The sequence below is a fragment of the Clinocottus analis genome, unplaced genomic scaffold, assembly GCF_023055335.1.
Source record: "Clinocottus analis isolate CAN_PGR_092001 unplaced genomic scaffold, fCliAna1.0.p SCAF_1, whole genome shotgun sequence".
In the NCBI taxonomy this organism is placed as follows: domain Eukaryota; kingdom Metazoa; phylum Chordata; class Actinopteri; order Perciformes; family Cottidae; genus Clinocottus; species Clinocottus analis.
The window spans coordinates 18746818-18804966 of record NW_027175820.1 but is presented as its reverse complement, the minus strand read 5'-3'; the positions used below and the strand labels follow the sequence as shown (position 1 = coordinate 18804966).

Here is a 58149-nt window from a genome sequence, read left to right as displayed (position 1 = left end):
TTTTAGCAGACTTGAATTAAATTTTCTCCAAAACTGTACAGTAATATATCGTATACACATGGGTATAGCAGAGCTCCTCCTAAACAAAACTACATTGAAATGTATATTTACAACTTTAAGGATCTGCTTTTATAGCTGTTTGGATATTGGGAAATGACCGATATCATTATTTAATTTCAGCAAACTTTGCATTAAATTTTCTCCAAAACTGTAGAGTAATATCTCACGGCCACACACATGGGCATAGCAGGGGTGCCCCTGAACGAAAATCCATTGGCATTTTAATTTGCAGTTTTAAGGATCTGCTATTATAGCCATTTGAATATTGGGAAACTATGAATATCATTATGTCTTTTTAGCAGACTTTGAATTCAATTTCCTCCAAAACTGTACAGCGATATCTCAAGGCCATACACCTCTGCTTTGCCCATGGGCATAACAGAGGTTCTACTATGTCCTATGAAAACTTTTCCAGCATTAAACTGAGATATAATAGAAGAGGTATCAGGTGTCAACGAGAAATCAAACATAGTAAATCTCAGCAGCCCATTCTGATCGCCATAGTCGTGCATGTATCTAAGTCAGCATTCAAGCCATTTCCTTCGTCATAATGGGACCATTACACCACTAGAACACTAAAATGTCCTGGAGAGTAACTGGGTCAATTTCAACATAAATTAATTGACAGTTTAATATAAACTTTTAAAACATCATGATAATACACATGGGCATAGCAGAAGTCTCCATGAACAATAATCCATTAGAATTTGTATTTACAACTTTAAGGATCTGCTTTTATAGCTGTTTGAATATTGGGAAATTATGAAATCATGAGTATCATTATTTAATGTAAGCAGACTTTGCACTCACTTTTCTCCAAAACGGTACAGAATCCTTCGGAATTTTGATTTACAGTTTTAAGGATCTGCTATTATTGACGTTTAATGATCTGCTGTTATTGTCGTTTGAATGCTTTTGGTGCTATCTGAGCCACCGTACACCACAATACCGTAACACCAGGAATAGACAGTCATTTATTTTTATGCGGGCGGCTCACTCCGCGGATGCGGGCTCAGCAACGACAAACTGCGCGTGCCCTATGCGCTTATGACCGTGGATAAATGCACACACACACACACACACACACACACACACACACACACACACACACACACACACACACGCACGCACGCACACGCGCGCGCGCGCACAAAAAATACGTGCACGTTACGTGCATGTATTGATATTGTTTGTGAAGTCAGGTAGACAGTTTTTTATGTGCATCCTCAGCCTTCATTTCTTCGTCTGCTGACATATTTCAATTTGTATTTCATTTTCATCACCTCCCATTGAGACGATTGTGTTCCTGCTCAAACAGTATTTACTGAACTGCAGGCGACTACAGTAATAACCTGTTCTATGTTATTCCCTCTTTTCAACATCTCTTGCAATATTCATATAACTCTAAATGGTTATCACAGGAAGTCAATACAGGGTTGTCACAAACTACGCAGAGCAAATTGCATATGTTTCTCTTCAGTCTAGATATAAATAGCTAAATGCATTTTTTTTTTTAAATGCCAATGGTTATGCAGACGAACAAAAAGCAATCCAGCCACAGTTTCACCAGTCAGATGTGTCCAAACCGGCTTCACAATGGCTAAATACTTGCTCCTGTCATGACTTAATGTGAGGAGATTACAGTGATGCTCTTGAGCTCACTGAGGTCATGTATAAATTATGTCATCACATCAGTGGCCTGGGTGTTCTCAAGCTGTATGTACCACTTCCCCTTGAAAGTTCAATATGGCCTCCTGTAATCCTCTCTATCCTTAATCTGTGCTGCTGCATGGGCGCCCTCATGCGGCCAGTTGAGGGAAACTAAACACAGTCAGCAGTTCCATTTTATCATTGCCGACAATAAATTGGAAACAAATAAACCAAAAAGCACCTGAGCATTCGACACATACATAACTCGCTTTGTAGTTTTACGCGACGGATTCACTGGACTTTCTTTTGTAAAATACGTTTTGGCATGTAACATTTCTTTCTTTTGTTTAGTTTCAGTCGACATGGGGGCCTGTAATTTGATTCCTTAAATATCCCGTCCGTCAGAGCTGTAGAAGTCACTGATTCGGACAAATGCCTACTCCTCCATGCATGTTTTTGTTTGTTTTTGCCGGACTGCTGGAAAGGGCCAGTCTGTGCAGAACAAACTTCCCTCCACTTTACAGCACTCCCTCCAGTTTGCCCATCGGAGAGCACATTTAAAATGTAACCCCACCTGAAACCTCGCGCAGACCAATCGGCTGGAGAAATGTCAGAGCGGTCGGCACACCCTCCTTTGTTCCACACCAATCAGAGTGGAAGTGTGGCTTTTTGCCCGAGGGGAAAACTTACCCCTGGATGCGTTAATTACGCATCACTTAGCTGTGGCCAATGTGTTCACAGCGGTGGACCCTCTTCTGGGCTTTTTGCAGCGGTTGTCTTCATTTTTCGGTCAATCTAGTATGGAAAGTAGACAACAATGGCTTACCAGGCTGAAAAATGAACTTAGCAACAGTCCTTTGGTGTCAAATGTGGCTTTTGGCTTCATCCTCATGGGACTAGAGAAGCTGGTGGAGCTGGAGTTTGAGTGTCCTTGCAACCCTACATGGAACGGAGTGTTTTCTTCAGCATTCTTCATCATTCCTGCCGTCATGGCCTTCACCTTGATGCTGATCATTCAAGGATGCAGATGTGATACGTGGTACAGGAAACCTGTCTCCCTCTCCAGTTTCGTTCCTGCGATCGTGTGGCTGATTTTGTTGTTCCTCGATGGCCAATACTTTGCTTGTGCTATGACAGACTGGGAGGGTAGATTTGTACTAGTTGACAAAGCAGCTCCGCAGAAGTGGTGTGAGCCAATTAGTGATGGAGATGTCACCCAACAAGAGCTCATGCTCCGCTCACAGCATCTGTTTGTTTTTTCTCAGGTGAGTCGAATATTTTCTAGTTCAGAGAATATCATGTAGAATGAGTGGGGAATGAGGAAAAACGCCTCCCCCTCTGAGTATGCATTTTAAATAATATATATATAATGCTATGAGCTTTTGGAAACTGTTAATATAGCTCTGTTAAGACACTTTGTGAGACATGAATACACCTCTTCTGTGGATGTTTTCTAAACAAAGTGTTGCTCTACTCTTTTGTGCTCCAGGTTATAGGCATCGTCCTCCTCATTTTCATCTGTGTGGGTCTCATAGTGTATGTAATCCGAGAAAGCTGCGAACAAGAGGTGGAGATGCAGGATGCAGATGTAGCCGAGCTCACTGTGCTGAGGATGAGCTCCCTACGGACCAGGACATCATGAGGGGACATACAGCGCCCACCCCACCTGCTCTGCTGGCAAGGACACTTTGTAAATACTCAACAGACTTTACTATGACTTTTCATAACTGTTGTCAAGAAGTGTCGCTTGAAAAGTATTTGCCCCTATACAGCTTTGACATAGGTATTGAATAGTCAATGATGCTGCCGTATGAAGTTGCCTTAAATATGGATATTATTGAAAACAGTGTTTCTATTTCTTTCTGTGTTACCAGTGAATATGTAATCGGTCTTGTGCCTGTATGCAACCCATATTTCAGTGTAGTGACTTATAATCTTTTGAGGGAATCTTTAAAAGATTAGATATGTTTTTTGTTTTTTGTAGTCAGATGAGAAGATACCATGTCTGTACATAAATATGAAGCCTTACAGCCAGCAGCTGGAGAGCTTAGTTGAGCGTAAAGTCTGTAAAGAGGTTAAAACAGTCATCCTGGCTCAGTCTGAAGGTAACACAATGCTCACCAACATCTCTAAAAGTTACCAATTATCTAATTAGTCTGATCCGTACAAGTGTAAAAATAATAACTTGCTGTTTTATGGGTGGTTATGGGTACAGTTGCCATGCAACCAGGAGAGACTTCAGGAAATCACTGCAAGAAATAGTCTGGCACATATCCCCCCTGAGAAACAGTGAATGATCTATTTCCCCTTTTTGTCCAGTCTTCATGTTAAGTTCACTCGCCGCGGACTCCAACCTCATTCTCAACGTACAGACACGGTGGTATCGATCTTCTCATACATCTCACAGCGAGAAGGCAAAGAAGGATATTTTCCGAAATGTCAAACTGTTTCTTTCGAAGTGATGTTTCATTTGACTCATTGAGTGTGTTAGTGGACCAATAGTCAGCCAGAAACACAGTCAGTTCTGCTCTTTTACGTTTTATACCTTGAAACAATTGCATTTTAAAAAAACATTTTTTACATGGACTATTTCTTTATGCCTTCTGTAGCTATATCGACACAAGTGGAATCCACCAGGCAGCTAATATTGATCTGACTAATATTAGTTGACTTGTTTAAGGGTACGTGCCCAAAATGAAAATGTTTCATTATGCTGACGTTTAACTTGAAATGCTTTTGTTTTCCCTCCTGGGTAGCACATGTCTCCAGACGTATGTAGAGCCGGACCCCCGTCAGACTGAACTGATATTCCTAATGATTTACCTGTTTGACAGCTAGAGATGGAAACACATGTACATGATGATTCCGATCATGACTGCAACTAGACAATAGTAGGATGTACACAAATTATGTAACAGAATTCTTCGTATGTTTTTTAAAAATTGTTTTGTAATAAAATAATTTATTTATTTAAAAAAAAAAGAAAAAAAACTCAGGGAATTTTTAGAGTCATGTCATAAGAGTATTTAGTAAGTTTGTCTTAAAGTGTGATCAACTCAGTTGTGAAACTAGCTTTGATTGTAACATCACTTGAGCAAGTGAATTTTACAAATAGCACGGTGGGACAGAACAGTACGGTAACATTAGGAATATCCTTTCAACTTTGGGTTTATATCAAATGCTAGACATTCAATATATTAACACATCTGAAACAGGGGCCCTTTGCAAAGACAACAGCACAGTAATCAACATAACACATGTTGCAAATAGCATGCTCCACACAGAGGAACTCAAAGACTGACGGTAGATTCTCAGGTTGGCGGCACCTTTGTGCCTCTGCTCTTCCTTTATCCGGCAGAGGCCGTGCTTTGATGGCTTTATTTGGCTGACTTCTGCAGCCTGAAGACTCTGAGCGAGTCTGCTGAAACCTACACATAAAGCAGTAGTGCAGCTCTGACTTGTATTTCTGGTTATTTACAACATATCCCGAGCGCCAGTTAAGCCCATTAAGTGTAGAAATTGGGGCAGACCCTGCATGTCCTTCCTGTGAGAGGGCTTATTCAGGACTTCCTGTACGGCCCTCAGGAGGTTGTTGTCTTCATCCACTCCGCTGTGCTCACTGTCAGACACAGCAGGGCATCAAATTCATCGGTGAAGCAATAACAACGCACAACTGTGACTCATGGAGTCTTGAACTAATTTTCTTTCATGAGCAATAAACTGCTTGGACGACCTTGACGCCCAGAGCCGGCCTATCCCTTTTATGACTTTCAGAGGTAATTTGGTAAATGCTGAAGCTATCTGTCTTTTTTTGTTACAAGACTTTCACCCACAAAAGTCTCCAGGGACATATCCACATTCAAGAATTAAGGCACAGCTTTAGGGGCAGTTTGATAAGGAGATTTAAACACATTGGCAATTCTCCAGAGCCACAGATACTATATTACAAGGCTCCAGGTTCAAAGTAGTCTTCACAGATAACACACAACCGTTGTTTGACAAAGAACTTACCCTTAGCCTTAAGAGCGTTTTTTTTTTAAACCAGACCTGAGCAGGTTGTTCCTTTGTAACGCCAAGGCAAAGATGACTGCATTTGTCAAATACTGAAAGTATATAAGCTAAGATTTAATATTACACAATCAGCATCTTTATTGTCACACATTTTCTTTTTTGTTGGTGGCAATGTTCACCGTTCCCTCATAAGGTGACAGTATAAGGTGACAGTCACAGATGCAAGATAATTATCAATGTGTTTCAATATATCAATGTGTGTTTCATATCATGAAAGCCCCTCCAGACCATAGCTAATAGAAATTAAAATCTGTTGGAGATTTATTCTCTTAAAATGGTTACATCTTTGTGGAAAAAGCCATTTTAAAAGTCATTAGTTCAACATATTGACTTCTCAAATGAAATCTGAGGTCAGATGATTCAGATTAAAATGAGAGAGGCTCTCCATCAACATTGGCATTATTAATTTGCCATATTACAAAACCTTACAGGTAAAAATCACATTATGGCTTGTGTAAATACAGTATTTTAGTATTTAAGGGACCAGTTTAGCCCTTGTATGTCAGTCTAATCTTTATGTGTGAAATTGGATGTTTGTATCAATACAAGCCTACACTCGGCTTGGAAGAGATAAGAACATGAATATCCAATACTGTGCAACATAGAGGAACAAAATGTAGTGTTTAAATATGTAAACTCGAAGTATATCGTGTTCCAGTGTAAGAGTGAAAATGAAACCTCTTGGAAATCAGTGGAGGAAAAACACGCAAAGGTTGTTAAAATTACTTTTAATGTCTTCCCTCGAAAGCAGCAGTGTTGCAGCACATTTTGTTGAACCTTTCGTCTTAAGTTTAAAGTTGTATCTTGTTGTGGAAAATCTTTTATGTTATCAAGAGAGGGAGCTGAAAATGGCCGTAAGTAATGAAAATGAATAAAACCCCTTTGCAATCAGAGTTGTCTTTGCCTTCATTTATGTCTTGCAAGTGAATAGATACAACAGCTGCATGTGTATGCAGTCACTTGTAGGTGCTTCAAATTATTGTATCGCACAAGCTTCTTTGCATACGCAGCAATGAGATAAAAGTGCATCACACCTACGAGAGCTCATCTATTCACATCTAAGATTTCAATAGTTTCGATAGCACCCTGAGACGAGCCAATTTAACCACAAGTTCCTGTTTACTGCAGGTCTGCACTTATTCACTCGGTACAAGGTAACAGAAGGAAGCGAAGGCGATAACTGCAAATAAGTTGTATTGCTAGATGTGTGGATTGCGAATCTCTTGCGTTCACCACTTGGATTCACAACTTGTGTTCACAGCGGTGGACCCTCTTCTGGGCTTTTTGCAGCGGTTGTCTTCATTTTTCGGTCAATCGAGTATGGAAAGTAGACAACAATGGCTTACCAGGCTGAAAAATGAACTTAGCAACAGTCCTTTGGTGTCAAATGTGGCTTTTGGCTTCATCCTCATGGGACTAGAGAAGCTGGTGGAGCTGGAGTTTGAGTGTCCTTGCAACCCTACATGGAACGGAGTGTTTTCTTCAGCATTCTTCATCATTCCTGCCGTCATGGCCTTCACCTTGATGCTGATCATTCAAGGATGCAGATGTCATACCTGGATATCTGTCTGCCTCTCCAGTTTCGTTCCTGCGATCGTGTGGCTGATTTTGTTGTTCCTCGATGGCCAATACTTTGCTTGTGCTATGACAGACTGGGAGGGTAGATTTGTACTAGTTGACAAAGCAGCTCCGCAGAAGTGGTGTGAGCCAATTAGTGATGGAGATGTCACCCAACAAGAGCTCATGCTCCGCTCACAGCATCTGTTTGTTTTTTCTCAGGTGAGTTGAATATTTTCTAGTCTAGAATGAGTGGGGAATGAGGGACCCCCCCCCCCCCCTCTGAGTATGCATTTTAAATAACATATATATATATATATATATTTATATATATATATATATATATATATATATATATATATATATATATATCAAGAGGTGTTTTTGTGTTTAACGAAGTGTATTAACAGAGCTATATTAACAGTTTCCAAAAGTTAATAGCATTAGAAAATATATATATATATATATATATATATATATATATATATATATATATATATATATATATATATATATATATATATATATATATATATGCTTTGTTTTCTAAACAAAGTGTTGCTCTACTCTTTTGTGCTCCAGGGTATAGGCATCGGCCTCCTCATTTTCATCTGTGTGGGTCTCATAGTGTATGTAATCAGAGAAAGCTGCGAACGAGAGGTGTCGATGAAGGATGCAGATGTTGCCGAGGACACTCAGATGAGGATGATCTGAGGATGATACAGCGCCCACCCCACCTGCTCTGCTGGCAAGGACACTTTGTAAACACTCAACAGACTTTACTATGACTTTTCATAACTGTTGTCAAGAAGTGTTGCTTGAAAAGTATTTGCCCCTATACAGCTTTGACATAGGTATTGAATAGTCAATGATGCTGCCGTATGAAGTTGCCTTAAATATGGATATTATTGAAAACAGTGTTTCTATTTCTTTCTGTGTTACCAGTGAATATGTAATCGGTCTTGTGCCTGTGTGCATCCCATATTTTAGTGTAGTGACTTATTCAACAGACTTTACTATGACTTTTTATAACTGTTGTCAAGTGTTGCTGGAAAAGTATTTGCCCTCGTCAATGATGCTGCCGTATGAAGTTGCCTTACATATGAATATAATTGAAAACAGTGTTTTCTTTCTGTGTTATATTATCGGTCTTGTGCCGGTGTTCATCACATATTTCAGTGCAGTGATTTATTACCTTTAAAAGATTAGTTTGATATTTTTGGTAAATATATTAGCTTTTTTTAGTCAGATGAGACAATGGATAATATCATGTCTGTACAATACTCAAGCTACAGCCAGCAGTTGGATAAAAAATAAATTGCTTGCTAAAATTATGCAGTGTTGCTTTTTCAGGGTTTGTGAAATATGTTGAAATAAAATATAATTAGCCTTAAACATGTATGTTCTTCTATAAATAAAGCAATATAAATCAGACTTTTCTTCTTCAGATTTAATCACAGTACAAATAGCTCAGCCAACATTTTCATGTGTATATATTGAACTATTCTTTATTTTATTTTTTGCAGTTGTTATTTTTACAGTTGCTTTTTCCTCTCACACACATGGAGCATGAACACCTTATCAATGCAGCAAAAATGCCTAGAATTAACAGCGCAGCTCCACCTAAGAAGAGCATCACATCAACCGAGTGGTATGAGTACCAGGGCATTCTGTAGGACTCCGTCCTCAGGTGAGCTGCACCTTTGTGTCTCATGACGAACTCTATCCAGAAGATGGCGGTCTCCAGCGGCTTCATTGGCTGATCTCTGTGCAGCCCGGAGAGCCTCTGCATGTTCATCCTGTAGGACGGCTCAGTCAGGACTTCCTGAATAGCCTGAAAAAAGACGTCCTCACTCATCCTAAAAAGGTCAATTATCTTCCCCGCTCCTCTTACTTCAATTCTAAACAGATTATCTCGCTGGTCAAAAATCAATGGAAGTCCTACGATAGGAACACCGTGGTAGATCGCCTCTTGAACTCCGTTTGTTCCCCCATGAGCCACAAATAGTTTTACCTTCGGATGCCCTAAAAGGTCATTCTGTGGCATCCAGTCTACTATCAGAGTGTTGTTGCCCAGAGTGGCTGGTCTGTCACCTTTATACCTCCAGATGACTTTCTGCGGCAATTTTGCAAAAGCTGCAGCGATCTGATCCGCTAGGTCATGTGGAAGCTCTCCAATCAAAGTCCCCAGAGACATGATGATGACTCCGTGCTCTCCAGAGCCCTGCACAAACTCCTCCAAGTGTTCAGGAAGAGGTTTGGCAGGTTTGCACTGGAACCCTCCCATATAGATAACATTAGGCATGGTGGGACGAGGGAACTCAAACACAAAGTCCACTCTCATGAGCCAAAGGTCTGCTGCTTGAAACAGGGATATGAAGTCTCTCTCTGGACCTAAGTATTTGTCAATTAAGCTGACATAATTTGGTAAAACATACTGTGCAATTTGATATTCTGTGAAGCCAAACACAATAACGTTCAGAAGTCGCTCAAGAAAGCTCATTTTATCTGAAAGCTCGGTCCCTGTCATTGGAACATAAGACAGAGGAGAAGGGGCAATTGAAAAATGGCCTTCACCTTGAGTAGTCCATCTGACATTTAAAACAAGAGGCAATCTGAGGTAGTGGGCAAGGATAACACCCCCTGGTAGAGCAGGGTCTGTAAGGACGAGGTCGTAATTGGCATCCCTCAGCGACTGTATAAGTTCTTTGGTTTCAAAAAGCAACTCGAGCATTTTGCATGTCTTCTTGTGCAGTTCGGAGGCTTTTTGGGATTGTTCCATTTCCAGTTGAAAACGTGTCCAGGCAGACTTCCCTTGCATCTGGATTTCCAGCAACTGGGCCACAAAAGACGTTGCAAAGTCTTCATCAAATCCAGACTCTGCGTCGACCGTGATTGGAGTATAGAATGGGGAGGCTTCCTTGATGTACCAACTGTCTGTCGATCGCACAACAGAAACCTGGTGGCCCCTTGAATGTAGTTCCTCAATGATGACTTTCATGTTCACCCAGTGGCTTCCGTCCAATGGAAAAACAAGAACCTTGCCACCATCGATCACAGGTGGACAGAGCAAGCAGAGGGTGATGCAGACCCAGAGAGGATGCATTTTGCCTGAAGTCGGGAAGGAAGCATATTGCTTCTTAGCAAATGCATCATTTTTATATTTTGATCAAACCACTTGAATTAATTAAAATACACCGAATGAGGTTTACTTCAGTGTTAATACAATTGCCTTGATCTTTCAAAGAATGTTATATTTGCAAGCATTGTTTTTGCTTTTGATAATTTTGCACTACGAGTAGCCTTTTGCGTTTAGCTTCATCACGGAAAACTGTGAACTATTGCATGTCAGTTAAAATTTAACTTTTGGAAAAACACAGTCGTTGAAATGAATAGCTATTAGTCATTCAAGTTGGCAAAAGATTAAACAAGCATTACCTTTTTTGGCTTCCAATGTGTTGTGTACAATATTCTCCTTTGCAAGAGAGCAGAACATGTGCTGGTGTTCGTAGGCTCCGGCCCGGGCAGGACTTTGGTACAGCAGCAATGTCATGTTCTTAAATGCACAGGTTACCAGGAAGTACAAAGGGGAGGAAAAGCCTTCCAAGGTTTTCAACTCTTTAGCAGAAAGCAGTAGCAAGACAAATGATTGAAACAGTAAATAACATTGAAAACCAGATTATGTTCCTGTGTGTCAGCTACTTAGTCATTTCAATGGTTCAGATTATGAATACAAATTCAGTTTCTATTGTTTAATTGCAATTCCATAACTCAACATGCTTTGATGATGTAACCAGCTTTGTGTCATGTGGCCTTCAACACTCTCGTCTTTTAACTTCTGGAAAATATCATTTTAAAGGAGCTGGTACTTTACTTGAGCAGGCTGGGGAAACACTGTAAATGGATGAAGAATACTACCTGCTGGCAGTCAAAGGCATCAACAATTTATTCATGTTATTACACCTATTCAACCAACCTAGAGCTTTGCCTTTCTTTGGGGAAATCATATGCTGGTTCAGGAAACAATGAAATATAAGTGCATTTAATTTTACAGTCAACGTTTTAATCACAATGTCAAATGTTATTTTCAGAATGGGATATTAGCATAATGTAGTACACAGCAAAACAGAGAACAGAAGAAGTCACTGCAGTAGTCTAATTGTACTTTGCATTTGCTGTTGGTTCTCAGAAAAGTAAATGTTACGCTGTTGTTTGCATATAGACTTGATCTTGCACGTTTCTTGTCAAACTGGTTGTGGCATTTGATATCACTTTACACATTTTTTTCTAGACAACATTGAGTAACATTTCAGGTAAAACCTCTATTCCTTTCCACATTCAACTGATCACAGCGAGGCTGCTGCCACATAGTAGAATATTACATGTGAAAATGATCATTCCTTCTTTACAGTTTTTTTAGATTGTACTTTCCTTCTACAACACAATCTAAAGCATGACCATACTAACCCAGCAACAAGTAACACAACAACCAATGCAATTGCTAGTAAGAGAAGCATCACATCAACCGAGTGGTATGAGTACCAGGGCATTCTGTAGGACTCCGTCCTCAGGTGAGCTGCACCTTTGTGTCTCATGACGAACTCCATCCAGAAGATGGCGGTCTCCAGCGGCTTCATTGGCTGATCTCTGTGCAGCCTGGAGAGCCTCTGCATGTTCATCCTGTAGGACGGCTCAGTCAGGACTTCCTGTATGGCCTTCCGAAATGTTTTCCTGTCCAATTCAGAAACATCCATAACCTCTGCAACGCCCTTTGCTCTCATTCTGGAGAGGTTGTCGGCTTGATCGAACACAATGGGAATACCTACAATTGGAACACCATGATATATAGCCTCATATATTCCATTTGTTCCTCCATGACTTACGAACAGTTTCATTTGTGCATGTCCCAGGAGGTCATTCTGCGGCATCCAGTCTACTATCAGAGTGTTGTTGCCCAGAGTGGCTGGTCTGTCACCTTTATACCTCCAGATGACTTTCTGCGGCAATTTTGCAAAAGCTGCAGCGATCTCATCAGCGAGGTCATGTGGAAGCTCTCCAATCAAAGTCCCCAGAGACATGATGATGACTCCGTGCTCTCCAGAGCTCTGCACAAACTCCTCCAAATGTTTAGGAAGAGGTTTGGCAGGTTTACACTGGAACCCTCCCATATAGACAACATTAGGCATGGTGGGACGAGGGAACTCAAACACAAAGTCCACTCTCATGAGCCACAGGTCTGCTGCTTGAAACAGGGAGAAGTAGTCTACATCTGGACCGAAGTAGGTCCTGGACAATGCAGAATAATGTGGTCCAACTATCTGCTTGTACAGATGCATCCTCATGATGTAAAAAACGACGTTTTTCACCCTCTCAAAGAAAGTCATTTGATCTGTTAATTCTGAAGGTGGCAGAGGGACGTAGGAGAGCGGAGAGGGTGCTATAGCAAAATGGGCTTCACCATGAACAGTCCATCGAGCGTTAAACATTAACGGCAGTCCGAAATAGTGAGCCAGCATTACTCCCCCTCCGTTAGCAGGATCTGTCAAAACTGCGTCAAACTTGGCATCTCGAATGGACTTTATCAATTCTTTATTTTCAAATATGTACGTAATCACTTCACAGACTTTTGTGTGCAATTCAAAGAACTTGTCCTTTAACTCCATGTCTAAAGCGAAACGGGCCCACGCTGACGCCTTGCTACGTTTAATCTTAATAACTTCAGAGACAAAGAGACGGAAAAAATTCTCATCTGCACCACCGGCAATATCCACCGTGACAGTGTTGTAATGTGGAGACGTTTCACTGATGTACCAGCTGTCTGCAGCTCGGATAACAGTCACGGCGTGCCCCCTAGAATGCAGCTCTTCAACAAGTACCCTCATGTTCACCCAGTGGCTGCCGTCATGTGGAAATACCAGAACTTTCCCACCGTGTGCAGCTGGAATAATGACAGCCAAAAGAGAGAGGATGGCAGCCAGAGACAAAAACATCTTGAAGTCTTCTCAAACTGTGCCGTCTGAAAAACACAACAGGGAAAAAAAGCAAAAGATGCTACTTTAGTATTGCAGGAAATGTGTGCACAAAAAGGCAGAAGAAATACAAGAATGCCCACAAAAGAGCTACAGTGACGTTCCTTTCAACGGTCTCTCTATTTAAGTGGATGCTGCCATTTGTGACAGCCCTCACGTGGATGGAGCGCATGCCGCCTCTCTCAGGAAATTAGAGTGCTGTTTAGTGCGCAGAAATCCCTGAGCAGAAATGCTTTTACAACCGGAACTATTCATTTTGAAAAAAACATTACGAGAGCTTCCATAATCCCCGTGTGACAAATCCCATGCAGCTATTGATCAAATGGCGAACAACTGACTGGTTTCAATAACATTAGCTGGCAAAAAGCTAGAAACAAATGTTTTCCTCTCAGTACTGAAAAGCTGACTGCAACCGTCACGACAAAGAATACTTACTCTTTTTGTCTATGTCAAGGTGGCAGAGAAAACATCACCAGCATTCTTGTAAACAAAGTCTCTCGCCAGAGAGTTAAGACCCAAACAAAACAAAGCAGACCAGTGAAGAGCTGCAAGTCGCACTAGTGTGGCTATAAAACACTTCCTGGTTTTTTTGTCCCACCCACACAACAGTTGCAAAATATTCTTGTCCCTTGCTGGGGAAGCTTAGTCATCATGAAGCAATAAGCCTGTGCAGCAGTGCTGCAAGAAAGTACTGTATATGCAGTCGGGGCACCACATTCTTTTTAAATGCAGTGGCCCTGTGTGTGACAGCTTGTGATGTCTTAAAATACAAGATCAAGAAAGTAAAAAAAAACATGTTAGTTTATTTTTGCTGCAAGATTTGCACCCCTTAGAAAAAGATGCAAGTAATGCGGGCAGCGTTTCACCTCTATTACTGAATCTATAGAATCCAAATGTCATCGGTTATACACATAGAATCAGAATAACTACTACCAGCAGGGCAAGAATATGCACAATTAGACCATACTGCTTAAACTCTGACAGCCTGTGAGAAATAACACCGCTATCTTGTGATTTTCACATGTGGCGTCGACTCAGAGGTCTGGGGGAGAGCTCGGTCCGGCCTGTGAAACGACGGTATCGGAACATTTTCTGATCCAGAACTGAGGATCCATCTGCAGGACCTGTTCGTCAATTTCTCCTCACGTTTTAAACTTAAATTCTATTTGGCCATATTTGACACACTGCACTTTTAAATTCAGAGTGTATTTTATATGAGCAGTTTAACAACAATTTATAGGAGACATAAAGTGTGATACTTGCATTATATGCTACATTAAACTGCCTTAGCCGTTTTACAGGAAGTAAAACACATTTCTACCATTCATTTTATGATGCACATCATTTAATAATCAAAAGTGTGGACCTTATTTTTAATCTAAGCTATGAAACAGGTCTAAGATATTTACATTGTTTCAGTATAGCAGTTTTACTCCACACAACAAAATATAGACAAATCTTATGGCAAGAAGCAAATCTATAAATGGTCAACTTACATGAAAACCTTCTTGGCTTTGCTAAACTTCTGCTTTGTACCGTTGAGGCAGGACTGAAGGGCTGTCTACAAACTCATGAGACTGATAAACCACTTCCTGCTTTATTTGTTTGGTCTTGCCCTTGAAAACAGGTCTGTTGAGCTAAATAACCTAAATAACCCTAAATAACCCTTTAAGATACATTCACTCATAGTGTAACGAGGCAAAACAAATGTCTAACTGACATCGACACACTAGAAGGGGAATAACCTGAAACTACAAGACAAGATTGACAAGCTGTACAACTAATAAAGATGAATAGAAGTCACTCAGCTAAATCTTCAGCTCAAGGTTAAGACTCCACCTCTTGGGAAACATGTTTATTATAGAAAGACAAACATTCCATTCCATTATCCAAACCTCGTATCCTATTGAGGGTCGCGTGGAGGCTGGAGCCGGCTGACATTGGTTCAGAGGCGGGGTTCACGCTGGAGGAAGCCAGTTTGTCGCAGGGCACATATGCCCTCACGCTTATGGGCAATTTGGAGCCTCCAATTAACCGGAGCTGCACGTCTTTGCACTGTGGGAGGAAGCCAGAGAACCCGGAGGGAACCCACGCTGCCAGGGGGAATTGAACCCGTGCCCCTCTTGCTGTGAGGTGGTCCACCGTGCAGCCCTGAAGCCCTTGACAAAATGTTTTAACCTTAAAAAGCCACTTAGAGGCTGCTGCTATGAGACTTTAGAAGGACACGCACTTCCAATAAATACCCAGTTGGCAAAGAAACAAAAATATGCGTTGTATTGTTCTGTAGTTTCCCATTTGTTGATCCGGTATTTTCAAATGCTTTCCTTTAAAATGTTCCACAAATAGTACAAACCACGAACGTGGGCATAAACAAAGGCTGTGGCTCTGTGTGGCAGGAGCATTAACTACGGCATGCTTATCACACAACACAAAGCCTGAAGCTGATTGCAATGACCTTACACCGACATCAGTTATGTCAAAAGAAAGATGCACCACCTGGTGGTTGGAGGTGTGAAACTCCAACTGGCTCACGACACAGAATAAGAATCAAATAAAGAATGAGTCAGAAAACATACTCCAGGATTAATCAGACTTTAGCAATCAAAGCCTGTCAAAGTATGGACAAAATAGATAAGGGCTTTAGTCTTTCTTTGGCTGCGGTTGAATCGTTCTTTTTAGCTAGGAAGGTTCCTAACTGAGTGAAATGAGTATTTAAGTGGCCGTCATGATAAGTGCTGGTTGAATTCTCTAAAAGCAAAGAAACGGAGCTTCAATGCTTCCTTACTTAGCTCCTTTAGCATAGGAAACACTGTCTTTATAAGAGGAAAGTAGATAATGACGCACCATTCATGAGAACAAACAATCTTGAATGGTGACCAACGCAGATCATGTAACTAACAGTTGCTATAACTTGTAAATACTTTCAATAATCTGTTAAACCTGCTGTCAAACTACAAACATTACATTGCTCTTGCTGAAAAATGTTGGAAAGCGATCAAACTGCTGTATTTGATATTTTCTCTCTGGTGTTGTAATGCAGCTCAGCCCCTATTATTTTTATTTGACTTCAGCTACAGAAGCTTTTATGGACGTGTTAAACTGGACGAGCTCTTCAGTCAGTCATGTTTATGATTATCATCTTTTGAATCAACTGTTTTGTCACAGTACAATAAAACACTATCAAGTCAATGCTTCTAGGCCACACTGAGTTGTGTTGCGTTTCATAAAGTGTTGCCCGCATATTCTTATTAGATAACGATGACCACAAAAAGGGAAATGAGACATTGTGGGAGAACATGTTTAATTCAGCATGTTTGAAACTGAACAGTAAGGCCGTTTAGTAGCTTTGTACTTCTCTCATTTCTTTTCCAACCTTATGAATAAAGTAATACTTTGATCTGATTGTTCATGTAGTCTGCTTGACGCAACATTGTCAGAATACACGAAGTGCTTTTTTGTAGTCCATCTTCAAAACATTGTAGTTTCCCCGCTGCGGACCGACGACACTAACATGCACCTGCCATCCGATTACAACTACGTGGCTTAGTAAAAATGGAGTCAACACAAAATCAAAATGAATGTACATTATTTCCTATTATTTTTCTTGTCATGTTCATTATGAAAAAGGTTACAATATTTATTTAGTTTGTGCACATACTTCACTAAAATATGTTCAAGCAAGTTTAAATGAAAAAAAATAATGCAATTACTGTTAAAAGGTTGCATGGATGGGCAATCAAAAACATAATCTCTTATGTAAGTCCCAAAATCTATTAAGAGATATCCCATGAACGATTAGTCACGTTTCACTTTAGATTTACACATTGCAGTGTATAAACACCTGAGTAAAATGAATATAGTTAGAAGCACGAACAGCCCAGCTCCAGCCAGGAACAAAAACACATCAACCGAGTGGTACGAGTACCAGGGCATCCTGTAGGCCTCTGCTTTCAGGTGAGCTGCACCTTTGTGTCTCATGACAAACTCTATCCAGAAGATGGCGGTCTCCATCGGCTCCATTGGCTGATCTCTGTGCAGCCTGGAGAGCCTCTGCATGTTCATCCTGTAGGACGGCTCAGTCAGGACTTCCTGTATGGCCTTCAGGAAGTTGTTGTCTTTGTCCACCGTTTTAATTGTCAAAAGCTGGGCCCCTCCTCTCTCTTGCAGACGCAGCAGGTTGTCGTATTGGTCGAAAAACAAGGGCAGACCCACAACTGGGACTCCGTGATAAATAGCTTCTTGAACTCCGTTTGTTCCTCCATGAGCCACAAACAGTTTAATCTTGGGATGTCCTAAAAGGTCATTCTGTGGCATCCAGTCTACTATCAGAGTGTTGTTGCCCAGAGTGGCTGGTCTCTCCCCTTTATGCCTCCAGATGACTTTCTGCGGTAATTTAGCAAAAGCTGCAGCGATCTCATTTGTTATTTCGGCAGGAAGCTCATTCACAAAAGTCCCCAGAGACATGATGATGACTCCGTGCTCTCCAGAGCTCTGCACAAAGTCCTCCAAGTGTTGAGGAAGAGGTTTGGCAGGTTTGCACTGGAACCCTCCCATATAGACAACATTAGGCATGGTGGGACGAGGGAACTCAAACACAAAGTCCACTCTCATCAGCCAAATGTCTGCATCAAGCACTAACTGGTTATAGTCATATCCTGGCCCAAGATATTTGTCACATACTTTCTGGTATACTAGCTTAATCAACAGCTGTTGTTGTGTTTGACCTATTATATGAAGAATGTTGTTCTTAACTCTCTGAAAAAAAGTCATATTATCAGTGTTTCCAGATCCTGTTATAGGAATGTATGACAAAGGTGAAGGAGCGACAGCAAGATGACCCTCTCCAGCTATCATCCACCGGACATTATAAACCAAAGGAAGGTTCAAATATTTGGCCACGATGACTCCATGACCCCAACATGGGTCAGTGAGCACCATGTCAAACTTGCCATCTCGTATGGTTCTCATCAATTCTCGGTCATCGAGCATTGCCGATGCAAATTCAGCCACAATTTTGTGAGCCTCAACAAACATGCCAAACATTCCTACAGTCAGGTGGAGAAAATTCATGAAAGGAAGGGCCCCCCTTTCATGTTGAATGACGCTGGATATCATTTCTGTGATGAACTTCTGATCCATGCTCCTCTCCACCTGAACTGTATAGGTATTGTAGTAAGAGGAGTTATCCTTGACATACCAGCTTTTGCTAGAACGGACGACAGTTAAATTGTGTCCTCTCGAGTGCAAAGCTTGAAGTTGAATATCCATGTTTATCCAGTGGCTGCCTTCGATGGGAAACACCAAGATGTTGCCACCTTGACAGGGTCTGGGAAAGAGGACGAGCAGCAGTAAAACACTGCAACAACAGAGCAGCTTCATCTGAAAATGAAAAAAAATGGACAATCAAATGACCATGGTGGGGAAAAAAAAATGTCATTCATTTATTCACTTCAAAATGACTTAAAAACAAATAGACAAACACTTGTGATGCTATCCCTGCTACAGGAAACAGGATTATCTTAAAGGGAAAGTACCTCACATTCAGAGTGATCTAGCAGTAGGAAAACAATAATAATTAGAATGTTTTCTTTAGCTTATAATCACCTAAAAATAGGTATTGTTGTGTGTTTTTCAACGTACAATGATTGTCTTCTATCTACATATCGATGGCTGAAGAGCCAAACCTCCTATCTGAAAAATTAACTTTTTTGAAGATACAAAAAAATGCTACTTGTTAAGGATACCCGATACGTCATACATAATACAAAAAAGGGAAAAAACAGAGAATTCAGATAGGAGATTTTTCCTAGCCTCCTTTTGCAGATCGGAGGTTTTGCACTTTGGCCATCAATATGGAGCAGGTGCCCTTTACAAAGGCCCCAACATGCTACAGTAGCCCAGAAAGGACAAACCAAACATTAGGTCTAGATAGGGCCAGTCTCTGTTGCACTTTTTCATTTCGCTCACCTTACTTCTCTTCTCCACGCTTGACACACGGGATATGTTGCACATGGCAAGCTGCAGCCTCACTAGATGCTGCCAAATCCTACACACTGCTCCTTAAACACTTGTGATGCTGCCCATGCTGCAGGAAATTATTATCTTAATAGGACTACTATGTCTTACTTTAATATTTGTATTGATACTGTACACCTTCATCACTTTTCCTTTCAAATACAAGCCCCAGACTGTTCTTTCTTAATCTCACCGGCACAATTTGCTTCTTTCTTTTTGTTGTTGTGTTTCTGCCGCTTAGAGTGAATGTGCAGACAGAAATTAGATCAAGATTTAAAGCTTATTTGTATGAAATCTATAATTTTCGCGGAAAAAAAAGAAGAAGATTAAAGCAAGATATCAAACTGCAGCTGGATTCACTTTTCCACTTACTAAGCAGCAAAGTTATATCAAACATCCATAAAACACAGCAAACTCTCATACACGGTCAGACATTGTTCACCGGGCCGCCTGCAGGCCTACTTACTGTGCTCGGTACTGTTCCTCCACACAGGAAACGTCACAGTAGGGAAGTTGCTTTGTCCAGTGTGTGCACGTTAAACTGGAAGGAGTGAGTGAGTGAAAGGTAAGAACTAACAACACCGTGATAAGGACGTTACTGATTAATGAGATCGTCACATCAAGAACTATGGCACAGATTGAAATACCAAAGATCACATTTAATCTTTTTATTTTCAGATAGCTTATTAAATTAGAAATCTGAGAGTTCTCTCTCTCTCTCTCTCTCTCTCTCTCTCTCTCTCTCTCTCTCTCTCTCTCTCTCTCTCTCTCTCTCTCTCTCTCTCTCTCTCTCTCTCTCTCTCTCTCTCTCTCTCTCTCTCTCTCGTGACTTAGTCCAATAAAAGCCTCGCTGGTATCACTCCCTTTCTCCTCTCTTCCACTGGATCTCGAGACACAGACAATAATGAGGTCACACTTACCCATCTTCAGACAGTTCTGAAACTTTCTCCCACGTCACTGCTTTGCAAAAACAGCTGAGAGATCGGAAACATGACCGTACACCGATTTTCTTCTGCGGTTGACTACAAGCAGAACTGATGGGCGGGTCCTTAGTGATTTCCTGAGTGTCCATTGGTTAGGGTTTTTTTTTTGTTGCTTCTTTTCTTTTTTTTTATTTAGAAAGGGACACACACACACACACAACCACCAATCACGCGCGGTAAGCGGCAGCGACTGTTTACAGAAACTTCTGAAACTTAAAGTCTGATTGTATCTTCTTTTGAGAAGACGTTTGGATTTTTCTGTTATTGCAGAAAACGTTTTCGAAACTGCATTTAACGGAAAACCACTCTGAGATAGGATGGGACACCGCCAGGACTTAAGCTATCATATATTTATATATGATTGTGCTATATCTTTGACAATAAGGTAACACAGGACAGGCAGTTAGGGTATTTTTTTTGTGTATATGCCCCTGTCTCCAGATGGCTGTGAGTCACGTGCAATCTTGCGAGGGAAAAAACCTCGGGAAGCCAAGAGGCTACAGATTCCTCCTGAACCCATGTCTGAACCCCGATCAGAGCCAATCTGAACCATTTCTGGGCTGTATTACCTCAAAGATATTAATAGAACAATCAAGTAAACCTCATTAGACCAGCCAGACACAAGACTTGTTTGCTTATTATCTTTGCTATTTGACAAATTAGTAAAGGATTAAACAACAGGCTGTGCATGAAATGCCATTGAAGTAGTGCTCATATGATAATATATGAGTCTGCTCTGGCTTTGTCCCAATGCAGTCTTTTACTGATTATAATTTCAGAGCAACCTACATTGTTAGTGTTGGCAGCATTATAGTGTCTGGATGCCATTCCTTCTTTTCTTTAGTATGTACTGTACACTGTATACTGGTTTTGTCTTTCACTTAATGATGTAAATATGACCATAACTGACAAACACAACATATATTTTAAAAAATGTAAATGGATTCACCGTCAGGTAATTTGCTTCTTTAAACGCTATGTTCATTTGCAGTGTGTTCACTCATTACGTTCCATAAAACTTACAGTAGGCAAGATTTCTCTTTGTTTCATGCATGCTTTATTGAAATGGCAGCATGTTATTATATTGCTGCAGCAAGATTGGTTTTACACACAGCCTCTGCAACTTTTTCACGCACCAGATCGAAAAGTTACTTTCGGAACAAATTGTCTTCCAGGTTTTTAAGCTAATTATTCTACTTACGCAATTCAATTTTAGCCTTGCTGTCCATTGTCAAATGTTAGTTTAAAACAGATTATCACTTAAGTCATTAACAATGTCTTTACTGTTTTCCTGTGCAGAAATCATAACCTTGTTACTCAAGATAACACAGACCATGTTGTGACAGCCCTTTGAGCACCACCAGCCGTGTGCCATACAGTCCCATTATATTAAAGAGAAGCCAAACATATCGAAGACCGATATCTCCAAAACTAAGCAACTTACATCTCAACAATTTAGATTAATAAATATCACTATACAGATGAGAGGAAAAATATGTATTTCTTTTATAATGTTGGGTTTAAATGTCCCTTAAAGATTAAATAAAATAGATAGTAAATCAAACAAATGCAATGGTCAGTATCCAAACATATTTTTTACAAGCTAAAACATAATCCCAATATAAATTAAATATGATGGTGCAAATTGATTTTACACACATCCCATACAGCATCTCTGGGTCCCACAATATGCTGTTGCCATGGAAGCACATAGAGACTGAGAGGAACTGGAAGAGGTACAAAATGTAGCAACACATCACAAGCAGAATCATGCTATCACATGCTATTCCCTGACGCTGCTGAGCAGCAGCAGTAAGGCGGCTGCGTGGCGGGGGCGACCATCACCGTCTGTGATTAGTGACCACGCGAATGCTAGGAGAAGGGCACGGAAGAGGGCGGGCTCTCTGTCTGTAGAGGAGGAGGACGAGGAGGAGGAGGAGGAGGAGGAGGAAGAGGAGGAGGAGGATGTGTTGCCTGTCCACAATTGGAAGCAGCAGGGAGTGAAGCAGCATCTGTATGAGGCGAGAGGAAGAACCTGCATGGAATGGAGGAGCGCTAGAGCAGCACTGTCGTCAAGACTCCCATCGCCTCCACCACTGCTGCCGATCTGGATTGTGTGTTAATGGAAGACACTCAAAGCAGGTATGTCTCCAGCATTTACTTACTGTGTAAAATGTAGCAATGACCTCGGAGAAGCTCAAGGTAGAGGCGTGATGAATAATGTTTATCCTTTTGTATGAACGACATCAGGATGTTTCGCTTACACAGCTGATTCACTAACACCAGTAACTGTGATTGCATATTCACCAGAGGGGACCAGTGCAGGCTGCCTTGAGATTTGAACCCTTAACCCAAGGCATGATTAATTAAAGCCATTTTCTTAATAGCTCACGTGTTCCTGTTGTACACAAAAGCGAACATTTTTCATTTATAACCCCTGTTTTTAAACGTTTATTTTCCAGCTCTGTGCTGCCCGAGGGACCGGCTGCGTGGATCCAGTGCCACCTCTGATATGATGCTGAGAGCAGGAGGGGCAGCCACCTCTCTTGCACTGCTGCTGCTGCTGCCATTGCTGTGCTGCTGCCACCTGTGCCACTCGCTGCGTGAGTTTCCCAAGGACTGGGAATGCCTCATCAAATGACCGTGGTAGAATGTAATAGCCTCAGTGTGACAGATGGCCTAGTCACAGATAAGTTGGACTCTCGTGGATATGTAGAGTCGGAGAGAGAAGATTGACAGATGGTTAGAGAGGAGTGAAGAGAGCCTGCAGTAAAACAGAAAAAGTCAGAGCATCCACTTATCTAATAACATCAATATTTAATGTTGTTCTGGTAGTTTCATTTTCCTTTTTTTTTTTTGGTGATGAATCATTTTTGCTGCATGAACGCTGTCATAATTGAGCTCAGCTATTGAACAAGCGGACCGTTTCTCACAACTAAAAGACAGAACAGTAATACATCAGAATGGGAATCAATTAGTTTTCTCATTATACATTTTAGATAACATCCTCTAGATATGGTTAATAAATAACGCAGGAAACCAGGAACTTTCAACAGTAGTCTAAAGGTCATGTTGGATGCAATAGAAATAAAAAATGGTTACAACTTGGGAGTATCCACATCACAGAGCAACCAGGTGATAGTTGTGTAATGGCTGAGTTGCTCACGTGAGAGTAAAACACAGTGTGCATGTGTTGGCTTAGTTTCTGGGTACTTCCGGAAAATGCAATTCTCATAAGGCTGGCATGTGGTCGTCAAAAAGCAGACAAATGGTCCTCAGAACAGGAAACATTCGGCTTGAGTAATGAGGCAACGGAGAGCTGTGCTTCCATCTTCACATCCTGAGGTGAATCCAGTCCACCTGGACAGATGACCGGGTCAGGTAGTGAGCTGGGGCAGTGAACTCTGTCGTGACAGCTCGGGGGCAGGTGAGGAACAGCTTGTGACGAAGGATGAGAGAGGTTAATACAGGATGCACAACACAGAGATCAACCCTATGTAGCAAGAGGAGAGGGAAGAGGCAGGAACCGCTGTTGCCATGACAGCGTGTATATATATTTGTGTGTGTGCATGTATCAACCGTACAGTGTCTACATATAGTATGTTTATGCATATGCTCCTATGTGTATGGCCTTTTTGGATTGCACTAAAAATCTATTGGTTTCTCTTTTTGTCTTTCGGTTAATGATGTTTTGCATATCTGGCCGGTGTTCCTTTGATCTCACTGTAGTCGTCACCATCTGTAGCACACCACACATCATATTATTCATGTTTAATTTATATTGATTTAGTTTTCATCATGTCGCCAGCTGCATCAGACAGCATTGATTTGGGTCTCCTTGAAAATGAGTAATCATTAGATAATCATTTTACTTAGCATGAGGTGCAAATGAACACATCCGTTACCTTGTAGCACATACATATATTATGTTTATATTATTTTCTGACTATACTTTCCTTCCATCATACACTAAAACAGAGTAGAATGTAGAATCCAGCAAAGTCTGCAGCATGCTGTTCAGTGGATGCTGGTGATAGTGGAGGAGAGGGTCAACAGATGATGAATTTGCTTATCACACAGTCACTGCTTGAGGGTGTTGCGGCCCTGTCTTTATTGATCCACACACACTGAGAGGGTGACACCACCATACATTTGTGGGCAGCCCTTCTGGTAGATTTCCAGCCACATTTCCCATCCATAAAATTGAGTATATAACCATGATGGCGAGTGATTTAAAGAGCAGGATAAATAGAAATGGTTTGTAATTCAAAATGTGATCAATATTTTCAACACAACGGAGGAGCTCTGCTTCAGCAAAACAATGCACCAGTTTGACTGTGATTAATACCATGTTGTATGAAACAGGACAGTTACCCTCATCTTCTAACTGCACATGATGTCATAGCTACATGTCTCGTATGCTTTGATGCACGCATGGATGGAAAAATACAGCTTTTGTAATTTTTTAAAGGAGGCAAAAGCATCTTATACTGAATTCAAACAAAATAGTAGTACAGTCATTACATACACTTAATCTCCCATGATGCATTGGTAAGCAGTGAATTTTAATTTTTTTTAAAAACATGCACCTTGACTTGAGAGTGCATATATTATTTACAATCACTGACGCATATGATATCTTTTTTGTCGTGAAGGACATGCTCTTGATAGGAAGTGGGGTATATCTCTCATGCAGGACTCTTAACACTATTGTATATTCAGTGTGTGTTTGGGTCAAAGCTTCAGTTTCTCTAACTCTTATGAAAGTCATATGGAGGTCATATCCAGAAACTGTAAATGACAGAAACTTTGTAGTCAGGTCAGAGAGTTGAATGCTGTGCTGTATGAGAGCAATGCTCAACAGAGATCTGGAAATGGATAAGTCATCGAGCATATCATTACTGTACAAATCAAAGCTGCTGTTGTATTTACTAAAAAAAATAAAAAAATCTTGGAGGACGTAAGTCTAAATCTGTAATTTTCCTATTTAAACTTGTATTTATTTTACATTTTTTAGGGGTTCCAAAACTCTCATCCTTTGCAAAAGCAGAGGACAAGCTGTTCAAATACCTCTTTGCAAACTATCAGAAATGGGTCCGTCCAGTGGAATACCTAAACCAGACAATACGTGTGAAGTTCGGACTTGCCATCTCCCAGTTAGTTGATGTGGTGAGGAAAAAAACACAATCAATATTGTTAATAATGTGTGTGTGTGTGTGTGTGTGTGTCACTGAGGCGTTAACCACAGCCCACGAATGGTCAGTGAACAGTACGGTTGAGAGAAAAAAAATCATATTGAAATTGTTTCAACTTGGCTTCTCTTTAAATAGAAATTTTAACTTTTGTCTTTTCACCGCAGGATGAGAAAAATCAGCGAATGACAACTAATGTGTGGATGAAACAGGCAAGTAGAGCTACACATAACCTAAACATCACATTTCACCATCATCAGTAAACATGCAGGTAAAGTTGTCAGGCTGTAACTGTCAGTGTTTACTTTATTTTAAAAAAATACTCTGGCATTACATGGCATTTAAAGACAACCGGTCCCCCTTTTTTAATCTTGTCTGGTGGCATTTCACTCACAGTCTTCATTTATATGAGTCCTTTCGGCCCTGTGCCCACGCACCTGCCTCCACAGGCTGTCCCTGTCTGCTCCTGTCAGCCTTATTCATGGTCTTGGAAGTCCTGTCTGTCATGCATCTTTTGAGTTATCCCCACGGACCAGGCTTTGCTGTTGGGGTCAGTTGCTCCCTTTCATATTGATGGATTGCATCATGCAAAAAAAGGGTGATGGAAGGTCGAAGGACCCAGTATGAATGTCTATCTATCAAACATATCATTCGCAAGAAGCGTGGAAGATTTAGTCATTGTATCTCCTTTGTTTGGCTATTATCATACATATTACCCTCCAGATTATGCTTTCACAAGGTAGCTAACATGTAGCATATCTAAGACAAATCAAATAGATTTGATAGTTAGTAGCCTACAATTAAATTGTTATATTTTTACTCACCATGTAGGCCTACTCTTCCTAAAAAAATGTTGTATACAAGCATAACTAATAATAGGTTTTATGTTTAAAAAAACAAAAATACGTCTATTGGCTTTTTTTGCAGCAATGTTTGTCAAGTAAATATGAAGCTAACACCATAGCTGGTTAGCTTACCTTGGCCCAAAGACTGGAAACAGAGGGAAACTGCTAGCCTTGCTCATAAGCTAAGAGTAAGTGTAATTTAGCCATATTTGAGGTCCTTGCTTCTTTGAGTAACAGCTGGGTGCCGTTCTAAGTCGCTAGACGCTAGCTGTCCCTTCTGCTGTCTTACCCAGGCAAGCCTTAGCTTCACTGATGATCCAACTTCCTTTTTGGATTAGTAGGAAATTATTCTGTGTCGTTACTCCGAAAAGGGCAACCCACTTTGAGCTTCACAAAGGCTCTTCAGAAACCTGTGGGAGACGTCACAGAGATTACGTCCATATGTTATACAGTCTACGTCTAAAGCTAACTAATTAAGGCATTGTAAACCGTCATACTTTAATGCCCCTTTGATGAGTTTTTTTTACTACATTGTTCCTTCTTAAATAGGAGTGGCTTGACCGGAAACTCAGATGGAACCCAGATGACTATCTGGGCATCACAACCATCCGAGTCCCTTCCAACAGGATCTGGCTCCCTGACGTTGTACTGTATGATAAGTATGTGTCATTATATATAGAAGGAAATTACGATTATATTTTACAAAATGTACACGATAGTCATGACCATACTTATATCCTGACAGCACAAATATCTAGTTTAGAAAAAGCTTCAAGAAATCCACAATAGAAACTTGCAGCTACGCATGAAGTTCTAATAATAAGTTCATCTAGCTATCAGTGAATCTTTAAGATGAATACATTATATTTTCTCAACAGTTCAGATGGGCGTTTTGAGGGTACTGTCACCAAGGCAGTTGTTAAGTACGATGGAACCATATTATGGACGCCACCAGCCAACTACAAGTCAGCCTGCACCATTGATGTCACATTCTTTCCTTTTGACCTCCAAAACTGTTCAATGAAGTTTGGCTCTTGGACATATGATGGCTCCCAGGTGAGTGTCCACTCCATAGTACAGTAGCGTAAGTCATGACCAGTGGTTGACATGATATTTAACTCACTCTGTGTTTAACAGGTGGACATAACTTTGGAGGACTTCCATGTGGACAAGAAGGACTATTTTGACAACGGTGAATGGGAGATAGTAAAGGCCACAGGTAGCCGTGGTCTGAGGACAGACAGTAGCTCTACCTATCCCACCATCACCTACTTTTTCATCATCCGCAGATTGCCTCTTTTCTACACCCTCTTCCTCATCATCCCCTGCATTGGCCTGTCCTTCCTCACCATCCTTGTTTTCTATCTGCCTTCCAACGGTGGCGAGAAGATCTCTCTATGCACCTCCGTCCTGGTGTCTCTCACAGTTTTCCTCCTGGTCATTGAGGAGATAATTCCTTCCTCTTCGAAGGCGATCCCTCTCATCGGGGAGTACCTGGTCTTCACTATGATCTTCGTTACACTTTCCATCATCATCACCGTCTTTGCCATCAACATCCACCATCGCTCTTCTTCGACACATAACGACATGGCACCCTGGGTGAGGAGGATCTTCCTGCATCGACTGCCTAAGCTGCTGTGCATGCGCAGCCATGCCGACCGTTACGCCACGGCTGGAGTAGCCCGAACAGGAGGAGCAGCAGGACAGGGCAAGATGAAGGACTCAGCACCTGAAGTGACATCTCTGCTCTACACCAGACATAACTTAGAAGCAGCTTTGGATTCTATTCGCTACATAGCCATGCATCTGGTTAAAGAAAACGAGGTCAGAGCGGTGAGTAAATTAGATTTTGTGTATTTGTGACTCCATAGGTTATAATAGGTATGGTCAATAGTGCTACTAACAATAATTTTGGCCCAATATTTTCACTAATATATTGATGTATAAAAGTAATCATGACAGAGGCTGAAATAAACCCCGTAAGATTGAATACTACATGTTACTCACTCACATAGATTATCAAAATGGCTTTTAACTATGGAGTAATATGCCAAGAGACTAACATCTGCTCATTTTTTGTTCCAGGTGGTTCAAGACTGGAAATATGTAGCTCAAGTCCTGGATCGAATGTTTCTTTGGGCCTTCCTCCTGGTGTCAACCCTGGGCACTGCTCTCCTCTTCATCCCTGTTATTTACAAATGGGCCAGCATCATCGTCCCTCACCATGCTGGAAGTACTCTCTAAGAACCACAGTTCAATGAGCCACAAATGAAGGCAAAGCACATTAACAGCTCGTTATGGGTCTTATTTGAGAGTTGAAAGACTGAGATACTGTGATTACCACTCAAGATAGTGTCTTGCTCCGCTTATCCACAGTCATTCTGCAAACCGCATTTGTGCCAGAGATCAAGCTGGAGATTTTCATTTGCTGAGTGCATCTCACAGAGAGTTGTTTTTTGTTTGTTTCAGATAGATTTTCAAGTCTGTATTTCTGAGTTTAAAGAATGAATTGATATATTATGATAAGAAAAATCTTCCATGTCCCATTTGTTGTGTCCCCATCTCACATATCAGTATACATTTCAATGCCTTCATTTCACCTAGGATACTAGCTGGTGTGATAAGGAAGAAAGATTTATAGTTGGGTCTGATAAAGGTTTGTAGGTACAAAATGTCCTCACAGGATCAATTGGATAAATGTCCCACAAATGGCTTTTGTGTTCATACAAAGTTGCTGGAGACAATATATGTGCGTATCAAATCAGTTCAAGTCAATTCAAATCATTTCAAGAGACCCTTTTTTTAATCTCCATCAGGGTATTATATGGCAGCTCATTAACAAGATTGGCAGATATACACTAGATAGGAGTGTACCTCCATTGTCATTTAAAATACATTTAAAATAATTAGATAATCATTGGCATGATTCAACTTTGCTTTTCTATAATTCTGCTTTCACAAATGGGGACAATGTTGTTCGCGTTATGTGCTAAAGAACAAGAGCATAGAACCACACATTCCTTCTCATGAAAAAAACCTATACCCCTGAATTCATTTTCCTGATTCCATTCAGAAGACGACAGCTACATGAACACAAACCTATAATCATACTTTAGAGCAGTCATGCAGGTAAGCCTTTCCTCTTTAGGGACACTCATGGTTTAATAGTGTCTCTGTTCATTATGCTTGACAATGCGTGGGAAGGAAAGGTGGACTTTCTTGCCCAGACTCGAGTGTCTCTGGCAGCCCTTCCCTTCCAGCCTGAGGACAAATCCCACATTCTGTATGGAGACAGCAATACGCTCCATAGCAACAGCTCAGTGCAGAGGCACTGTGGGTCCTGGATGTTTTTAGCCTACGGTAGCTTAACACAAAACCTAGCCTAGGTATAATGGGTCTTATAACAAATCCAAATCTGTCTTGTTATTTGATTGATGTTTCATGCAGATACCTCACATGATGTATTATGGAGATTTGTAATAAAGGGTCTAAGGTTCACTACACCATTCCCTCTAAGCACCAAGAAGACTGTTGTTCCCCAGCAGCCGAGGAGCTTAGCTATTGGTTGAGCCTGCACTGCCTCGGTGTGGCCGTGTCTTCACATTACAGCAGAAAAACAACAATAATGGCACCACCAGCAGTAGCTGTAGTACTACAATCAATAATACAGTCAGACACAAAACAGGAGGAGGAGATCCTCCAGAAAACTCTGAATAAAACCAACTCATATGGCTTATATTATAAGGCAGTTCTGGACAGCTGCTGTTAGACACTGCTTTTGGTTTGTGAGTATGATTGGCTGCTGAGACGTCTTGATCCAAGGCACACAAAATGATTTGGACTATCTGGGCTCTCCCGCTCAAAGGATTAAAGGCTTTAGGTCTTGGTTTCGTATGACCATACCTTTGAAAATCCTCCTCTAAAAAGAGCATGTTATTGACCATAAATATGAAACACTGAGGGGGAAAGACAAATTCACAACAGAATTCACATAGGGAGTGATAGAAAGATGTTACCTGACTTCAACACCCACCACCGATGTCACTATTACTATTACTACTGTCTGAAATCACAAATAATCCAGTAGTTCAGATAAAAAAAAAAAACGTTATTGGAGAGTTTGACTTGACATGATCTACAGAAATTCATGTTTAGTTGGTATTCGTAAGTAGGTATGTGCGTGGTTTCTGAAATAGGAAGAATAAACAAAAGCAACACCATTAAACCCAAGCATCATAAAGAACGGCATAACACAGTCCCAATGAGGAACCATGAGGTCACAAGGGTGACGGCTCGCTACACAAATCCTCCTATTACAGGGAACAGCTCACATTTAGTGGAAATTAACTATCAGGACATTTAGTTATACAACTCACATGTAGGACACAAATAAATCAAATAAATGAAGTAACATCCCATTTAATTGGCCTCACTACCCAGAAGTTTCTCGTGGTCCTTGTAAACTATACTGAGAATATGGAACATACCACTCTAAAGGGGGAGGTGGCGACTTGTTTGAACTTGTTTTGTTTCCTTATTGCCCTTCTTGGCCAGATGCATGCTGAATTTATCATATTCTTTCTTTCTTTTGAAGGTTGTAACTGGAAAAATATCTAAATAAAATATCAAGTATAAAAGAAATTGTGAGGTGGGGCATACCACTGTGAGAGGGGAAGAGTCCGAGTGGTGTGGCCTTTGTAACAGTTAGTACAAATAAGTAGCTGTAATACTTATTTGCACACCGCTTCAACAAAAAGGCCACATTGTTGTCCATTTCTGAGCCCCCCCAAAAAAAATCTATAATCCACTTATGTAAACTGCCCTGGAACCATACGTTCCAGGGCAGGAACGTATTCAGTGGTTCATTTCGTTTTACATGCATCCTTGGAGCTGCTCCACGTGAAACAGGTATGTTACAGATCTTGTATGTCATTTTACGTTTATAGGGAGAAACTTTAATGCAAAACATACTCTAGTTTATTGTATTTTATGGCGTTTTAAGCCCGTATTCTTTACTAGAGTGATTATTTATGATGCTTTATCTATGTTTTCCCTTCAGGTCAAAGATGCCTCCTCGCACACATGCAGCTTCTCTTCTAATATTTATGGTGTTCTTGTCATGGAGAATTTGTCATGGAGGAAAGCTTTTGATTTTTCCTTTAGAGGGAAGCCACTGGGTGAACATGGACATTATGATCAAAGCTCTCCACTCTCGAGGACACTCTGTCGATGTGGTACGAACCAATAAAAGCTGGTACATCCAGGATGACTCTCCGCACTACAAGACGATCACAGTTCCTGTCACTGAAGCCTTTAATCATGACTTCATCAACCCGATCCTGGAAAAGATCTTTGCCATAGAAAGGGGGGAGAGCTCAGTTTGGATCTTTGCAAGTTTGCAGGCTGAGATGTTTACTGCGATGTTTAACATGCATAGAATCATGTGTAAAATGGCTACGAACATGTTTGAAGATAAAGACTTAATGGATACTTTAAAGGACAGAAAGTATGACCTGGTCATAACAGATCCGGCATGGGGTGCAGGCATAATGTTGGCTCAGGCTCTTAAGCTGCCTCTGGTCTATAATGTGCGGTGGATAACTAGCGGAGAGGGACATATGGCCATTGCGCCTTCTCCTTTATCTTATGTCCCGTTGACCGGCTCAGGACTGTCAGACAAAATGACTTTCATTCAAAGAGTCAAAAATCACTTCTTCTCTGTTATTTGGCAAGTTCAGGATGGTTTTTTCATCCATCCACAGTATCAAGCTGTTTGTGACCAGTTCTTTGGCCCAGAGGTCAGATATATTGATTTATTACGGGGAGCAGACCTGTGGCTGATGAGAGTGGACTTTGTGTTTGAGTTCCCTCGTCCCACCATGCCTAATGTTATCTATATTGGAGGGTTCCAGTGTAAACCAGCACAACCTCTTCCTGAACACTTGGAGGACTTTGTGCAGAGCTCTGGAGAGCACGGAGTCATCATCATGTCTCTGGGGACGTTTGTGAGTGAGCTTCCTCCTGAAATAACAAATGAGATTGCGGCAACTTTTGCTAAATTACCGCAGAAAGTCATCTGGAGGCATAAAGGGGAGAGACCAGCCACTCTGGGCAACAACACTCTGATAGTAGACTGGATGCCACAGAATGACCTTTTAGGACATCCCAAGATTAAACTGTTTGTGGCTCACGGGGGAACAAACGGAGTTCAAGAAGCTATTTATCACGGAGTCCCAGTTGTGGGTCTGCCTGTGTTTTTCGACCAATACGACAACCTGCTGCGTCTGCAAGAGAGAGGTGCGGCTATAATTCTTACATTAGCCACAGTGGACAAAGACAACAACTTCCTGAAGGCCATACAGGAAGTCCTGACTGAGCCGTCCTACAGGATGAACATGCAGAGGCTCTCCAGGCTGCACAGAGATCAGCCAATGAAGCCGCTGGAGACCGCCCTCTTCTGGGTAGAGTTTGTCATGAGACACAAAGGTGCAGCTCACCTGAAAGCAGAAGCCTACAGGATGCCCTGGTACTCATACCACTCGGTTGATGTGGTTCTGTCCTTTTTGGCTATTGTTGCTGCGGTTGCTTTTCTCCCTCTCGCGGTTTTCAGATGTGCGCGTCTTGATAAATGCTTGAAAAGAAAAACCAATAAAAAGTGAGAAGAAACTGAATTGTGTCGTACTCTTTAATTATTTCTTTTTGCTTTTTGATGAACTGAACATAAATGAATTCCAGGTTAGGGTTAACGTAAAAACAGGTGTGCATTGTCCACTAGGAATAGTCCTCCTTGAGGAGGTGAGTTATGGTTGTGTTGTATAATGTGAGCCTTTACTGAATATCATGTATTAGTTTCGGGCTTTTCCATGCAGGATACAAGGTTTGCTGTGTGTAACAATGAGAACCCTTTCCAAGGAGGGCAGGGTGAGCTTTCAGGCACAACAAGTACTTAGAAATCCTGATTAGAAGTGAACTGAGACGCGTTCTGACAAGATGTTCACATCCAATGCAGGCTGCTCATACTGCCGCCTCTCATTGTTAGTAGAGCACTTTTATGAAAAACTTAAATCAGACTGGCAGGCAGTCTATGGGATATGTTTTCCTTTCCAGCCTGCGATAGACTGGCGACCTGTCCAGAGTGAACCCTGCCTTCACCCGATGTCAGCTTGGATTGGCTCCAGCGCCCCTGTGACCTTAAATAGGTTAAGCGGTTTGGATCATGGAATATAAGTTTTCCTTTTAAAGGAAATGCTTTTGTATGTCAGGTGACCTCACATGTTCAGAATGAACAATTCAAGTGAAAGACAGTCAACATGGCTCACAGTTAAATCCTCTGTGGACAGAAGTTATTTATGTTCATATTTACATCAATGCACACTGCTGCATATATATATATATATATATATATATATATATATATATATATATATATATATATATATATATATATATATAAACAGACATTACTATCTGTATACAGACATCACTATCAGTCGATTGAGTGTATATTTGAATGTATATTTGATTTTGAAAAAAGAAAAAAAGAAAAAATATTAACGAATTGTTTTGCTGAATTCTTTATAAAATATCCTTTCTAAATAATGCATATTATTATAAAAGGTATATAATCTCAAATGTAATTTTATTGAAGATGCTTTACATTGAACGATGGATACAACAAAGAGCAAGAGGAGAGATTCGACAAAGTGTAATCAATGAACATTACAACATACTCTAACATATTCCATAATACTTTGATTGTAGAAAAATGACACAAAAAAAAGGAGCACCCATTATTTTAATTAAACAGGTAAAATGAATCCAACCCGTCTGCAATAAAGAAAGGTTGATATTACTGCATCAGGACATTTGTTATCCTCTGCCTGCTATACTGCTATTCAGGTGGACTGTAATAATGTAATAATGCAAAGTTCAGAAGTCCCACAAACACAGAAAACAACTTAATTCATCAATTATCAATGTTAACATGTCCTTGCTGTCACATAATGTGACACAGGCTGCACAAAACAGAGTGTGTTACAGGCAGGTGCCGGTTACACATCTCAGTTAATTCAAATTAGGTCTGCACTGGATCTGGAGCTTTTCTTTTCTCAAGGACACTGCATACACATGCACTTGATCTGGCCTTCCCGGTGGATCAACTGTGGTTGAGAAATGCCCGTGCGGCAAATGGTTTTTTAGACGATTATGCATTCATTATACTTTATTCCTGTTCATCACTTGTGATAGCAGAATTAGTTCAATTGAGTCATAGAGCATGCTACAAAATGCTGCTCACATAAGGTATCTGTGCTGCTGCTTCTGCAAATAGAGATGTGGTTTCCTGTAAAGCGTTAACATAAAAAATGACCAGCAGCATCATACTAAGTCACGTCTTCTCAGCCGATAACTTAATGACATAGTTTATTATTTTTTATTCTTTTCAGTTTCTGTCCACGCTGCCATATTTTTTGAGAGCAAAGAGCAAATGTTTCATGAGTGAATTTATTCTAACTTTGGCAACTGTCCTGAGAATATTACACTATAATCATACATAATACAGAACCTTTAGCATTAAAAATGTGTCAGTTGACCCACATCTGATTAATGCAACTCTCTCCAGCAACACACCGATCTGTCATCTCCATGACTGTCAACATGTTCAGTTCAAAAATATTTCTGTAATAGCACAAAATAACTAAACCACTTACTTGCGACACTGTACACTTCGTCACAATCATTTTCGTTAGTGGATCCCTCAGCATTCACAACATTCTGATACCTGAGAAAATGTTGTCAAGAATTGATATTTCAATAATAGAAGTCAGGTTCATTCAGCAAATTATTCTCAGGCGGTTTAAAAATATTGTGTCTTTACAATGTGAGAATAATTACTTACATTATAATTAAATGATGCATAAATAATTATTGGCATTAAAATGTATTTAAGTTTCTTACTCTTCATTGTCCCCCAAGCTGAAAGAGTCTCCTGAGTTGAAAAATATTTTAAAAGGTAGAAAACAGATACAAATAAATGGGTTAATTGTTTTCTATTACAAATCGATATCTGCGTATATTTCATTCTCAGCAACAATTATTGCTAGTATAAGCACCTTTGCACTTTTTTTTAAGAAAGACACGTCATGATGAAAATAATTTTAACAAAACAGAATTAGCCATCTATAATCATATCTTCTTCAGGAATTAGGATTATCACATATAATGCTAGTAAAACCAAAGATCTTTTATGTATTTTAGGTAGTAGATAGTTTGTAAAATAAGATTTTAAGCCTTAAAAAAAATGAAAGAACCAGTATGAAAGGGTCCCTGCTGTCTAAATCCAGGCAGGGGAATAGTTGTACTTACGCAGACCTGTATGTATCTAGATGATGTATTATTTCTAATTGACATCATAGATAATTTCATTACAAACTCCCAAGAGTATGCCTTTACTGTAATTCCATTTTCAACATACCGTCTTGTACTTCCACATCCTCTTCCTCCACCCTGTTTGCCCTCTGACTCGTCGCGCTGTAAGAACACACAAATTAAGCCCTTTAATCAACTCAGCATTGGCAGACCAGTGGAAGATTCACTTGTGTATCCAGTATATTTGAATTCATGGTAAACATCCTGCATATAAAAAACTAAACAAGACTATCTGCGACTCTGCTCGTACTGTGGGAATGCTCTTAAACTCATCAAACAGCATTAGTGAGACAGGGTCAAAAGTTAAACTCACTTGGATGAAGCTGAGAAGACTGCTGAAATGGGATAAAAAAAAAGTGTGAAAATGTTTTCAAGTTCATAAAGTGATTGGTAAGACAAAGTTAGATTTGGAGATTTTTGATGTAATTTGATGATAGTTCTACACATTGCAAAATATGTAAAACTTGCCTTTTAAGATCTCTCCGCTCATTCTTTTGTTTATCCACCACAGAAACAGACCCACCAATAAGAACATGAATATTCCTCCACAAGCGAAGATCACTTGGAAGACCAAACTCACTGGAGAGCAAGAACACACTACGTTCAGAAGACTTTTAACATTGAAGCACTAGAAAAAGCAAACAGAGACAATGAATACTTATATATATTTCTACTGTTTTTTGTGACCACGCAGCTAACCTTTGACATCGAGCAACACCGCATTATTTCCAGAGAGGGTTTTCTCTTGAATGCATTCAGATGGCAGCACCACGCAGCTGTAATTGCCCGAATCTCTGTTGACGGCGCCTTCGATGGTGAAAGTTGCCTCCATCCGGGTGACATTGAACGCTTGCACCTGGAGGATGTCCTCATTCCTCCTCAGGTGAGAGTGGATGAGTTGACATTTGCCAAGTGTTTGCGGGGTTTCAGAAACAGCACATCTGAAAGCGACATTGTCTCCCTCTCTGACAGTTGAAGACCCGGCTATGGAAATATCTGCAGGAAGATAATTGGCTGCGAAGGCAAGACGGACAAAATGAGTGGCGAGAAATAACGTCGACATGCTTTCATATTTGGATGCAAATACTCACATATAACAAGAATCTGAATCACATTGTGTCCTCTCTTGGCTATTTTGGTAGGCAAATCATTCCAAATGGAGAAAACACAGCTGTAGTTTCCGCTGTGATTGAGGCCAACTCTTTGTATGGTGAAGGTGGTGTCATATTGATCTTGCTTCTGTATCTTCTTATTGATCCAAACGTCACCGTTACATAAATAAACAATCATTTTGGCCGTTTGCTTAAACCCAAACGTGCTGCAGGTTACATGAAGGTCACTGTTCTCGCTGATAGTTTTCTGATGGGCCAGAATCCTCGCAGGAAAAATATCTGTTGCATTTGCTTGTTGAAACAGAGACAGACTATGAATTAATAAATCATGCAGAGCTATAAAATCACATTGAGAAAACAGCACACACATATAATGAAAGCTCACCGTTAGTTTTGTCGCTTGTGACCTGATTTGTGAGAGCACCTTGAAGAAAAAGAAGCCAAATTAATCCTCTCTCTTCATAGAAACAATTAAATAGTTAAACCAACATATCGCTTGTTAATGTACTTACACAGAAGCACAGTGATTATGATCATGATTATAAGCAATGTAACAACCATAGACTCCACAGATAGCACCTTGTGAAACTTTCTAAAGGCACTGATCAGGTTTTGGTCGCTCACCCACAGAGAACTGAAACACATGTGCAGAAACCATACTGAGCCACTTCCTGTGTGTTCCGTGGTGTCTTGTGACGCTTTTGTTCCCAAATTTAACATTGTTCATGCATGAGTTTACTGAGCAACCAGTACATCTACAATGTCCACTGATACCTCGCACAGCGCCTTCATTTCGTACATCATACACTATCTGTCCGGCGGATCTCCGGCCCTCCTGCAGATCAGCCACGCACGGGTTCTGAGTGAGCTTTAATTAAATTCATTAGACAGGGGTTTCTTATCAGATGTGACAGAGAGCTGGTATCTGTCTGTGCTTCCCTGCCAGCATTCAATTAAATATGGGCTGGATTTTCTTGTAATCACGTAACTCGCCATCTGCTCTGATTTTTAGTTGTGTAATGAGAATCAGACAGTGACATGCTGAGAGTCGGTCCACAGCCGGGACGCCAATACTCAACAGTACATGTTGGAGATATGTGTTTTTAGTCGCTAGTACCTAACATGGAGATTGTGATTAAAGTGAAATTTCCATCGGCCCATTTTATCTATAACCAGAACTAAATTAACATGTCTTTAAGTAGGTGTAATAATTTGACCCTAACGTCTGAGAGCATCTGACCTGCAGTGGGAGCACTGAGGTACTGAGAAGCAGTGCAAACCCCTCGTAGTAAGAGCAGAACATTTTTAGTTTTTGTCAGGAGGGAGGGTTAGCAGAAGAAACCAGAGAAATCCAATAAGGACCTTCATCACCCGCTCTCTATATTGATTGTGATCCAATAAGCAGAGTAATATCCAAACAGGCACAGAGAATGTGGAACTGAGTAATATGCAGAGCCTCCGTGGCCTCTTTGAAATGACATCCACACCCCGCAGTTTGTTTCTAGTATAAGAAATCCTGCTAGATCAGAGATACAGATACAACACAGGTCCACCTCACATCTTTGCATAACATGTCTTTAGAATATTTATTTACAGAAACATGATCAAAACAACACTGAAATGTGTTTATAGTTTTTCTCTTTGCACATGGAACATTTTCAGGGCATTTTGAATACAAGGTGAAACAAATTGTATATTCCATTTTCTCATGGGGTTGCCTCATAAACTACTAGTGTAACGTTACAGACGTTACATTTGGGAATATGTTACAACCGAGATGATTACAAAATGGGCGACATATCCCTTTACAACAACCAGAGGGCCTTGCTATGATTTGTAGTAACAAATAATTGCCACTTGATGTCACTCTTTGAACACGGTCCACCACCATGCCTGGTTATCAGAAACATGGAAAGACATGTTGGATGCTTTTTTTCCTTCTTCTGTTATCTCAAAAAACACATTTACATTTTTGGCATGGATCTCAATGTGGACTAAACATTTAAAGAAACAAATACCGAGCTTCCTGGTGACACATTGGCTGCATTTGTGAATGTAGGTGCATTCTCGCTCTATGAGAAATTCGGTGCTTCAAGTTCAATTATTGATATTGCAAAAGGTGTGACCTTGGCATTAAAGATTGTCTTCAGAAGAGGGCGGAAGGGTTGGCACATCCAGGCCAAGACAAAAATATCTTAACTGCAGGACAGAAAGTTGCTGATCAGCGGGCGAAGATGATTTGAGTGGATTACTGCCTCTACAAGAAATGGATACTGTTTTTTTTCACACTGGCGTGAGGAAAATCTTCCAGATTGAAATGTTGCCTTAAGCAGAGAAAATGAGAAATACATTATTTATTTATAACCCAACAGTGTACAGACCTGCTTTGTGCCCAGCATTGTAGATTATATTGCTATTTCGTAAAGAACTACTTTGTAAACAATGAAATGACCACCATGGTCGTTGCCATTGTTCGTTAACAATGTCCCAATGTCCTCTGCATTGGAGAGTCTTTAAACTACTTCTGCAAACAAAAAGTATCTACTCTATCTGTGAAGACACAGTTACTTTAAACATTCTCAGTCATAGTTTCGACTTGACTTTGGATCAGCTCTGTACTTCCTCTGTCTGTGCCATGGTGAGACTCTGTATAGTAATTGCTGTGCAGTTAAACAACATTGAAGTATTTTCTTTATCAAACTGATTCAAATGTCGTCCCACAGTAATAGAGGCTGGATGAAGAGTCCAGCTGTTCCCAGGATGCACACAAGGACAAAAACCCAGAGGAAGATTCTGTCGATAACCATTGCGACGTACTTCCAGTCATCCTGAACCTGTGAGTAGGATCACAAGGAAACATATTTTCAATGATATGGTGACGTTGTCAAAGTAGGTTTCCTATACATACGGTTTTACAATAGTTAAAAAAAAGTTGTATAATTGTGAGCACTCACCTCCTTTGCTTCATTCTGTAGTCTCATATTCTCTGCTATGTATTTGACACTGTCGATAGCCTCCTGGATCTCAGGTGAGAGCGGCAACAGGGACATTATTCCTCCTTCCAAAGACTCGGAGCTGGAGCACTGACTCCCCGCTCCGACCCCAACTGCACAGCCTCCAGGCAGCGGCCCCGAACTGCCCAGCCCCCCGCTGCCTCCCCCGGAGTCTGCGGGCAGTTGGCTGGATCTCTGGTGCCAGCAGCAGTTGCAACGGCCATCACAGCACAAGAGCGCTGAGCCTGCCCCTTTGGCAAGGTCTCCGCTTAAGTTATTGAGGTTTGAGAGCTCTGTGTTGTTGAAAAGCCGTTGCCGGTTCGTCAGGCCGGACACCACGCTACAGGACAGGGCCTGAGGCTTGTGCTGCTTCTGAAAAGTACCCGTCGAATGTACGGCACAGGGCCTGGGATGTGTCGCCTGGACATTGCCGCCCGCCGTCACCTTCTCAGGGTCCCTCTCTGGCCTCGTCATGAACATCACCCTGGGCAGCAGCCCCAGGAACACAGTCCGCACCCAGCAGGGCATAGTGTGGGTCTTTGGCGTGCGGTAGTGGACGTTCAACACAAAGACAGTGATCACAATTGAAAGGGTAACAAAGATCATGGTGAAGAGGAGGTACTCGCCAATCAGGGGGATGACTAGCGAGGTGGAGGGGATGGTCTCTGTGATGACAAGGAGGAAGACAGTTAAAGACAGCAGGACGGAGATGCACAGAGTGATCTTTTCACCGCAATCAGACGGCAGGTAGAAGACGAGCACGGTGAGGAAGGAGATGAGGAGGCAGGGGATGATCATATTGACGGTATAGAAGAGTGGCAGACGGCGGATGTACAATGAGTAGGTGATATCCGTGTAGATTTCCTCGCAGCAGTTGTACTTAATGTCATGTTTGTAACCAGGGGCATCAATGATGGTCCACTCGCCGGTCTCCCAGAAGTCCTTGAGGTTGATGGTTGAGCCAATAAGCACCAGATCGATCTTGGCCTTGTCGTACGTCCAGGAGCCGAACTTCATGGTGCAGTTTTGATAGTCGAAGGGGAAGTAAGTGACGTCAATCTTGCACGAGCTCTTGAATATGGCTGGAGGGATCCAAGTGACTTCACCATTGTAACGAAGGAGGGCCTTCGTTTTGTCATCAACCTGGAAATCTCCGACTGCACTGTAGAGAGCGAGAAAATAAAGAAAGATTGAGGAAAATAAAAGAGGAAGACAGAGTGAAGGTTGAGTCAATGCAGAGCAAACTGAAGGATATACACAAAGTATTATTGTTTCTTAAAGATATCACTTGCACCCTGAGATGGTCCTTATAAGAATATACAAACTAAAAATGAGCCATGCAAAATGAGAAATGGTTAATGATAGCTTCCTGTATCGTAAATGCACTCAACAATCAACTGAGATTTTGAGCCATTCGTGAGTGTGTTGTTACGCTCACTTGTTGTAGAGCACAATGTCTGGCTTCCATATCCTGTTGGATGGCACTCGGATGAACTCCACGCCTCCAAAATCCTTTGGATTCCACCTGAGTTTGTAGTCATTCCAGATCTAAGAAAAAAATCAAGAGAATTATTAATTCACATTAAAAACAAGTCAGAAAAATTACAGTGATAGAAACTTAAAGGATCTTAAAATATCATTATATTCCATCTAATAATTGTAGAGAAATTTCACTCAAAACCACAACTATCCACCTCGCTAGAGGATCACCAAAATCATTCGAATGCATCCTTCGGGGGCAATCAATGTCCGTAACAAATATCATGGCAATCCAAAGTGATGGACTGGCCAACAAGGCATTCCCTGAGCATAGAGTGCCTTCAAAACAAACCCTAACAAGTGCCAGGAGGCCACATCTGCAAGTGCATTATTTATTTCCAGGCAGTTTAAACCAAACAGGTTTGTTGTTGCCGGCTTTATGAAGCTACAAAACTGAAATAATAGCAAGAAAGTACTTGTTGTTTTCTTCTGGTTATTATCTTTTACTGTGCAAATCTTCTCTGACTGATTTCAAACACATTATCCTGTATAATGTTGAGAGGTCATCATCTTCCACTGTGGCATATAAACTGACTTCACCCACTGTGCAGTCTAAGGGGAGACATTATGGACCACAGTTTATAGTGTGTTTTATGGACTTTGTGGCTACTGTTTTTGACCCTCTCTTGAGGACAGCCAGAGATGCTTGTGAGACTCATAAAGCAACAACAAGAAAGCAACCTCAGAGAGCTGTAATGGTTTTACTTAGAAACCGATGTAACATAGAAACCGGAAGTTTCTACAGTACATAAAAAGACTCCAAAACCACAAAAGAATAAATGAAAAGGTGCTTCAGCTCTCAGCACAAAGGAACAATTACACCTTTAGCAACATGGAAAATGTGTATTTGCTCCTCAGCAAACTGACTTGGAGACCTGCCCTGCCTCATTTGATTCCGATCTGGTTCACTGCACTATGTTTCATTGCAGCAGTGACATTATGTAGGAAACGACAAAACCATCAAGCCATACAGCATACACGGCTTCATTTGTGTTGTACATGATTATGAAATACAATCGAGTTTGAATCAGTTGAATCTGTCAGGTTTGGTGCGTTGCAGATGCTTAAAGGTTTCTGTCCCACTGCCAGAAGGAATATTATGCACAAGTATGATATAAATTCCAGACCACTGTCAAATTGTTTCAAAAATAATTAAAGATTCCAAAATTGACAACAAAGCCCCAGTGGAATTGGTTTGAAGGATTTTATTTTCTTCAAAAAAAAAATGGACTATAAGGATCAATTTGCTGAAAGAGCTTCCTTCCATGAATAATTCAACCTGTCAGTCCAGCCCCGAAGAATCATGTATGACAGGAGGCTGGATCCATACTTGGTGTCCTTCCTCAAGGTCCATTTGCACATTCATGCGCCATAAACTTACATGTCTCAGCCACAGATTTGTCTCCATGATCTGATTGATTTCATCCTGAAAACAGAGCAGAATTGATAAAGAAAAAAACAATACACGCGTCGCTAACATCGTAAAGTTAAAAATGGAAGAACACTGTCACAGGTGATTGCCAATTCACCGGTGAGGATCATTGGGTTGTGTGCTTTCCGCGGGGTCAGACCTCTGCGTATGCCGGACAAGATGATTAAGAGGGGCGCACCTGGGTCCTTCACGCCTGAAGCATCGCCCACATGACAGCTGGAGCCAAGAGGTCACAGCACAGCCCTGACTTTAACGGGCCGTGGGACAAGCGCAACTGGATTATCTTTGGGAGACTGGTGACTTTTAAGCACCCGGATAGCTAAGGACAGCTAACACATGCTATCAACAAATCAGTCAGTGTGCAGAAACACAAATCAAATCGAGATACATTTCGAACATTATATTAATTGCGTTTTCCCCCTATGTAGAATTAAAGCCTTCATATCTTTTCTCTGGCTGCATGGTTTTTTTTTGTAGAAATGCAAGAATAGCACTATTTTACAAGGTACTGTATCTTGGGAATGTATGCTCCAAACATGGCAGACCACATAGTCTGATGTCGTGATCAAAACTAAGACATAAAGGGGTAGTTTGTGTGTTTTGAAGTGGGGTTATACGGAGGTCGGCATGCACTAAGTTTGGAAGAAACAGACGGTAGTATCGGTAAATCACAGGAGAAAAGCAAGGTAGCAAGGCGTCCTTGCTCACAGATATCCTGATTTGTTCAGGGCTTACGACATGACCAATAGGATGTCTTGACCTCAACTACTCGAGGTCAATGGCCTTCTCAAACGTCTCTGCCTCAACTAGCTGTGCTCTAGATATGAAGTTACAGCTAGTAGTCCGTTAGCTTAGTTCAAAACAAAGACAGCCATCCTGTTGTTTTTGTCTCATTGCAATAATTTTATATTTAATGGACAAACTGACATAAGAGTGGTTTCGATCTTATCGTCAAACTCTTACAAAAAACTGAAAACGCTGAATTTCGTTAAAGAACATTTTCTGTTGCCACACTGCCGCCTGAACCTACAAGCACGAAGCCTGTGGTATTATGATCCTTGATTGTGAGATGACGACTGAACCACCTCTGTCTAAATGAGCTCATTTAGCCCGGTTGTAATCGCTGTAGGCTGACCAACGCCAATTGTATCTTTCTTCCGATGCACCAGGTGTGCAGAAATTATGGTCATCCATCAACTCGGGGAGCATCGCAGTCTGCTACAGCCACCGAGTTAAGGAGAATGTAACAAATTATAATTTGTCTCTGTGACAAATCTAGATCCAGATAGGTCTTTAATTCTTATCTAGCTCTTGAGATAAACCAACAATAATTAGATTGTCTGTGGGCAATAGGCAAAGGAGAACCGATTTAAACGGCCCACAATGTGTCAGACCCTTAATATTATTGGTTACTATTGGCTGATTTTTTTTTAATTGAAAATGACATTTATTTCAAAGATATGAGTTTGTGAAAAATATTGGATGCTAAACTAAGCTAAGTAAGTCTTTACTTTATTTATTTACAGTATTTTTTAAAGATGATGATACTAATTTCATTCAAATCCCTCAAATAAAAGAGCTGATGAGCACCTCCTCTTGTTATTCAGCACAAGCAGGGAGACTGATGTGATAGAGAACAAGGCTGTTAATTTTGTAAAGAAGCTGTCCTCCCTCTCCAACGCGAGGCTCTTTGCTTAATTATCAACATCAGCTCCAGAGCCGTCTAAATCTCTGTCTGCCGCGCCAGTCTGCAGTCAACAAGATCTGATGAAACTCCTGTTAAATCCAGAGGTGCGCATCTGAAGTGACAGTGATTGAGTGATAGAGACTGCCTAAACTGAGGGGTACTGAGACAGCTGACATTCCCCATCTTGTCTTGGCCAGACAAACAGCCACACTGCCTCTTCTTTGGTAGAGTAACGCTCTCCTCGGGGTTCTAACTCAGGGGCTTGCACACACGAGCTAGGAGTATCTCAGGTGTCTCAATTCTCTGAAACTTTGTTGCCTAAGTCCACAAATCGACACACACAAACACACATACTCACACTATTTAGTCTTATGTTCATACCCTCCACATGTAATTCCTTGTTGGTTTTCACTGCGATCATGATTATTAAGCTACGTGATGCATGTCTGAGTGTGGTGAAGTAGCCGCCCGTACACACAAGCAATACACATCAGCACTTACCACTTTGACCAGCTGTGACATGGACACCTCAAACTGCACAACGACTGGATCGGTCACATTTTCCACCGGTCGTATGAACTGGTTGTAGCTGGAGAATATCACAGAGAAGAGCTTGTGCTCTGATTCTGAACAGGAGCCTCCTGAAAGAGAGCAGATTGTCAGTAATGGATCTGTCACTACAATGTGGTTTAGTAGCGTGGACAGTAGCCTACGGCTTGGTTACAAGGTGAATAGTTTGTTAGTGGTCAAACCAGGGGTGCAGTATACCTTCATATTAACCTATTTCAGGACACTGATTGACTCACAAACATTTCATTTGTAATCTCAGAGTCTTACTTCCAATCATGCTGTGTTAGTCTGATTCATTTTGAGGTTTTCTCGAGCATGAAGAATAATGATTTGCACCAATACAAATGCATGCATCTCTAAATTAACAACAGCTCAAAGGTTTCATTCATCCCTTCCCAGAATGTTTGTCTTATACAAAATGTAGGATTTAAATAAGAGCCTATTTCACAGATGAGATCATTTCAGTACCTATTTTAATTGATCATTCTGTAGAGGCAGCCTGCATCATTAACTGTGGCAATTGTTGTTAAACACATGTATGTAGAGCAACAAGTATGGTGTGTTAAAGTAGTATCATTACTTACGTCGAAGAAGAAACACGAGGAAGCAACACGTGGGCACAACGAAGCAAAACGTGTCTTTCATCCTGTTTGAAATGACAAATCTGAGTTGTGTCCAGGGTCAGCGGCAGCAGCAGCAGCAGCACTGGGGAGCCGACAGGAGGAGAAAGTGAGAAGAGTGAAAGCGCGTCCGCAGTTACAGAGAGAGCAGAGAGAGCACAGGGAGGGAGGCAGAGCCAGCCGGAGTACACTGTCACTGATAGGAGGCACACTGCGCTGCAAAAAGAGTGCAACCTATAGCGACCTAACCTGATGAAACAAGGATCAAACCCTGGTCAGGGGTGCGCATTTGTTCACCTCGTGACCCCAACACGCGACACATCATCCATCTCGTGGATTTTGACTCGCTTCCGTTTCCCAGGACTCGTGTCTGTATAATTAGATAAAGTAATCTCTCATCAAGACCCTAACATCTTTTCTCCATCAGATTCAAAGCAAGAGTTACGAGATCTGAAATGAACATATTTGTTTCTGCCAGAGTTATTAATATTGTTAGATTTCAATGTTTATTGTATTTACTATTTCGGTTTACGTTTTTATTCATTTAAACTCACTGACCTGAAGTGGGCGGGGCTCCGTTGGAAAACAAGTCAGGATTTAGCACTAATTAAATGGTGCACGTTTGTGGGCTGTCAATCAAATATAATCAATCTGTCAATATGAAGCGGATCAGCTGAGTTGTTTTTATGTTAAACAATTAGCAAATATTATACAGACAAACCCAAGTTCAATTCATACATAGTTCCCCCATATTAGACATCCATATAAAATCAACAAATAACCTTCAATACCTTAACCAAGATCAATAGTCACAGTGTAGCATGTGTGCTACTGGGGTTGTGTGGCCTTCAGCATGACATCATTCATCTTGATTGACTGAATGGTTTTACATTGATTTTTGGTGTTCAGACAACATCCTGTGTGTGTGCGTGTGTGTGTGTGTGTGTGTGTGTGTGTGTGTGTGTGTGTGTGTGTGTGTGTGTGTGTGTGTGTGTGTTTCTTCTTTTATAAAAATGTCTGCTGGTAAGTCCCCTTTTATTTTCCTCTCTTTATTGTCTGTTCAGAGAAGGACTTTTCTTTCCTATAGTCAGCAGACTGTCCCAGTCAGTGGTTTGACAGTCCTGTCCTTCAGCAGGATGAAGGGGAGGTCCAAGTGCCTTTCAGCAAACATCCACCCTGCTGAAGTCCCCTTACACGATAAATAAATCCCTTTCAGCACCAGAGTCGCTGTTTGGTGTCTGACCCTGCACTCTCAACTCCTTTGAGTGGGATAAGTGAAAAGAGAATCACCCCTATGGGGGGATGTTACATCACATAGAGATAGTAATACATATTAATTTGACCTTCATTCTTCCAGACAGCGCAAAATGAAAGGTTGTTTACAGAAGGCTGAGGTTCTTTTAACAATACATCCTATGCCACAAAGGCTATCCTGTATATACAACTTGGATTGGAAAATGGAATTTTGATTAAACTCACATTTTTTTTTAGGATTTAGGACTTTTTTATGGTAGATCTTTGTTGGAAACCACTTAATGCTTGCTTATGTGGCAGGGCAATTCTCAAAGACAATGCTCCCATGCATATCTTATCGGAGACTAATGACAAAAGGCTGCTGACGTGATATATGGGACCTTCCATTGAGTGCTGAAAGACGACTCCTCCAGCTTTGTTTGGATTGAAACAGATGACTCGTTGATGCATATGTTGTGGCTCGGCAGCGTCTCTCTTGATGACAAGAAGCTGAAAAGTGAATGAGAACGATCTCAAAAACTGTAAACAGAGATTAAGAAAAAACATTACTGGTGATGCAAATCGCTGTCTCTTGATTTCAATAAAGGTCTCACAAAACAACCAACAGTCTGCAGAATCCAACGAGCCCACTCAGCACAGTTTATTGAGCAGCAAATGTGGAGTGTGTGTTCAGTTCTGCATGTGCTAGTGTGTTTTGCGTAGCTCGGATGTGTGTGGCTGCGTTTGTCGGTGTGTGCAAATAAGCAATTAACAGAGATCAATTCTTGTGTAAAGAAACAAATGAATGGTCATGAGATTAGTGTCTGAAACAAGTACACTTTGTTCAAACCATTGTACACATTCTTTTAGAAGTGGCTGGCTGAAGGATATTTGGCAGGGCCCTCGCCTTAAAAAGCACAGCGCCTCAAGACATGTAGTCCAGATCAGGCCCATCTCAAGGCAGTTTTGTTGTGTCAACATTATTTTTTGCCAGGTCACACTCTCACATTTCAATTAAACAACCGTCTTATCTTTGTGGTGAAATGTTGTAATTGGCACATTCTCAGCGAACATATTGGCTCTGAAGGCTAACTTTATCACTGGCAACACAGATTAATGAAGCTTTTATCCTGACAATTTGAAGACTTTATTGTGGGTTTCATACATTTGATCAAAATAAAAGAGGACATTATTCATTCTTTAATCACACATCACATTTCAATGACATGGTAATGGGACTTACACAAATTAGGCGTCAAACAACATCTGACAGCAGACACAGGTTCCTCAAACCTCAGACATATTGGCTATGTTTCTACAAAAGTTCAGCATACTTAAGTGCAGTGAAAGCTCTATTCAGTCCAGTTCTGCAGCTGTCCTTTGGAGACATGGATGGAAAGGACCTCAGCGCAATGATGTCTCATTACTTCCATTGCAGATGTACCCTTTCCTCAAAATGTTTGGTACTGTAGATGGTTGTATTGCCGTGGACCATGTGGTTTTAAATATTAGGAGACATTCGATCTAAGTCCTATCTCGCACAACAAGCCTGTCTGTTCCACTGATATACACAATAAGTGGTTGCAAGTATTTTTTTTTTGTCTAGTCCAAGCCTCTCAGACGTTTTATTAGTGGGGTTTGGCATAGACGACGATGCTGTCATTGCTTTTCGGCCCCACTAATATGGTACTAAACTCTTTAAGGGGACACAAAAATGTTTTTCAACTACTGCAGGCCTGCAGAAAAAAAATAATTTGCTGTTGTTTTCTTCATAACTCCTCACATGCGAGGAGTATCTGAGTTGGTCTGCTGGTTGGGAACAATCTGAGTCTGGAAGACTGGCTGGAGAAATAAGCCCAGCGTGCCCACCACACATACTATCACAAAAATCCACAGGAACATCCGATCCACCACCATGGCCACATACTTCCAGTCGTCTATCACCTGCAAATACACAGAAATCAAATCAAACATACTCAGTATTCATGTATTTGCAACAACAAAGTTAATACAGGCTTTTCTGAAAATGAACCATCAGTATTGCAGAACAGTGAGATGAGTTCGTAATCCTCTCCCAGTGTGTCGTCTGCAGGCGCTACCATGCCTCTGAGCTGCCACTTGGGGGCAGAGAGTGTAACTAAGTAAATGAATGAATGAATAAATAAAGTGTGAGAGTGGTTCCCTTTCTGAATCCTTGCATCTAAACAAACCGTCAACCTTCACACATTTTACATACATCAAGTGAATATGTCTTGTAGTCTGTAGCGTTTGTAGGCCATTGAATTGGGTTGAATTGTAACGTAAGGTGTTCTGTGATAGACTTAATGATCATTTCAATACACTGCCATATGTGTTGCATCAATTCATACCACTAATATAGCGGAAAAGGTAATCATTCTTTTTGGGTGCTGATGGCTGACGTATTTGTATAAAATACAGACGTTTCCAACACAGAAAAAGCTATTGAGTCTTTCAACACAATGGTTCCTCCTTATTTCGTTGATTTATCAGAGAACGAGATTGATTATCAAAAGGCTGCTTTTAATTTGCTGGGTCACAGCCCCTACTTAAGGTTACTGTATAGTTCTTACTGTGCATCGGTGGAAACAGAATGTACAGTAAACATTATCACACCAATGCAAACACCTTTGATCCAGTTTATTGGGATCAGGATGGAAGGAAAAGGAGGCAACTGACAGTGTTGAAATTGTATAAATACCTGCACTTTTTGCAAACTTGCTTGAGTGTCTATGCTAAGCAAGGATAATAGCCTTCCTGCTCAAACTCCATACTTACAAGAGTATTCCACAGAAATAGATTTAAGTGTGTACTATAGCAACACCTAGCCTCTAAAGATGAGGATCAGGCTACAGAGGTCAGATGACCTCACCCTTTTCTAAGTCTTCTAAAATAAAATTGTCAGAGGGGAATGTGTATTCATTAACAGTACTCATTCAGTATACAATCTGCTCATTATTAGATGAGTCGAATAGGATAAAAAATAGTCCAATGTACATGTTTTTGTTTTGTGATACATTTAAAAAATAATAAAAAATCTAATCAAAATGAATTTATTATTTTACCTTAAAATATAAATGTCTTATTCCTCAGAGAAAACATCCATCTTCCTTGAATTATTAAATATCAGTTGTGAAAACCTTTTTAGTCGCACAAAATGTAGCTATAGCACTGTATAAACGTAATGAAACATTTGGTTAAAATGTGGATACATACACTCTGGTCATCATCATCTCCAATCATGTGCTCAGCCACAAAGCGCACCCCGTTCACCGCCTCCTGGACATCGGCAGCCCAATCTGAGTTGCTTTTCTGCTGCAGGTCATGGGGGGAGGTGAAACCACTGGAATGGAAATCAGTGGTTCGCAAGTCCCCCTTCCTGTTGGAATGGCTGTAGCCCAGCGGAGGGGCGACATTTTTGTGTCCTGGGGTGGAGAAGGCAGAGTTGGCAGAAGACAGCAGGGCAGAAGATGACAAGGTAAAATCTGTTTTGGATGCGACTGGATAACCCAAGCCCAAAATGGATCTTCTCGCACTAAAACACCGCTGTCGGCGAAGTCTCTGGCGTGCAGAGTTATTCTGAGGGCGCCTCATGAACAGTAAGGCAGGCAGTTTGACAAGAAATATCAGCTTGACCCAGGACGGCATCGTGTGGGTGCTCGGAGAGCGGTGGTGGACGTTAAGCACGCACACACTGGTGATGATGGAGAAGGTCACGAGCACCATGGTGAACATCAGGTACTTGCCGATCAGGGGCACATCCAGTGAGGTGGGGGGAACAATCTTTGAGATTAAAAGCAAGAACACCGTGAGAGCTAAGAGCACAGAGATGCAGAGGGTCATCTTCTCCCCGCAGTCTGACGGTAAGTAGAAGACCAGAATGGCCAGAGAGGTGATCAAAACACAGGGAATGATGAGGTTTATGGTGTAGAAAAGAGGCTTCCTTTTGATAATGAAGTCATACGTGAGGTCCACATAGGTGGGATCCAGGGGGCTGACAGTCCGTCTCCCTGGTAGTGCCAGGATATCCCACTCCCCGCTGGGAGTGAAATCATCCATACTTGCCATCTCAGACTTCAAGATCAGGTCAATCTCCGTGTGGTCATACGTCCAAGAGCGGAACTTGAGTGTGCAGTTCTGCTGGTCGAAGGGGAAATGCTTGACCTCAATCTTACAGGCGCTTTTGTAGATGGCTGGAGGAAGCCAGCTGATGCTGCCATTGAAAAGGACAATGGCATTGGTGAAGACGGTTACCTCATAGGTACCGTCAGCACTGTAAGAAGATGGAGAGAGAGAATTAGAGAGAGAGAGAGAGAGAGAGAGAGAGAGAGAGAGAGAGAGAGAGAGAGAGAGAGAGAGAGAGAACTTTAGAGAATCTGTGTTATCAACAGTCACTGTGAAGTGAAGATAACAGAAAAGCTACCGTAAAACTACCTTTGGTGGGTGTCCCCGCTAGCTCCCCGTTGTAGCCAGCTAGCACTGCTGCTAGTTCTTCGCTAGCTCCCTGCTTGCTCCCCGACAACCACCGACGGTAGCTGGACCAGCCCCGGCTCGGCTCCCAGCTACGGCAGCGGGGACGCGAATTTGGGAACTAGCAACAACGTTAGCTTGCTACAGCGGGGACACCCACCGAAGGTAGGAGCGGCTTGTTACCCAACTTTTACGGTACACATATTGAAGATTTTGTATTGGTTATTTCCTATTGTAAATCAATATCAAAATGAACTCGACCGGGGAAAGATTAAAACGTTCGATCATATATAAAATCTGCAGAGGCTCCAGAGAATTATTTTGGGAAATATGGATGGTGAACAGAAACCATCTTAAATCTCAGAAGTCTTGCTGTCAGATAGAATTTCCCATTCATATTCAAAACCACAGTGTCATAGTCCTGGGATTTGGTTGTAGTTTGTTTTTTTTCTGTTATATTTTGCCCAATCCTCATGTAATGTATTTTACTTCCTTCCTTTGTTTGAGTCCCACCTGTTTTCTATCTCACCTGTGTTTTACGGGTTGATTAGACCCGTGTGTATTTAGTCTTTTTGCTTTCCTTCTTTTAGTTGTGACTTTAGGATTTAGAATGTTTCCTTTGTTTCCTTTATACTGCCTCAGCATGCTCCCTCAGTTTTTGTTTTTGGAACAAACTTTTGTTTTTAGAACCTTCTACGTAATTATCATCGAATTTAAAACATTGCACATATGAATGTAAAATCTCTGTGACATACTGTAACACTACGACATTCCAGTGACGCTTACTTGTTGTACAGGACAATATCTGGGAGCCAGATGTGTCTGGAGGGAATACGCAGCTTGTCGATACCTTCATACTTCGTAGGGTCCCATGATAACCTGTAATCCACCCAGTGCTGCAGAGACGGAGAGACCCGGCTGTCAAGTCTGACTTCCAAACACTTTCTCAATGCCAGCTCATTTCTAATTACATGCTTCGTTATCAGTTAAATATGTCTGGAGCAAAATTACAGAAGAGGAAGAATTGATATGGTTTAATTCAAGTTCAGAGGGAAGGACATTTAACAAGACATACAATGCTGTGACTAAAAATACAGGTGAGCTTCAGCACACTTACCTGAGTGAGCCAGACATTTGTGGTCATGATCTGTTCTCTTTCATTCTGAAAAGGCACAAAATAAGTAGAAATGATTTTCATGCACAAGTACAATTTAAATTGTGTATAGAAATATAAGTGCATTTGCTGATCTTGAACATTGTATTATAAGGAAAAACTGGCACCTTTTATGTGGATGTGCAAGTTCTTGAGTAAATGTAGTTCAATATAGTAATACAGTCCTCTGTGCATGCTATATTAACAGAGAGAGCTGAGTTCTCATGAGGAGGAGGTTGCCTAAAACTGTCTTATTCATTGTTCAATTGTACTTGTACCTCTCACATCACTTCTGGTTGCAAAAAGCCAAAATGGCGACGGTAAAAGAAACCCAATGAAGATGCTGAGGACCGAGAGGCAACTGTTTCTGCTGATGTAACAAGGTCACAACAAGGTTTTTGTTATCTATACTGGACAGTGTCAGCATCTCAACACACTCTCCGGCTCCTGCAACTTCCATTGCAAAGCAAACGTTATTGGAATATGAGGACAGAGCTGTTGTAACACTACCTCCAGGTGAACCTCGCTAACTGTCATCTTTACTCTGGCATCTAGATTGAAGTGAGGTCAAAAATAACCACATTTAAATCCTCCCGTCTTCTCTGATTGCTTGTTAACACATTTGTTGATGACATTGTCATCACACTGCCATGACATACACATGAATACATCAATAGAGTGATCCCAAATGGCAATTATTCTGAGGGTACGTTACAAAGTCATCCACTGAGCCTGTGAGTCTCGCTGCCTTGGTCGGCAGCGGGAAGGAAGCCTCCACTGTAAATCACAGGAGAACCTCTATCACTGTGGCTAAAACAGCTTTATAGCCCCTTTTAATCCAATGTGCTGAAGTTTCAATCTGGACATGACAGAGGCTGAGATCACAGCTGACCACATCTATCCTCCACTGCATCCATCTATAGAGCTAGTGATAACACACTGCTTTCTCAATGCCCTGTGACTTTTGCTCCGTCTTTTCTATCATCCTCTTTCTCTCCCTCTTTGTCACCCCAGCACATATTCTCTCCCACATAGACAAACGCACCCACATATTCATGCTAGGAAGAATTATTTGGTGTCTTACCACACTGATCAGCTGAGCCAGAGACACTTGCAGCTTCACTGGGACTCTCTCTGTCCTGTTGACAGCCGGACGGATGAGCGGATTGTAGCGATCCTTTCCCAGCAACCAGTTTACGAGACGCTCCTCTGAGTCGGCGCTGCTGCTACCTGGTGACACAATTTTTTTCAATGATTATTTGTATTATGCACAGGTAGTTTGTACACATCCAACATATCAATATCAAGACAAGACCCTGAGAGCATAAGTGTTCAGTGGATATATATAGTAACTGAAAAAAAAAGTCATTCATGTTGTGGTGGACCAGTGGTGCTCTTGCGTCCTGAGCGTTACTCTGCAAGACCTTAAGAAAAGCTTAAGGTCTTGCAACAGCTTAAGGTCTGGAAACAAATGAGAAGGAGTTCTAAAATCCAGAAACGAGTTTGCATCTTCGGTTCCCTCGTCTCTAAGTCAATATGTGTTTTTAATGGGTTATTGGTTAAATGCCTGTGGTTAACACAAGCTTCAAGATATTTTTATGTTGTGATCTACAGCCTAAAGTATATCAGTAAATACTCTTTTCCTTAATTTTAAAGCTTTATATGTAAAAAAAAAAAAAGGCAGTTGCTAGAAAAATCCCATTTGCTTTTTGTGGGGGGAACCATTGTAATGCTGACTACCCCATTACCTGTGTAATTCATATAACACTGATTTCCATGTAGACAGGTATACCCTCTCTATCATGCATCCGTGCTAAAACTCTCAAACACTACGTAAACGAAGGAACTAAATCTTTTGAGCATAATACTGTTTCTCATCCACCTGTGTCTGGCTGCTTCATACAAACTGCATGTTTGTACAGTGTATATATCTATAGTTTAAGGGAAAGATCATCTGGTAATTAAGAAATACAGGGATGACTTTGTCGTGCGATTTATGATGAAATCTAACGGAGGCCCTAGAGTCATGTCCAACTAAGTAATTTGGGCAGATATTTGCACCGCATGCTAGGAATTCTGCTTTTGCTTTGAGCAAAACCCCTGGATGTATCATTAAAGTGAGAATAAGCCCAGAATACCAACAACTTCAACTCAACATCCTTCCCTCCATTCCTGATAAATGAAGCTCATGTCAGGGGTGAAGACAAGCGCGACTGAAACTGATGATTACTGCGTCTCATTTGGAGCAGACTAAATACATGTAGCATTACCTCCTCCACTTTCTTTACATCCAGCAGGTTATTTATGCCCCCATGGTCCGGAGCAGCTGAGTCAACTAACTCTCGGGAAACACTCAAACACACATGAAGCTCACGAGACTCTTACTGATCGGCCTGGAGAAAAGTAATCGCCATGGTTGTCAATATTCTGCCGAGTGATGTTCATGAATGTTTATAGCTTGTGCCTTTATGTGAACCTTTGCGATGATGCTTTCAGTAAGAACGAGGTTAGACGTCCAACTCCAATACTTCTCTTCTTGCTCAGTATCAAACTGTGTGTGCCATTATTGGCCCACAGACTCCTGGAGGTTTGCAGGGCGTGGCATGCATACAGCCGAGCCCCACGGGTCAGCGCATGCTGCCATGACTGTGTCTTGGCTGCGGTCCCTTCCAACGCAGTCAGACTTTCACAGCACCCTTTCACAGATGGTGTGTTGTCAAAGCCCTGAGAGACCTGAGTTAAACAAGCTCTGCCTTGCCCAGAGATGAGGGCCACTGGCAAACCAGCCACACTTGTGATTACCTGCTGTGAACTGCCACCGGTGTGTCTAAGTGTGTGTGTGGGGGTGTGTGCAAAGGTTTAATGTGTAAAATGAAAAGCACCTCAAGTATTGTGTTGACATTACGTTAATGGAGAGTGAAGTCGGGCGTGTTAAAACAATGGTAGAGTCAGCAGTTGATAAGGTCACTATGCACAGCACACTCGAGAAAAAAAAATTATACAAAAATGTAATAGAGTTAAGAGACCTGAGAGCGTAATGAGGCGTGTGATGGACCAAAACATGTTGCAAAGGTTGAAAACAACAGATTTTTTTTTCTCTCTGACTCCGTTATATTCCACCGTTTAGTGATATGTTAATCTGTATTCATAAAATGGGCACGTCTTCCTCTGTCTTTTTCCTCCTCCCTTTTATATGGAGGGATACAATAGTAGACAAAGAGAGTGTTGTCTCTGTTACACACATGAGGATTCCTCACTTAAATGTCATCACTGATATTTGTACAAAAAATACAGTCACATTATGAAGTATTGGTCTCCCAAGTGAACCCATTTTGGTGACATACAAAAGTGATGCTAAAGAAGTCAAGAAAAGGATGGGAAGTTACTAAAACCGATACTTCTATGGGTTCAGGGGACTGTGGTTCTAACAGTGTGTGTGTGTAGAGCCTGCTTTAAACATCTTAAAATACAGTGAAGGTGAATCTGCCACATTTTACAACAAGGCCAAGTCTGATTAATCAGACATTATGTCCCTAATGTAACACCGGCTTTATAGTATCACACTGTTTTTTTGTTACTTATTCATGCATGTGTTAACAAAGAAAAGGAAGCAGTTGAGGTATATCTGCATCTTTGCTATGCACCACAGAACCTGCTGGAAACTTCACAAACAGAAGCACTTTCAAGCCCCCTCTCATCCAAATGTGCAGCCGACACACATGCCAAAGCAAATGAATAGATCTGCGTTAATTAGTAGGGCAGGTCACTAAACGTGAAGAAAGTGAAACTTACAGTGGACCAAGGAGAGGAAGTAAGCGAGGATGCAAAGAGTCCGAGTCATTTTTTCGGCACCATCTGATCCGCAGGAGTTGTCGGTGGTGATGCCTCACAGCTGCGTTGTTGAGCGCTCTTCCTCTCGGACATGCCGGAATCTGCGGTTTGGACACTTCAACAGCACGTTGCTGATGCCTGGGAGAAGAAGAAGAAGAAGAAGAAAAAAAGTGATAATTCGCCAAAAAGCGATTTATCGGTTGTTCCGTCTTTGGGGGATTTGCTTGAAAGCAATCCGCCCCATAAACTTCCCCGAGTCTCCTGTAGGGTCTTTACGCGCTGTCGACACGCAGCCGCCTCGTCCTGGAGCGCTGCTCTCTCCGTCCCCATCCAGTCCTGCAGGTCCGGCCCCGGTCTGTGGTCGGAGAGACGTTTACATCAGCAGCTGTTTTAGGATGCATTGTTCACTGGATGTGCACGCTGTGTTTTACGAACTGAAAGGGAAAATGGGGGTTATTCATTTCTCAACCTTTGCGCTTGAATTTGGTGAGATGCATGCATGAACGCTATGAAAACTCGACGGAGACATATCAATGGCAATAGTTTTGTTTATTTGAAGAAGAAAAAAAGATTTGAATCTGTAAAGAAGATTTGAACTCGAAAAGATTAAATTAGAAACTCTAAAAAAAAAAAAGAGAGAGAGAGAAAGAAAGTTGAAAATATAATATCTGTGACTGAGTGTATTCCTAAATCAAAGTTATATTTAATCCAAAACAATGTTTCATACACTTATTTCAAATACATTGTTGCATTTTTCAAAGTTCAAGACCAAGACTTAAATTTGCAGGTTCAAATCTTTTTGTCAAATGAGCAAAAACTATTGACCGTGATTTGGCTCCATAAATTGCTATTTGATATTTATGCATCTGACATCGGTTGCCCTCACACTCTGTTAATGGATTGAAATCAGTAAATTCCTACACTACAGAAAATACATGTAATTAAAATGTCTAGAACTGCATACTCTCCCATTTTCTTAGGTTTTATACTATGCAATGTAATTGTCTTTAACCAGAATGTAGCCACATGTCAGGGTGAGGCTTGTTTCCTCAAAGCTTTGGTAAAACATCCTCCTCAGTGAGACAACAGGCATCAGAGAACCAATCTGGCCCTAATTCTCCTCCCATGAACAAACATTAGATGACGATCCTGGGACTTCCCATCATTTGCTGACTTCACAATGCTTTAGCGAATGTGGTCATGAGAGAACAATAAATGATTCTCTGGTCCTGGATGTGAGATTTAGTGAAGTGAAGGCCAGTCAGACCAGGAGCAGTGCAATTTTAGTGAGGCAGATTTACAGTGGCCACGCAGTTTAAAGTCTCATTATGATGGCCAGTAAAGGAACTGTATCCGGCATGAAGAGCAGCCCCAAGGACGCACTTGGAGTTGTAAATTCTAACGCCAAAGATTCTGGATTATTGAGAGCAGATCAATGAGGGCTGATTAGGTTTTGAGCCTCACATACTTTTATCAGGTGCAAGGGCACAGGGCCATGGATGGCACAAATTATTGAATTGCCCAAAATTGTATAGACATATTGTTTATACAAAAAAAAAGGTTTTATTAATATGCACATTCTTCAATGTTTTCTTGCATTAATCCTTGTCTGATACCGCTGTATATCCATTGCATGGACTTGAAGCCTATTTGAGTTAGATGA

At 41.2% G+C, this 58149-nt stretch overlaps 5 protein-coding genes and 2 pseudogenes across 7 annotated transcripts; 2 read left to right on the top strand and 5 right to left on the bottom strand.

Moving 5' to 3' along the window:
- Nucleotides 1–8851: 8851 nt before the first annotated feature.
- LOC137784782 (UDP-glucuronosyltransferase 2C1 pseudogene) lies at nt 8852–10444 on the bottom strand (annotated as a pseudogene).
- Nucleotides 10445–11385: 941 nt separating this feature from the next.
- Nucleotides 11386–13934, bottom strand: LOC137803662 (UDP-glucuronosyltransferase 2A2-like). The gene is made up of 2 exons (XM_068602396.1): nt 13803–13934; nt 11386–13354 (listed from the first exon to the last, which is right to left on the bottom strand). The coding sequence occupies exon 2, from the start codon at nt 13326–13328 to the stop codon at nt 11733–11735; it is 1596 nt and encodes a 531-aa protein (XP_068458497.1). The 5' UTR covers nt 13329–13354; nt 13803–13934; the 3' UTR covers nt 11386–11732.
- Nucleotides 13935–16661: 2727 nt separating this feature from the next.
- Nucleotides 16662–20399, bottom strand: LOC137803458 (UDP-glucuronosyltransferase 2C1 pseudogene; annotated as a pseudogene).
- Nucleotides 20400–22335: 1936 nt separating this feature from the next.
- chrna5 (cholinergic receptor, nicotinic, alpha 5) lies at nt 22336–30998 on the top strand. Of its 3 annotated transcripts, none has more exons than XM_068602090.1 (8): nt 22336–22507; nt 22828–22968; nt 25383–25534; nt 25725–25769; nt 26952–27061; nt 27281–27458; nt 27540–28235; nt 28488–30998. In XM_068602090.1, the coding sequence occupies exons 2-8, from the start codon at nt 22878–22880 to the stop codon at nt 28644–28646; spliced, it is 1431 nt and encodes a 476-aa protein (XP_068458191.1). In that variant the 5' UTR covers nt 22336–22507; nt 22828–22877; the 3' UTR covers nt 28647–30998. The 3 variants fall into 3 exon arrangements, with proteins under 3 accessions (XP_068458191.1, XP_068458285.1, XP_068458374.1); XM_068602184.1 differs by lacking the exons at nt 22336–22507; nt 22828–22968 and adding exons at nt 24012–25325; nt 26007–26107 and having other exon boundaries at nt 25416–25534; XM_068602273.1 differs by lacking the exons at nt 22336–22507; nt 22828–22968; nt 25383–25534 and adding an exon at nt 26007–26107 and having other exon boundaries at nt 25615–25769.
- Nucleotides 30999–31570: 572 nt separating this feature from the next.
- LOC137784776 (UDP-glucuronosyltransferase 2C1-like) lies at nt 31571–33061 on the top strand. The gene has a single exon (XM_068575691.1). It carries the CDS (start codon nt 31586–31588, stop codon nt 33059–33061), a length of 1476 nt encoding a protein of 491 aa, XP_068431792.1. The 5' UTR covers nt 31571–31585.
- Nucleotides 33062–39221: 6160 nt separating this feature from the next.
- On the bottom strand, nt 39222–45822 carry chrna3 (cholinergic receptor, nicotinic, alpha 3). Its single transcript, XM_068573032.1, has 6 exons — nt 45746–45822; nt 45093–45232; nt 42854–42898; nt 41372–41481; nt 39895–41095; nt 39222–39774 (listed from the first exon to the last, which is right to left on the bottom strand). The coding sequence occupies exons 1-6, from the start codon at nt 45804–45806 to the stop codon at nt 39646–39648; spliced, it is 1686 nt and encodes a 561-aa protein (XP_068429133.1). The 5' UTR covers nt 45807–45822; the 3' UTR covers nt 39222–39645.
- Nucleotides 45823–48172: 2350 nt separating this feature from the next.
- Nucleotides 48173–57553, bottom strand: chrnb4 (cholinergic receptor, nicotinic, beta 4 (neuronal)). The gene is made up of 7 exons (XM_068601845.1): nt 57499–57553; nt 56448–56920; nt 53740–53885; nt 52620–52664; nt 52289–52398; nt 50249–51305; nt 48173–48958 (listed from the first exon to the last, which is right to left on the bottom strand). The coding sequence occupies exons 2-7, from the start codon at nt 56494–56496 to the stop codon at nt 48794–48796; spliced, it is 1572 nt and encodes a 523-aa protein (XP_068457946.1). The 5' UTR covers nt 56497–56920; nt 57499–57553; the 3' UTR covers nt 48173–48793.
- Between the last annotated feature and the right edge of the window lie 596 nt (nt 57554–58149).

Coding starts and splice junctions, on each gene's coding strand:
- LOC137784776 (XM_068575691.1), top strand. CDS start 31,586: ATGGACATTATGATCAAAGCTCTCCACTCTCGAGGACACTCTGTCGAT.
- chrna5 (XM_068602090.1), top strand. CDS start 22,878: ATGATGCTGAGAGCAGGAGGGGCAGCCACCTCTCTTGCACTGCTGCTG. Junction 22,969..25,382: donor CCACCTGTGCCACTCGCTGC/GTGAGTTTCCCA, acceptor TACATTTTTTAG/GGGTTCCAAAACTCTCATCC. Junction 27,062..27,280: donor GACGTTGTACTGTATGATAA/GTATGTGTCATT, acceptor TTTTCTCAACAG/TTCAGATGGGCGTTTTGAGG.
- chrnb4 (XM_068601845.1), bottom strand. CDS start 56,496: ATGACTCGGACTCTTTGCATCCTCGCTTACTTCCTCTCCTTGGTCCAC. Junction 53,886..56,447: donor CTTCCTCTCCTTGGTCCACT/GTAAGTTTCACT, acceptor TTGTGTCACCAG/GTAGCAGCAGCGCCGACTCA. Junction 48,959..50,248: donor GAGATGATGATGACCAGAGT/GTATGTATCCAC, acceptor GTGTATTTGCAG/GTGATAGACGACTGGAAGTA.
- LOC137803662 (XM_068602396.1), bottom strand. CDS start 13,328: ATGTTTTTGTCTCTGGCTGCCATCCTCTCTCTTTTGGCTGTCATTATT.
- chrna3 (XM_068573032.1), bottom strand. CDS start 45,806: ATGAAAGACACGTTTTGCTTCGTTGTGCCCACGTGTTGCTTCCTCGTG. Junction 42,899..45,092: donor TGTCACAGCTGGTCAAAGTG/GTAAGTGCTGAT, acceptor CTCTGTTTTCAG/GATGAAATCAATCAGATCAT. Junction 41,482..42,853: donor CAAATCTGTGGCTGAGACAT/GTAAGTTTATGG, acceptor TTTTTTTCTTAG/ATCTGGAATGACTACAAACT.